Here is a 56,396-nt window from a genome sequence, read left to right as displayed (position 1 = left end):
GTTCCACCACTGCCTGGCCTCTATGTTTAATCTAGTGGCTTGTTCTGTCCTCTGATCCTCAGGCAAATTTTACTAGGGAACACAATATATCACCATAGAGAACTGACATACATCGTATCTAGATAAAAGCTATGCAATTCTTTCTTTTTTCCTTCTTTTTTTCCCTCCTGCTTTTTGAGACAGCATATCTCTATCTAACCCTGGATGTTCTGGAACTTGCTATGTAGACCAGGCAGGCTTCCAACTCACAGGGATCCTTCTGTCTCTGCCTCCTGAGAGTTGCTGGAATTAAAGCCCATGCATCACCATGTCCCTACCCCATGCCCTAGTTAGGGTTACTGTTGCTGTCAAGAAACACCAGGACCAAAAGCAAGTTGGGGAGGAAAGGGTTTATTTGGTTTACTCTTCCACATTGTAGTCTGTCACTGAAGGAAGTCAGGACAGAAACTCAAACAGGGCAGGAACCTGGAGACAGGAGCTGATGCAGAGGACAAGGAGGGGAGCTGCTTTCCTGCTTCTTCCCCGTGCCTTCCTCAGCCTGCTCTCTTATAGACCCCTGGACCACCAAGTCCAGGGATGGCATCAACCACAATGGTCTGGGCCCTCCCCATCAATCACTAATCAAGAAAATGGGGGGTTGGGGATTTAGCTCAGTGGTAGAGTGCTTGCCTAGCAAGCGCAAGGCCCTGGGTTCGACCCTCAGCTCCAAAAAGAAAAGAAAAGAAAAGAAAATGGATCTATGGACACATTTTCTCAATTGAGGTTTCCTCCTTTCAGATGACTCGTGTCAAGATGACATAAAACTAGACAAGAAACACACACATCCCCTTTACTTTTTTTTTTTTTTTTTAATACTTCCACGGATCTAGTGATTGCATCCATCCAGCTATGAGCTGGATGAAGCTAAGAAGAGCTAGGGATGTAGCTCAGTGCAGAGCTGGGCTCAGCACTGCCAAGGTAAAAAAGACAAAGGAGGTAAGAAGAAAATTGAGTGATAGCTGGGAAGCTGAGGCCAAGAGGATTACCATTGAGTCTGAGGCTGAATACTGAGATCCTAGCAAAGCAGGAGGAGGGAGAAGGAGGAGGAGGAGGAGGAGGAGGAGGAGGAGGAGGAGGAGGAGGAGGAGGAATTTGAAACCTCTATACTTTAAGAGTAACTATAACTTTTTTTTTTTAACTTGTACAAGTAAATAAATAGAAGTAATCACTGCAAGCCACTTTTGGTGGTTTGTCTGCTCAAAACATCTTCATTGAAGCCAGGCATGGAAGTCCACGCCTCTAATCAGGCCTCCGATAGCAGAGAAACTATATGAGTCTGAGGTCAACTTGGGCTACATAATAAGTTTCAGGCTAGGCAAGGCTACAGAGTGGGACCTGTCTCAAAACAACAACAAAAAACACTGAGGTATAATTTACATAAATGCAAATCACAACACCCATTTTATGTATAAAAATGTACACACAGCCGGGCAGTGGTGACGCACACCTTTAGTCCCAGCACTCGGGAGGCAGAGCCAGGCGGATCTGTGAGTTCGAGGCCAGCCTGGTCTATGACATCAAGGACAGTTACCAAAGCTATATAGTTGTTACTCCAGATTCATCTCATCAGTTCTAGAATTTTCCATAAATTGAATCATAATGAATATATTCATTTTTCACCTTTGAGGAGTTTTAAAACTGTAAACTGGTTTTATAAATTAGCAGGCCTTTGCACTCATATAGAAGTTGAATATGCCTCTTAGGGTAATTGATCTCTATCTCCCCCATTTTTTTTTTTATTTCTAGCTAATCTACTGATTATAGTTTTCTGTGCTCTGTGACACTAAAGTTTATATCCACCATAGCAGAACTATTATTTTCTATTTTGGGTGAAAAATGTACAAGTCTTTAAGCCCTGTAAAACACTGTTTCTTTTTAATAGTTATTTCATTATATAGGTACACATACACATATGTGGATTACCTGCTTGTATGTATGTGTACCAGTTGATGCCTGGTGTCTTGTGAGGTCAGAAGAGGGTGATCGATTCCCTGGGACTGGAGTCACAGATGGTTTCTGGCCATCATGGGAGTGCTGGGAATTAATCCCCTGTAAGAGCAACAAGTGCTCTTCACTGCTGAGCTGTCTATCTGTTGTAGAACATTATTTTAAAGGCATGTTCCTTTTGTTTATGCTCTGGAACATTTGTTTAATGATGGTAAGATTTTTTTACTAAATAAAATTCACCTGCAGTCAGTCAGGAGTCAGCAACTAGCTGACAGGAAGTGGTAGGGAGGAGCCTGTTGGAAAAGAGTTTATAAGGAGGGGTGAGGAGGCGCAGGAAGGCTTTTTGGAGGGCTAGAGCAAGGAGAGGAGGGGAGCTACTTACTATTCAGCTCCCGAAGAGCAGAATTCCACCTTTACCTTTGGAATCTTGAGTTCTTTAGAGGGACAGAGGTTTAGTTAAGTTCCTTTAGTAGTTTTGCAAGAGTTGGAGCCTGAGGGAACAGAATTCCCTCCAGCTATGGCCCTTTTGGCCTAACCGCTGCTGGTAGCGGCAGAGTTGAAGGTGCTGATTCAGACAGCCGTGGCTTAAAAGGCAGCAACAAATAAATAAAAGGGCAAAATCTATCTGTCCAGGAAACATTGTTTTGGTGGCCATTGTAAAGTCACTGGCAAGCATTGTGTTTGGCAGGTAGTAGTTGCTCAATAAAATATTTGTTGACCTAGAAACTGGGGATACAGCTCAGCTGGTAGTTTGTCTACCATGTGCAAAGCCCTGGGTTTGACTTGAGGACCATAAACCACAGAGCTGGGGGCCCACTTTGTAACCCACGGAGGTGGGAACAAGAGGATCACAAGTTTAAAGTCAAAAATATATTTGTATTTATTGGCTAATGGATGTATTTTTCCCGAATTGTTTTTGTCTTTGTTAGTTTATTGAAACTTTTTTTTTTAAGTGTCATGATTAGCTAGCCCTGGCTGGTCTGGAACACTAGGATTTAAAGAAAGGCATGTACCACAACTCCTGGCCCTTGGCTGGAATGTTTTACTGTTACAAAGTGCGTTATATGTACCCCTAAAGGGAAATATATCCATGTTTCTTTCTGCCTATAGCACTGTCCAGTATGTATCTGCAAATCGTGAAACATAACTTTATTTGTATGTTTATATTAAAACGGTAGCCCCCTAAAAAAAAAAAATCAAGGAAATAAATTTCCACCCATAGCATGTCTTGAGAACATTCGTGTTACACCGTTACATGGATCCCAGCCTACATATTCTAAGTACCGGGTTCTAAAGCAAGACTTGTCATAAGCGAATGGCTTGACCCATTGACACTCACCTGTAAGAGAGCGGCTGACTGCCTAACCTCTGAGCAGCTTGGTGAAAGTCGGCGCCGCGGAGGCGGTGGGAAGGAACCCTTGGGGAGAGATACTAAGGTCCACAAGGTAGATACTGAAGTGGGCGAGGTCCTACCCAGCCCTTCGCCACGCCCACTCCTCCTCCCTGGCGGCGGCGCACGGACTGCGCAGACGCACCCAGCGCTCGGCCACGCCCCTCTCGGGGTCCGCCTGCGCGCGCACGCCCGTCGAGCCCTCACTTCCGGGGCGTGGCCCCGCGGGTGCGGGACTGACCTGGGCGCTCTGGCGCTGAAAGTGTTGACCCTCCGCCCCTGACTTTAAATTGGCCGCGAGCACGAACTGCGGTGCCCGCGGGCCTCGGCCCCGTGCGGCTCCCGGAGCGAGCGCGACGCTGCGGCGGCTCGGGCGTCGTTCCCCGCCTCGCGGCCGGCAGCGTGTCCCGGAGCTTCGGCCGCACCAGGTGAGTGCTGGGGCCCGCAGTGCGCCCGGTCCGCCCCAGGAGCCTTGTGATGCCACCTCAGGCCCTTGTCCGTACCGACGCCACCCGATCCGGGAGCGCGTTTGAAGGTTTCTCGCTCCCCACGCCGAAACCTCCGCCCTGTAAAATCTCCAAAGCTGGGACGTTGGGATTCACCTTCTTTTCGTGCCATTTGTTTGTTCTGTTGGGTGTTGTGGTGCTCCTTGGGGGTTTGTTTGCTTTTGTTCTGTTTCTCCTTTGTGTTTGTCTTTAGTTTTAAAGTGTATTGCTAGTCTGTATGTATGGTGTAGATGTGGGCTCGCGAGAGGAGGTCCGAGGACAGCCTGAGGAGTCGGTTCCCTCCATCCACCTCTACAGGGGTCCCAGAGTTGAACTCCGGTCGCCAGGCATGCTGGGCAAACCTTTTCCTTTTCCAGCTGGGCTAACTCACCGGTTTTGTTGTTGTTGTTATTTGTTTTTTGTTGAGGTGTGATACCTAAACAAAGATCTTTCTTTTACTTATTATTTTTTTATTTGGAGACAGAGTTTGTCTCTGTAGCACCTGGCAGTCCTAGAACTCTGTAAACCAGACTAGTTTTGAACTCACACATCCACCTCCTTCTGCCTCCTAGTGCTGGGATTAAAAATGTGCGCCACCACACCAGGCGTGAAGTTAGTTATTTCTTATTTTAGATCCCCTTCTCACGAGGTGGTGGCCTTTTTGGTTTTCCATTAAGTATGTGACTGCCAAGTTGCATACAAACATAGACTTATTGCCAGTCCTTATTTATTTTGAGACAGTGTCTCTTGTAGCCAAAACTGATACTCTACGCATCTGCCTTGTACTGGGATTACAGGCAGCTTGACCATGCCCAATTCAAGCCTTTATTTAGTAATCATTAGTACTTTTTTATTAACTCCCAACAGAACAGTGATGCCCTTTCTTCTTGAAAATACCCATTTGTGTCTTCCATTTATTTCCTGCTTGATATTGATAATTGATATTGCAGAATGTGTGTGCACTTAGCAGGTGTCAAGAAACATTCTTGTCATGTTACTAAAGGCCTAAATGCCTCAATATCCTGTTGTCTTTTCTGAAGCAGATGGTTTAGTAATTAGTAAGTTTTCATACCAAGAAATAGGAGCAAAACTGCCTCCTACCGACACTGGCAACTTGTGATCTGTATCATACTTAAAAAAAAAGTCAGCGTTGATCAACTTTCAATCTTCAAAGACCACAAAAAGCTATGTGACCCTTTGTGGCATTTATTATCCAAGAATGCTGTTAGACATGTGTGTGTCTGTGTGTGTGTGTGTGTGTGTGTGTGTAAATCTTCACAGTATTCTATATCTGATTTTGAAACTGGTACCAAAATTCTGATAAATATTAAGGAAGGGTTAGAGAATCTTATTGAATTTACTGTACTGTATTTCTGTTTGATACAGCATATTTTTTGTTTTGTTTTTCTACTTGACTGAAAAAAAGTTAGCATGTCAAATCAGTATGATCCATGTAGATGATATGCTGAAGGTATTTTGTTTGTGGTGTTTTTTTTTTTTTTTTTTTTTTTTAAGATTTATTTATTATGTATACAGTGTTCTGTCTGCACATATTCCCCACATGCCAGAAGAGGGCACCAGATCTCATTACAGATGGTTGTGAGCCACCATGTGGTTGCTGGGAATTGAACTCAGGACCTTTGGAAGAGCAAGCAGCGCTCTTAACCTCTGAGCCATCTCTCCAGCCCTGTAGTGTTTCTTGATAGGGCTTGACTGTTGCTTTTAAGTTACATTTTAGTTGTTACACTTACTAATTACACTTTGTTCAAGATGAACTGAAAGTACCAATACCTGTAGAGTAGATTTTTTTTTTTTTTGTCTGAAGAGGCTCGTCTTTTATTTTAGTAATGATAACTTTATTATGTTTGAGTAGTTATCATATGATTATAAAGGCTAAAAAGAACGCAACAACTATGCCATGCTTTAATTGTTCTTCAGGGTCTGTCAGTTTTTGTGCTTATTCATGGTCATTAAGTGACTATGTAAATTATCATGTAGTTATTTTCATGTTCCAGAGGTAAACTTCCTGGAATTGCTTGTCTGCTTGTAGCACCTTTGAAAGTACTTTGTCAGGCAAGCTTTACAACCTGAGTTCAAAGCCTGGAACCAGCTAAGGGTAAAAGGAGAGAATTGCCTCCAAGGTTGTCCTCTGAGCTACACACACACACACACACACACACACACACACACACACACACACACAAAGTTACTCACATGGTTTATTCAAATGCCTTCAGAGGTTGAGATAAGGTTTTTGATTAATTTGTTTCTTTTTTAATTATGTGTAAAAGTGTGTGTGTCATGTGAGTACAGGTGCCTGAGAAATCGAGAAGAAGGTATCAGATCCCTTGGAGCTGGAGTTACAGGCAGTTACTCGGTCACTTTTTTCTTTTGAATATTTTTTTATTCTTTAAAAGTCTAATATATTTATACAATGTATTTTGGTCATACCCATCCAGCACTACCTCAACTTCCCCTGGTGCCCCCATCTCCCCAACTTCAGATCCTCAGTTGTTTTTATTAATGACAGTTCTTGGGCAGCCATCCACTGCCAACAGCTAACTCCTCATGATGCAGAGGTAAACTTCCTGAAATTGCTTGTTTGTCTCTAGCACCTTTGAGGATGCTTTGCCAGGCAAATCTGACAACCTGGGTTCAAATCCTGGAACCCAGCCAAGGGTGAAAAGAGAATCCACTCCACAAGGTTGTCCTCTGACCTCCACATATGTGTGTGGCACTCAGTTTTTTATGCTAGTTTTTGTTTATTTTTGAAAGAGGATTTATTGCTAGTATTTGTTGGTTTTTGTGTGTATATTTGAAGCAGGCGATCATATCGTACAGGCTGGCTCTGTAGCCAGAGATGACCTCTCTATTCACTACTGCAGCTATTCAGTCTACTTTGTCTTTATCTTCAAAGAAATTCCTTACAGCCTGGTGCTCCTGAAATAAAATGTTTCCTGAATGATTGACCTATGTCCGTTACAGTAAAGATGGCAGTTCTCAGAAGAGCCCAGGATAACATACCTTTAAAAATTAAATGGCTGCATGCTGCTGGTTGACTAGATCTTAGCGCCCAGTGTTTGGATTTGTTGCCTCTTCTGTAGTTCTTTAGTTGCTGTTTTTTTCCTTTCTTTCTTTCCTTTTTTTCCCTAATCGTACAAGTAGGGGGTATGGGGGTGGGGGGGGAGGATGAGATAGTACTTTATCTCTTTTTGGAGGAACTCAGATATTAAGTTTGCTAAAAACAGCACTAAGGTTTTTTTTATGTAATTAAATTTATGCTTCAATTAAAATTTCCTGTTTTGTTCAATTGGAATAAGTGACATTGGCTCAGTTATACTCAAGTCTCATAAACAAAACGGAGCATGTTGGGTAATTAAAGGAAGGGCTTAGGGGAGAGGAAGCAGCAGATTGTCTAACAACTAAGATTCTGAATCTTGAGGCAACATTTTTTTGAACCAGTAGGTAGTGTTTACAATTAATAGTAACTATTTAATTAAAATGTTGTCTGTCTATTAGCTTTTTTCCCTCTACATAGACTTCTCCTCAAATACTGCCAGGTACTATGCTAGATAAGCCCAGTTTCTGTTCTCCTACAGTGGAATCTCAGCAGTGATAAGGGAAGTTGAAGAATTTCATAAATACAAGTGTTAATATTCTGGCTTAGGGGGCTGGAGAGATGACTCAGTGGTTAAGAGCACTGACTGCTCTTCCAGAGGACCTGGGTTAGTTCAATTCCCAGCACCCATATGGCAGCTCACAACTGTCTCTAACTCCAATTCCAAGGGGATCTGACGTCCTCACACAGACATACACGTAGGCAAAACACTAATGCACATAAAAAAATTACTGAAAAATGGTCTGGCTTAGACATTGCTGCAGTAATAGAAAGTGGTGATTTTTGTCTGACATTTAGTGAAATAAGGGTGCTTTGGCAGTATGTATGTAAAAATTGTTTTCTTTGATAGCCAAGGACTTTGCATATTATCTGTTAATGTGGCCTTGGGTTGACTTTCTATTGTCTGTTAGAAAATATCAAGCTGGGCATGGCAACTCACACCTGTAATCTCAGCATTTGAGAGGCTGAACAAGAGAACTAATGTGGGTTCTAGGCCAACCTGAGCTAGTGTGAAACCCAGCCACTCCCTCTCCCTTAGGAAAAGAAAGAAAAATAGTTGGCTTGAAAGGAATTTCATCTGACTAGAGAAATTCAAAACCGTAGAAGGTGAAGAAGCCTAAGAGTAACTGAGCTTTAAGCCCTGAACCATGATCTCCCCCTCCCCGAATAGAGACTTAGCCAAGGCCATAGGGATCAGCTGCACACTTCCAGAGCAGGCCAGGTTCCTCTCTTCTGATGCTGCTGCCCAGACTAGGCATCACTGTAGGGCAAAGATGGTTTCAGAGCAGAAATAATCGTGCAGCAATCAATTTTGCCTGGAGAGATGGCTACTCTTCCAGAGGACCCAAGGTTCAATTTCCCGCACCCACATGGCTGCTTATAAGCATCTGCATCTTCAGTGTCAGGGACTGTCATGCCTTCCTCTACCCTCCTCTGTGGGCATTGCATGCACATGGTGCACATACATTCAGGCAAAACACCCAAATGCATAAAATAAAAATTCAAAAAAATGAATCAAATAGTAGTCCCAGCTTGGTGGGTTGAACTGAGGGTCAAGGAATGTGAGTCTTGGGGATCAGAAGCTAGACCAAGGGAAAAGGGCTTTGTAGTTAAGACAACACTAGTGGCAGTCATCATATTCAAAGGTATTTTGAAGTCTTTGTGCCAAGCATGTCCTGGGTGCTGAGGGTCCAGGAGATAACAAAGGTGGAGTCTCTGCTATGGAGTTGTCGTAAGGTGAAATGTCAGTGGTTACCACTTCCAGCAGTCATTATTTATGTTGTGGGATTTTTTTTTCTTTTTCTTTTGGACCTTAGATGCTGGGTCTTGAGTTAACTGATTAGGTGGCCTAACCTCAATTCAAACTTACATTGTTATGTACTCATAAGTTACTGCATAGCTTAGTATTACAACACACACTTGCCTCAAGTTACTCTGGGTCAGGAATGTGTGGCTTTGTGGATGCCCTGATTCAGTATTCCACCAAGCTGTAATGAAGATGTCATCCAGGACTGCATCATCCCAAGACAACCAAAGGAGGATTCAAGCTAATTCATGTGGTTGTTAACCGGATTCAGGGCCTTGTGGGTTCTTAGTGTGAGATCCTCAGTCCATCACTAATTGCTGCTCTGGGACCTCCCTCATTCTTTGTGGTGTGAGTCTCTTCACAGAGGACCTTGCCCCAAAATTAATAGCTGGTTTTCCTTTGTGTAGATAAGCAAGAGACAGTGAGTAGGATGGAAGCCACAGTTTAATTCCAGGATGCATCATTTTGTTTACTTAAGAGCACAAACCTAAGATCTCATGTCACCTAGGCTGGCTTCAAGCTCAGTATACAACTGAGAATGGCTTTGACCTTCCACGTGCTAGGATCACAGGTGTGTGCCCCCCCCCCCCACCTGATTCTTCGATTCACATTTCTCCCCTCACCTTCTTCAGATTGGTACATTCCATATACATTCTTAGTTATGCATGTATATTTTTAAATGAATGTTTATGCTGCTATGCAGCATAGGTAATTTTTACTTTAATCAAATGATATAAAATTAGACATTGTTCTATGTCTAAGATTTTTTTGTTTCCCAGCCCTTTATTTTTGATGATCTATTCATGTTGCTGTTTATAAAGTTGTTCATTGCTCCCATATACTATATATTTACTATGTTCTTTACCACAGTTTCCTAACAGAACAGATTGTCTCCAACTTTTTTTATAGTGTTTTATATTTGAATATATGAATTATATATAATATGGGTTGACATTTTCATATATACACATAATATATTTTGATTATGTTCTCCCTGCCTCCCAATTTCTTGATAATTTAAATAGTTCTATCATTAACATCCAGAACCAAGTCCCTTTATGAATCTTTGTGAGGCTTTCTGTGGAGTCTTTTATAACATTCTACACAGGGCCGTTACACATTATACATACAAAAGATATCCCTAAGTATTACCTGACTGTTCTCTAAAATGAGTATGCAACTTTATTCTCACAAATTGTGAGGGCTCATCTCTCCTCAAAGCTATACTCGTGTTTAGTGTTATTGAACCTGCTTTTTTGTTGTTTCTGTTTTTCTTTCTTCTTCTTCTTCTTCTTCTTCTTCTTCTTCTTCTTCTTCTTCTTCTTCTTCTTCTTCTTCTTTTTATTCTGAGACAGGGTTTCTCTGTGTAGTTTTGGTGCCTGTCCTGGATCTCTCTCTCTAGCCCTGGCTGGCCTCAAACTCACAGAGATCCACCTGGCTCTGCTTCCTGAGTGCGGGGATTAAAGGCGTGCACCACCAATGCCAGCTGTTTTTGTTATTCAAGACAGGTTTTTTTTTGTGGTGTAGCCCTGGCTGTCCTAGAACTCACTCTGTAGACCAGGCTGGCCTCAAATTTAGAGATCTGCCCCTCTTTGTCTCCTGAGTGCTGGGATTTTAGGCATGGGATACCACCCCCCAGCTTATGTTTTTAAAAAGATAAATTTATTTTTATCTATGTATATAGGTGTGTGCCTGTGTGAGTTTATATATACACTGCAGGCAAGTGTCCATGGAGCGAAGATTTTGGAATCCTGAACTGGAGTTAGAGGCAGTTGTGAGCCACCATGTGCAAGAGCAGTCAGTGTGCTTAACCACTGAGCCATGCTCTAACCCTGTAATTATCCATTACTGCCCAAGAGCTCCATTTGGATATTCTACTGATGTACATAAGAAGTCAAAAGTCATTTCCTTTTCCTCCTACTTCTCCCTCCTCTCAATTTTCCTCTTCTCCTTCTCGGTCACTTTTGTGTTTCCCCAAGCCTAAAGTGCCGACACTGTGGCATAGGGGATTCGCAAGCAGCCAGCTGTTCTTTCCCCACAGTGGTACAGACTTGCTTCTCTGTTCTTGTGGCCACTGCCCCCATCCAAATCAGTGCCCTCTCAGAACATGCAGATTCTTCCAGCGTTCATCCTCACTGTTTTCTGTACTTCACAGAATAGCGGTCATTGTCACCATTAACAAAGCCAACATTTATCAAGTGCCTACTTCTGATTTCATTATGTCCTAGCTGTATCTTACTAAATGAAGATAGTTTAGGTTCTCATGTGCAGAAACTTTTATTGAAGACATACTTTTCTGCTGAGTAATAAGACCAGCCATTCCAGGCTTCCAGCTCAGGATCCTCCTTGCTTTTGCCCCAAGTGCTGGAGTTAGAAGCCTGAGCTGTCATGCCTGGCACCGGGTTACTTATTTTTATTTACTTACTTCGTCCTGGGGATTGAGTGCAGCACCTCTTGCATGCTAGCCAAGTGTTCCACCACTGAGCTATATCCCCACCACCCACTTCCTTTTTACAATGTTTACTCAGAGCCATGGTCTGACTGAGCTGATCAGGCTGACTTTGAACTTGCTGTGTATCCCAGGCTGGCTTCAGATCTGTGATGCTGCTGCTTCAGCTTCCAAATAACTAGGATTACAGGCATCCACCACTGCACCTGCCTAGTTACTTATTTTTTTAAGTTAGTTTTGTAACTCTTGAAAGTAGTTCCTACCCCAGTTAAAAATTTAACATTTGAAACTTGGAACAAATAAGGATTTAACCAAGATGGCAGAATTAGAATTCTAAACAAAAAGCTGGGTAGTGGTGGCGCACACTTTTAATCCCAGCACTCAGGAGGCAGAGGCAGGCAGATCTCTGTGAGTTTGAGTCCAGCCTGGTCTACAGAGCAAGTTCCAGGGAAGGCGCAAAGCTACACAGAGAAACCCTGTCTCGAAAAACAAACAACAACAACAACAAAAAAACATGTGTCATGCGCTGAAGATACAACTCTACACGTTTCACATGTGTATCTTGCTCTCAGAGAACTTAGTCTAGTAGAGATAAATGTAGAGTAACTAGATAGCTGTCATGAGATGAAAATTCCAGTAAAATGCTAGAGGACCTACATGGGTGAACATTGATTTTGAGCTAAGGTAGACAACCTGAGAGGTAATGTCTGAGCTAGCCTTTGTGATGGTCTTAGCTGTGGGGACTGAATCATGCATGTTGGTATATACGTGTGAGTTTTGTTTTGATGGTACTGTATTTGAAGCCAAGGCCTTTCTTACGTGTGCTTTACATCTAAGCTCTATCCCCAGTCCAAGTTGTTTTGTTTGTTTTGTTGTTTGTGTGTCTGTGCGGCACTGAGCATTGAACCAAGGGCCTTATGCATGCTAGGTCAGCAGTCTAAACTATTATCTCCAAGTCCCAAGATGTGTCTGTAAGGATGGAAACTGTAGGAGTCAATGTGGAGATGATGTCACGCGTATTATCGTAAACTTAATTTTTAGAATTATTTGTTCAGACTGGAGAGATAGCTCAGTGGTTAAGAGCACTGGCTGTTTTTCTGGAGGACCTAGATTCATTTCTTAGCACCCATACTGCCTCTAACTCCGTCTTCTGGCCTCTGCACACACTGCATGCATATGGTTTATAGACACGCATACAGACAGAATACTCATACATTAAATGAATTATTAAATGAATTATTAAAGTTTGTTATTTTGTCGGAGTTGGGGCGTGTGTGCATTGTTGTGTGTGAATGTGCAGATGGACATCAGCACAGCTTTGTGGACTTGGTTTCCTTGTTTCCCCTTTATTTGGGTTCACTGGATTAAGGCTGGGTGGGTCATCTACTGAGTGGTCTCACTGGTCCTGTTGTAAACTTCCTGAGTAAAGGAGTCCTGGGAAGTATGTTTTTAAGAAACTTTGTACTTATTTTTAAGAGATGTATAACATGAAAATGTTTCTTGTTTCTTTTCTTAGCTTACTTGTGAGCATGAGTCTTCTCATGATTAGTGAGAATGTAAAATTGGCTCGTGAATATGCATTGCTGGGCAACTATGACTCTGCAATGGTCTATTATCAGGGAGTTCTTGACCAAATGAACAAGTATCTGTACTCAGTCAAAGATACATACCTCCAGCAGAAATGGCAACAGGTAAGAATCATGGCTGCTGTGCTTAATGCTCAGAAAATTTAGGTTGATTTTCAGTCCTGTACATACATCAGAGAGTATAGGTTTTTTGGAGAAAGGTTTCTTTGTGTAGCCTTGGATGTCCTAGAACTAGCTCTGTAGACCAGGCTAGAGCCGAACTCTCAGCTGTTCTAAAGTATATGTTGGTGTTCTGAGTAAGTAGGCTCTAATGCCAGTGAACCAAGGGCAAGCAGGCCAAGAGCAAAAGCCTTTCTTCCTGTCCTTCATATAGGCTGCAACGAGAATGTACGGCCCAGATTTAGGGTGGGTTTTCTCACCTCAAATAATCCAGTTACCTAAAAACCCCCAACAGGTGTGCCCAGTGACTTGGGTTTTAGTTAACTCCAGATGTAGTCAAGTTGACAACCAAGAACAGCCCTCACTGTGAGCAACAGCTCTTTTACCATCAACAGTGTTAGGACCTCTGCCTCATTATTCCAATTATTGTAATTCATCATAGTTTGTAAGTGGTAGTCTTCTTTTCTTCCTTTTTGTTTTTTCTTTTCTTTTTTTGTTTGTTTGTTGTTTGTTTGTCTTTTGAGACAGGGTCTTACTCTGTGGCCCTGGCTGTCCTGGAATTTGCTGTGTGGGCTATGATGGCCTCATACTCAATCCTCCTGTCTCAACTTGCCCATTCCTAGGATTAATGGAGTGCACCACTATACCCAAGCCCTGCAGTTGATTTTATAATGACATTGCTGTAATTGCAAATGGTAGCAAATTCTTGGAGAACCTTATTTTCTATAAAACTTTACGAAGCTGATTTATTTGAATCCTGTTTAAGGAATTCTAGACACTGAGGATGGAAGAAAATATAGTTGGAAATTATGGAACTCATAAAATCTAGTCCAGGGCAGCATATACCAAAGTTTTAACTGTCATAACAGAACATTACAGAAATTAGTGGTCCTTTGAACTGAATTTGTTGTGAAATGTTACTTCTTGGCTGCTGTTTAAATATGGTACCACATTTCTCTGTAACACTTGGAGAGAAGTAGCCTTTTTTGTAAAAGAACTTTTCCTTAAATCTGACTGTCCATATTTATGTTAAGAGGGGAACACACTTTAAACATATATAAATCAAGCCTTTAATCCCAGCACTTGGGAGGCAGAGGCAGGCAGATCTCTGTGAGTTTGAGACCAGCCTGGTCTACAGAGTGAGTCCCAGTACAGCCAGGGCTGTTTTACAGAGAAACCCTGTCTCGAAAAACAGAAAACACCTACCCCCCGAAAAAAATACATATCACTTTAATGTATGGTTCAGTATAAAGTTTTTCATACATTAAAAATACATTTTTAATACATTAAAATTTTATACTATTAACATCCAATAGTATTAAATACATTCAGAGTGTTGTATGACTATTACCCCATATAATGGAAGTTGATCGTGGTTTTAAAAGTTAACTAAGCCTAATATAGTGATGCACACCTGCGATCCCAGCATGTTGGAGGCTCAGGCAGGAGGATTGTGAGTTTGAGGCCACTGTACAATACTAATGGAACCTTGTTTAAAAATCAAAATCAGTTGCTGGGCGGGGGTGGTGCAGGCTTTTAATCCCAGCACTGGGGAGGCAGAGGCCAGCCTCATCTACAGAGTGAGTTCCAGGACACCCAGAACTGTTATATAGAGAAACCTTGTCTTGGAAAACCAACAAAACAAAACACCAAAATGGGTTAATTAAATAGCATAAAGCCATCAAAGGGCAACTTGCAAAAGTTTTGTTTTTGTCAAACTTGAAAGTTGCAGCTAACCTTTCAGTTGTTATACAGTCTGAATAAGAATTATGTGGGTATCAATTTAATTAGCCAGGATTTTTTTTTTTTAATGTGGAGCTGAGGATCAAACCCATGGCCTTGTGCTTGCTAGGCAAGTGCTCTACCACTGAGCTAAGTCCCCAGCCCTTAGGGGTTATTTTTATTTTATGTGTGTAAGTGTTTTGCCTGCATGTATGGCAGTTGCCAAGGTGAATTCATTGCTCCTGGAGGCCAGAAGGGGACATCAGATCCCTTGGAACTGGAGTTAGATATGGCTGTGAGCTGCCATGTGGATTCTGAGAATCAAACCCAGATCCCCTGGAAGAGCAGCCTCTTACCCTCTGAGACACTTCTCCAGCCCCTCTGCTACCATTTTTAATCATTCTTTGAGTTAGTTTTGCAATTGAAACAGAAAATTAATTGTAATTTTGTAAAGATGTTTGATGTAGTTTGCTTGCTATCATATCAAAGTGGAGGCTACTAAATTTAGTTTGGGCAGGGATTTCTTAAAGACATTTTATTTAAGTCATATTCTAAGTTATATTCTTCTTTGAAACCAGGTTTGGCAGGAGATAAATGTGGAAGCTAAGCATGTTAAGGATATCATGAAAACACTCGAGAGCTTTAAACTGGACAGCACTCCTTTAAAAGCTGCTCAGCACGAGCTTCCGGCTTCTGAAGGAGAAGTGTGGTCCTTGCCTGTACCTGTTGAACGAAGGTAAGTGGAGACTTTTTCACAAGACTAGCCCAGAAGCCGATAGCCTTAGTCTTGGTCCATATCTAGGAGATGGACTGGGTTGCTGGGAGACAGGGATGTGGGGGAAGTTTGTACTGAAATATCCTTTTAGAATTGTCAAATGTGTATCATGTTTAGGTGGAAATTAGTCAGAACAAGGGGTGCATGGGCTGAAAGTAGCTGACTCAGCTTATATACTGGGGACATCTGGGAAGGGAAATCTTTCCCACTCTTGTAGCTGCTGAAAAAAGTCTGTAACTCAGATTTTCATGTGAATTGAGGGATTCAGCCTGGCAGGCTTTTGAGTCTGCTTGGCTCGCTTTGGCATCTACCCCCAGCTTTCTACTACCAGCAGACAGCAAATGAAAATCAATAATGTGCCATGTGGTGGGGGTGTCGCACGTCTGTAATCCCAGCACTTGGGTGGCAGAGGCAGGCAGATCTCGTGAATTTAAGGCCAGCCTGGTCTATAGAATGAGTTCCAAGACAGCCAGGGCTACACAGAGAAACTCTGTCTTGAAAACAACAAAAAACAAACAAACAAGTAAACAAGTAAACAACTGAGGTGCATTGATTTTAGGTAACATGGTTTCTTTGTGTTGAAGTTTACCCTAAGGCACTTAAGAATAAGGCCTTTTCCTTCTGTTCTTTTTGGTTTTTGTATGTTTTTATTCATCCACATAAATCAAGGAGCCACTAAATATGGAGGTCTAAATTCTGCCACTGAAATAAAAATGAAACAAGGGAGTTATAGATGAGCATGAGGCACCTTCCATGAGTTTTTGTAATTTCCACCGGTATTTATTTTTATTTACCTGTTTTATATGTGTGACTGCTTTGTAGGTATGTGTATGTGTATACCACCTGTGTGCCTGGTGCCTGCAGAGGCTAGAAGCGGGCATTGGATCCTGGAACCAGAGTCACAGGCAGTGATGAGCTGCTGTGTGTATCCTGGGAACTGAGAATCCAGGTCCTCAACAAGAGCTGCAACTGTTCTTAATTGCTAAGCCCTCTCTGCAACCATACCTTTCTCTCCCCTCTCTCTCTCTCTCTCTCTCTCTCTCTCTCATTTTTACTTTCTTTTTCTTTTTTTTTTGGACAGGGTCTCACTCTGTAGCCCTGACCTTGGACTTGCTATGTATGTCTGGCCTCTAACTCAGAGGTCCATATGCCTCTGTCTTTCAAATGCTGGGATTAAAGGGCTTGCACCACTATATCTAACTTTCATCCTAGTCCTTTAGAATGAAGACATTATTAAAACCTTTAGCTAACCAACAAGAATTATAATGTATTCTGAGTAAAAAAATCACACTGAATTGCATGTGCCGTTGTGGCATGTGCAGTTGTGGGCAGAAGGAATCTTAGCATTTGCGCTGCATGTTGGTTCTTCAGATGAAACACTGTTCTCTGATAATTACTCTTTTTTCATTTTCCAGCAATCAGGCTTAATTTTTTTTTATCCTCTTTGTGGTACAGTAATGTCTTAAGTATAAGTGACTTTTACTTCCTTGTTTCTAAAATATGACGGTACTGCATTCCTGTCATTGGCCATAGCAGCCATGTCAGATTTAAATTGTAGATCCTGGGTTTCAGCATCCTAAAGTTTGTTATCCCCTTATGTTTTCAGTTTCTGTGTTGACTTCCTTAGTTCTCTTCATCAGCTGAGTGTGTGCCCTGCTCCCTTAGGAACTGAGGAAAACTGTGGTTTTCATGACCTTGTGTTGTTTAGACCCTCACCAGGACCTCGGAAACGCCAGTCTACTCAGTACAATGACCCTAAGCCACAAAGTAACCGCCCAGGCACAGTCATCAGAGCGCATCGTCCATCTGCACAGAATCTTCACAATGACAGGGGGAAAGCTGTTCGTAGTCGTGATAAGAAAGAACAGAATAAAGGAAGAGAGGAAAAGGTAAATGGTACACCCTTCAAAGGTGAAAGGTGGAGCTGATTAAGGTGCTGCTCTTCCTAAGGTGATTCCCAGTACCTCCATCAGGGAGCTCACAGCCTCCTGTAATACCCCAACTCCAGGGAATCCCACACCCTCTTCTGGGCTCTGCACGAAGCTGTACACATGTGCCATACATAAACATATACACACCAACAAAAAGTGACAAGAATTTTTTTTAATTATTTATTTTTATTGTATTTGCATTGGTGTTTTGCCTGCATGTATGTCTGTGTGAGGGTGTCAAGATCTTGGAGTTATAAACAGTTGTGAGCTGCCATGTGGGTGCTGGGAATTGAACTGGGTCCTTTGGAAAAGCAGTCGGTGCTCTTAACCACTGAGCCATCTCTCCAGCCCAAGTGACAAGATTTTTTTTTTTTTTTTCCTCTGAGACAGGGTTTCTTTGTGTACCTTCGGTGCCTGTCCTGGAACTCACTCTGTAGACCAGGCTGGCCTCGAACTCACAGAGATCCGCCTGGCTCTGCCTCCCGAGTGCTGGATTAAAGGTGTGCGCCACCGCCGCCCGTGACAAGAATTTTAAAAGATTATTTTATGTATATGGATGTTCTGTCTGCATGTTTGTTTGCATCCCAGAAGAGGGTACTGGATCCCATAGGACTATAGTTACAGTTGGAAGGGCCATGTGGGTGCTGGGGATTAACCTCAGAATGTCTAGAAGAGAAGCCAGGACTAGCTCCCTCTCTAGCCCCCTCAAAACAAATGTTTGTTTTTGTTTTTCAAGACAGTTTCTCTGTGTAACAATCCTGGCTGTCCTGGAACTCACTTTTTAGACCAGACTGACCTTGAACTTACAGAGATCTGCCTGCCTCGGCCTCTGGAATGTTGGGATCAAAGGCGCCTCCACTGCCTGGCAGAACAAACTGTTTTTAAGTGCGTCAGTTGTTAACCTTAGAAACGTGGGAATACCATGCTTCTTGGTTTGCCGTGGCTGCCACAGAATCTTGGCCATACACATAAGGTTTCCTTCGCCAGTCAGGAAACATGTGGTTGTCTTTTGGGTTTTGTTGCGGGGGTGTCCTTTTTAAAAAATTTTGAAGCCAGGTATGGTGCACATGCCTTTAATTCTAGCACTCAGGAGGCAGAGGTTGGTGGATCTTCCTGAGTTCCTGGCCAGCATGGTCTACATAGTGAGTTTCAGGCCAGCCAAGATGACATAGTGAGACCCTATCTGAACTCCCTCTCAAAAAAAATTGTGTGTGTACATGTACATGTGCTGTAGCACACACGTGTAGAGGTCAGAGTCACTTTTCTCCTTCCACATGAATCCCAAGGAATCAAGCTCAACTTGTTAGGCTTAAAGTGCATTTATGTCGTGTCCTCCAGGAGTTTTTGGATTTCCTCCTTGGTTTCTTCAGTGACCCCCTGATCACTCCGGGGTGCATTGCTTGATTTCCATCTGTAGTTTCTGTGGTTTTTCTCTTGTTACTGACCTCTCGTTTTATTCCATTCCGATTTGTTAACACACAGAAAGTGAATTCATTCTCTTGTATTGTCATGACTTGACTTGTGGCCGGGAGTGTATCAGTGTTGTTGAGAGTTCTGTAGGCGGCTTAGTCGAATGCTTACTCTGCAGCTGTTGTCAGGCAGTTGAGTGGTTTTCTTGTTGCTGTTAAGCCCATTTGACCAATGTAGTTTAACTGTGAAGATTTTGGTGGTGGTAGTGGTTTTGTTTCTGAGAAAGGGTCTCATGTAGCCTAGGCTAGCCTTGAACTCCTGACCTTCCTGCCTCCACCTCCCAAGTGCTAGGACTATAGGAGTATACTACCACACCCAGCTAAATGTAAAGTATTTCTTTATTTGGGCCTGCAAAAATGGCTCAGCAGATGAAGAGTTTGACAGCTTGACCACCCAAGTTTGATCCCAGAACCTATAAGACAGTGGAGGAAAAAAGCTGACTTAACAGAATTGTTCTTTGACCTCCACATGCACACCAAGATATACATGCAGATATGTCATATGTACACACAATGACAATAGGGTTTGTTGTTTCTTGTATAGCATTGAAGCATTGAAGTCACTTGCAGTGTCTCTGGTCCTGTGTGTTCAGTAGTGTTTCTTTTATGAAAAAGATAAGCCAGGATTTAATGTATAACTGTCTCTAATTCTATCTGTTTACACTTTATTAATAGTTTATGACCATTCTCTCTCTGATGTCTGCTTTTTGAGGCAAGAATTCTACCCTTGATTGTTTTCAGCTTCCACTTTCTTGCTTCATAGTTTTCTAACCTTTGCCTTTCCATATGTATGTGTCTTTACCAGTGACTTGCATCTTTTGAAGACAGGTTGCTGGATCTTGTGTTTTGATCCAGTCTTCTGGTCTGCATCCTTTTTTGTTGTTGTTGTTTTGAGACAGGGTTACTCTGTGTAGCCCTGGCTGACCTGGAACTAGCTCTGTAGACCAGGATGGTCTCTAACTCACAGAGATCTGCCTGCCTGTGCCTTTTTAGTGCTGGGATTAAAGGTGTGTGCCACGACCATCTGCATCTTTTAATTAGAGCTGGAACCTTTGATTTTAGATTCATTATTTTGAGATACTGGCCGATTGCTGTCATTGTGTCGATTGCTTCCTGGTTTATTCAGTTAGTGCTTGTATTGACCTCCATTCATCCTAGGGTTCACTGGTTTACAGAGCTGTACCTGTGTCAGTTACTTTCCTTGTTGTAACGAAAGTAATTTAAGGGAAGAAGTGTTTTATTTTGGCGTGGAATTTGGAGGGTCCATCATCAGGGAAGGCGTGAAGGCAGGAGTGAGGCTGCTGTTTAGAGCGTACCACTCAGAAGCAGAGAGGGGTGAGTGCCAGCACTCATCTTTCTGTCTCTTTTTATTCCACAGTAGGGTGGGCCTTCCCAGTTCATTAACATAGTCCAGACAGGCATGGCCAGAAAGTGGTCTCCATGACGATTCTAAGTGCCATCCAGGTGACTATGGAGATCAACCATCACAAACACATTTGATTCTGTTCCTTGCAAAACTCATTCTGTGCCAGGCTTTTTCTTTTTCTTTTGGGCCACCAACCAGCTCCTATTCTTACTCCTAATTCTGTATACCTCTTTTTACTTCTTACTCCATTTGCTGTGTAGCTGGATGGCTGGCCCCTGGTATTCTCCTCTCCTTTTCTTGCTCTTCAATCTTTCTTCCCAGATTTCTCCTATTTATTCTCTCTGCCTGCCAACTCTGCCTTATCCTTTCTCCTGCCTAGCTATTGACTATTCAGCTCTTTCTTAAATCAATCAGGTGCCTTAGGCAGGCAAGGAGAAACAGATGCAACACATCTTTACATAATTAAACAAATGCAGCATAAAGAAAAGTAACACCCCTTTGCACAGTTAAAGTAATATTCTGCAGCATACATGTAGACATCTTTGCCTACTTACAATATTCCACAGCACCCCTCTTTCCTGTCTCCTGTTGGGTTTTTTTCTTCCTCTCTGTATAAGATTCCTTTAAGTATTTTGTGAAATGCTGATTTTGAGGTCATGAATTGTTTTAATTCATACTCATCATAGAAAGTTTTTATTTCTCCATCAAATTGTAAACCTCTGTCTCGTGGATATAATAATCTTGGTTTGGCAGTTGTTTTCTGTACTAGAAGTGTGTCCAGTGTTTTCCTACATTTTAGGTTTTTGGTGAGAGATCTGATGGGTTTGCCATTGTAAGTATGGTGGAACGCCTGTGCCCCCTCCCCCCAAGTTTTAATATTGTTTCTTTGTCCTGTAGTTTTAAATATTTGCTTAGATACTAAATGATATGTCTTGAAAAGAATCTTTCTGGTCATATCTGTTTGGGGTTCTGAATGCCATATCTTTCCTTAGTACTAAGAAATTTCATTGAAGAGGTTTTTCCATGCCTTTAACTTTTGTGGTGAATGAGACTCAGCCATTAGTAGACAAGCCATATCTCTTCAGCCAGATAACCTTACACTTTAGCTTAGCTTTTTATTCTGTCCCATGGAGTCTTACCTTTAGTTTTTGAGCATGTGCCCAGTTTTTCAAAGTTGTGATGCTTATTTTTGTGTGTGTGGTAGTTGTTGTCTGAAAATAGTATCCATTTTATCTTCTACCCTGATATTCTTATGGTTGATGCTTTTCAGTGAGTGGCTTTTTTTTTTTTTTTTTTTGGGTGTTTTGTTTTTCTAGACAGGGTTTCTCTGTGTAGCTGTAGCTACCCTGGAACTCACTCTGTAGATCAGACTGGCCTTCAACTCACAGAGATCCACCTGCCTCTGCCTCCTGAGTACTGGGATTAAAGGAATGCACCACTACTATTTGGCTTGTTGTTTTTAAACAATGACTCATTTCTAACATTTATTTTTTTCAGAATCTCAATTTTCATGTTGAACATTCCTGGTTTAATTTACCATCATGTTGTCCATTTCCTTATTTACGTTCTGAATTGATTATCTTACTTCATATGCCACATGTTTGAGCCCTTTTTGAAGTTGTAATTTTTTTTAAGTGGACAACATGCTTTGAGGTTTTTTTTTTTCTTTAACATTGTGTGTGTGTGTGTGTGTGTGTGTGTGTGTGTGTGTGTGTGATATATTGATAGTCATTTTATGACTTCTGAGTACAGAAGTGTTCTGTATCCCTTTATTCTTCCTGTTTACAATTATAAACATTTTCTTTGTATTAATTTAGAACTACATCAGACTGTTGTAATTTTTGCTTTGCTGTCCAGTGTAATTAGAAAACTAGGGGAAATAAAACCTGTCATAGTTACATAGTTCCGTGTATTGTTTCCTTACTTGTCCATGTTTCAAGGTTGATAAAGTTCTGTTAGTTTTTTTCTTATCTAAGGGTTGGTTTTGTGTGTGTGTGTGTGTGTGTGTGTGTGTGTGTGTGTGTGTGTTTTAGTGAAGGTGGTTTTGGTTTGGTTTGAATTTGTGAGGTGATCTCACAATCTCCTTGTCTCTAATTCTCAAGTGCTAGGATTCTAGGCATGTGCTCCCATGCCTGTCTCTGAAAATGCCTTGATATCTTCTTTATTTCTGGAGGATATTATGCTGGAAGGATTCTGGGTTTTCTTTGTGTACTTAGAAAATACTGTATCACTTCCTTCTGGCCTCTTTGGTTTCTGGAAGGAATTCACTTTGATTAGGATGGTTTTCCTTGGCTAGTGGTGGTAATACCAGCGATTTGGGAAGCAGGAAGCTCAAGAGTTTGACTCATGTTGGGTTTACCCCAGGAGACCATTCAATAAACAAAATCACTTTGGTTTGATTGCTGTTTCTGATTCACAGAAACAAAACATAAATTTTTGGTCAATTAAAAGCTCTTCTGTTTTTTATCTCCTCATGTAGAATAAATCACCTGCTGCAGTTACAGAACCAGAGGCAAATAAATTTGATAGCACTGGATATGACAAGGACTTAGTGGAAGCTTTGGAAAGAGATATAATTTCTCAAAATCCCAATGTTCGGTGGTAAGTCACATCACAAGATAATTGAGCTGATGATAGTTTTGGAAACAGAAAACAGAAAATATGAGCATGTGCTAAAGATGTGTCTTTGAGGACAGACTAGGGTATGCAGTGTAAGCAGACATACAATGAACAACTATATTTCCATTGAGGCTGTACCAGTATGTTGTCTTGAGATTTTTATTTTTGTTTGTTGTGAGACAGGGTTCCCTGTAGAGCAGACTGGCTTCAAAATGGCTGTGTTGCCATCATGGCATTGAACTTCATTCTCTGACCTGAGCGCTGAGATGACAGACACATTACCGTGACCAATTTACATGGTGATGGTGAGGACTCCAGGGCTTGTGCTTGCTATACAAGTATTAAACCAACTGAGCTACATTATCCAGACTTTAGTTTGGAGTTTTTTGTATTTTTATTTGTATTTTTGCATTTCTAAGTTTATTATTTTTTTATTTTTATTTTTTATTTTTTTCCCAGGGCTGAGGACCGAACCCAGGGCCTTGCGCTTGCTAGGCAAGTGCTCTACCACTGAACTGAATCCCCAACCCCAGTTTATTATTTTATATAGATGGGTGTTTTTCCTGTGCACTACGTGTGCAGTGACGTTGAAGGACAGAAGAAGGCATCATATCCCTAGGAACTGGAGTTATAGATGCTTGTGAGCTGCATTCTGGCAGCTGGGAATCAAACCTGGCACTCCGTGAAGAGCAGCCAATGCCCTTACCCACTGAACCATCTCTCCAGGCTCTGTGTGTGTGTGTGTGTGTGTGTGTGTGTGTGTGTGTGTGTGTGTGTGAGAGAGAGAGAGAGAGAGAGAGAGAGAGAGAGAGAGAGAGAGAGAGAGAGAGATTAGGTATTGAACACAGGGTCTCATAATTTGAGGCGAGTTCTCTACCAACTGAATATCTCCAGTTCCTTGAGATTCTTTTAAAAGGTTAAAAGGTTGAGGTTTTGCTTTTGTTGCTTATTTGCTTGTTTTAAACTTTCCTCCCCCCAAGACAGGGTTTCTCTGTGTAGCTTTGCGCCTTTCCTGGATCTTGCTCCGTAAACCAGGCTGGCCTCGAACTCACAGAGATCCACCTGCCTCTGCCTCCCGAGTGCTGGGATTAAAGGCGTTCACCACCACCGCCCGGGCTTGTTTTAAACTTTTATTATTGCTGGGTGGTGATGGCACATGCCTCTAATCCCAGCACCCAGGAAGCAGAGGTAGGTGGAGCTCTGTGAGTTCAAGGCCAGCCTTTGTCCATAGAGAAGTTCCAGGACAGCCAGGGCTACAGAAAGAAACCTTGTCTCAAAAAAATCCAAAGCACCAACAAAAGAGCTGTCGTTATTGTGTGTGTGTGTGTGTGTGTGTGTGTGTGTGTGTGTGTGTGTGGTGGGTGGAGCATGTGCTGTGACACAGATTGGAGATCGGAGGACAACTTTGTGGACTCTGCTCTCTCCCATGTTTCTGTGGGTTCTGAGGATCAGGTTCTCAGTCCTGTTTGTGACCACTTTACACACTGAGCCAGCTCGCTAGCCCTGAGTGGAGATTTTTATGAATGCATCTTGTTCATGTCTATAGCTTATGTTAGATACTGCTTTTATTTGCTGTTAGTGCAAGATTCTCACCTTTATTTATATCTAGTAAAGGATTATACCTTTTTAGTTTGTTATAAAAGCTTACTTTTCCACAAATTACATTCTGGCGCATACTTTTAATTAAAATATAGATGATTAATAGGTATTTTTTAGAATATTTAAAAATTTCTAGTAATTTATATTCATCAATAAAAATATTTTCATAATAAACTTGCTACATACACTAGTAGGTATTCTAGTGGCTGGGGAGAATTCATAATGATGTTGATATTCTTTATATATATATATAGTTTTTTAGTTTTTCCCAGACAGGGTTCCTCTGTGTAGCCCTGACTGTTCTGGATCTCACTCTGTAGACCAGGCTGGCCTTGAAGTCACAGGGATCCACCTGCCTCTGCCTCATGAGTACTGAGATTAAAGGCTTACGTCAACACCACCCAGCTTGTTGATGTTCTTTTAATGTTGGCATCTGCCTTTTGGTAAAGTTGGAAGCATAGCAGCTGTATTTGCTGTATGCCCTGTTTACTCTTTTTTTTAATGGCCATTTTTTAAGGCATTCAAATTATGGGATATACCATAAGTTGCTGTCAATGATAATGCATGTTCAGCATCCCTAATATGAAAATCAAATCCAAAAATGCACCAAGATCCACACTTTTTTAAAATAATTTACTTTTATTTTATGTGAGTTGGTGTTTTGCCTGCATGTGTGTCTATGTGAAGATGTCAGATTCCCTGGAACTAGAGTTACAGATGGTTGTGAGCTGCCATGTGGGTGCTGGGAATTGAACTCAGGACTTTTGGAAGAGCAGCCAGTGCTCTTAACTGCTGACCTATTTCTCCAGCCCCCTCTAATTTTTGTTTGTTTGATTGTTTTCCTTCATTTTTTCAAGACAGGGTTTCTTTGTGTAGCCCTGGCTGTCAAGGAACTAGCTCTAGGACCAGGATGGCACCAAACCCAGAGATCCACCTGCCTCTGCCCCTCTGAGTGCTAGGATTAAAGGTGTGCGCCACCACCGCCTGGTTGTTGGATATATTTTCAAGTTAGAGTTAAATGACTTTCTGCTGTGGCTTGCGTCATTCTTTTTTCCAGGCTAGGGCCTTGAGCCACATTTATGTAAGCAAGCAAGTACATTATCCTTAGAAAGTTGGAGAGTTTCAGTTGAAAATAATCTGGACGGATTTTGGATTAGAGAATGCTTTCGTGGTGAAGTGTATGCAAACATACATACATGTGTATGGTTCCAAGCTTTTTAGTTAAGGAAGCGCTTAAACCTTGACTTAGGTCATATGGCATCACGAATTTTACACTAGCTTGGCAGCACAGAGAATGAATGAATGAGATCTATGCTCTCCTAATTTTAACTGAAATTATTGTCAAGAACTAAAACCAAAGGTTATCCTCTATGTATACTGATTGGTGTGTAAGACTGAGCATTTTGTCTGTGGCTAAAATCCTATGCAGATGATGGTTTCCAGGATGATGATTATAGGATTGGATATATAATCTAAAGGTTGGCTGATAAAGTATCTTTTCTTTCAGGGATGATATTGCTGATTTAGTAGAAGCTAAAAAGTTGCTTAAGGAAGCAGTGGTGTTACCAATGTGGATGCCAGAATTCTTTAAGGGCATTAGGAGACCATGGAAAGTAAGTTGGTACCCTTAGGCATTGTCTGCGTAAATGGCATTGCTGCTATGATGAGCCAGCCATTACTTACTCATTGGAAAAAGTGGAATAAGGAAAAATTTTAAACCAGGCTCAAGTCTGTAATCCCAACGCTCAGGAAATTTAGGCAGGTAAGCCTGGGCTACATACTGAGTTCCAGGACAGCCTGGATTAAAGTAAGACCCTATCTCAGAAAAAAAGAAAAAGAAAAAGTTTATGGTGTGTTATTCAGAATTTTGTTTTGACCAAACCAATGCAGGGTTCCCAGAGTAAGAGGTACACATAGCACACTTAGAATGATCTTCTTTCTCTTTGCACACATGATCCAGTTGGCTAACGCATTTCATTTGGTGCATCGCATAATTTGTCATAGCAATATTTTTATCTGATAATGGCATTTTTTTTGAAAATTCTGGGATGATATGAAAAGGAGCTGTTTAAAAGAATGTGGGTTAAGAGTAAACATCTGCTTCTTTAAAATGCCAGTTATTAATAGTTAACCTTTTTGTAATGATTAATAAATAATAATTATTTGTTTTCCTTTTTCTTAACTGAGTTCCAAGGTTTTGGTTTTTCGAGACTGGGTTCTCTGTGTAACAGCCCTGGCTGTCCTGAAACTCTGTAGACCAGGCTGGCCTTGAACTTACAGAGACCTGCCTGCCTCTGCCTCCCAGGGGCTAGGATTAAAGGTGTGAGTCAGGGTTGGGGATTTAGCTCAGTGGTAGAGTGCTTGCCTAGCAAGCGTAAGGCCCTGGGTTCGATCCTCAGCTCCAAAAACAAAACAACAAAACAAAACAAAACAAAACAAAAAGGCGTGAGGCACTATCGCCCAGTAAGTTCCAAACTTTTAATGTGATTATCTTCCTTTTGTGCCAGGTATTTGTGGCAAGAGTGATGGCATATGCTTCTTTTTCTCTTTGAAAGTTTTAAAATTCATTTTACATGCCAACCACAGATCCTCTCTCACCCTCCTCTCCCCTAAAGTAAAACTTGGTTATGGAATAGCATTCCTTGTTCTCTTTGCTCTTTGTCTCAGTGTCCCATATAAACTTAGTATGATTTGATACTTGATATTATGTTAGCACAAGGGCAGCTTCAGGACAGGAGGTGTCCCCTGATAGTCCCACATCTCCAGAGAGGAGAGCAGGAGGAGCATTGGAGCCCAGGAGGTCAGGGCCCTGTTTGTGCTTGTCCTCCTCAGAAGACAAAAATGGGGAGGACATAGCAATGGCGGTGAAGTCTTTGCTTACACTCTTGATTATCCTCTGTTACACTCTTACAGGGAGTACTGATGGTTGGCCCACCTGGCACTGGAAAGACCCTCCTTGCTAAAGCCGTTGCTACAGAATGCAAGACAACATTCTTCAATGTCTCTTCATCAACTCTGACTTCCAAATACAGAGGAGAGTCCGAGAAGCTTGTTCGTCTTCTGTTTGAAATGGTAATGTTTGAGAGAGCTCTCTCAGAGATTCCTGACCTCCGACTTACATAGATAGGAAACATGAGTGACTTGGTTTCTGTTGATCTCCTTTCCTCCAGAGGTGGAGCCACATAGGCTAGTTTCTGAGCATCTGTCCACTATGGCATTAGCATTACTAATGTGCTGTAAGAGTCTAAAGTAATTAGGATTAGTTGGTTTGTTTTAAATTTTATTATTATTGTATGTATACACACACACACACACACACACACACACACACACACACACACACACACATTTGTGATGGGGCACAGCGCGTACCACCACACTCAAGTAGACATCAGAGGACAATTTTGTGGAACAATCTCTCCACCCTTATGTGGGTTCCAGGGTCACACTTGTGCAACAAGTGCTCTTATCTGCTGGAACCATCTCGCCAGCTTCATAATTACATTTGTTAAACATGCTTAGTTATGACTTAAGTGCTATATTTAACAAGCCAAAGATAGAGACTCTTGAGCAGCCATGGAACTTAGATCACCTCCAAGCTATCTGCTGTGCAGTGACCTTGCGTTTAAGATTAATTTTACTTTTCATTGTGTACATTTGTGTATGTCTATGTGAGGGTTTATGTACACCAGGGCAGATGCCTGTAGAGGGCAGAAGGGGGTGCCGAATCTCCTATAGCTGAGTTACAGGTGTTTGTTTTATGAGTGCCCTCTTGTGGGTGCAGAGAACTAAACTCCAGTTGTCTAGCAACAACAATGGTTGTCCAGTAACAACGCTTAACCACTGAGCCATCTCTCCAACCTTGATTTTGATGACCCAGTGTTTGAATTAATTTTTTTATTCTTATTTTGAGTTTCTCTTTTCTCTCTTTTTTTAATGATTTATTTATTATGTATAGTGTTCTGCCTGCACCAGAAGAGGGCGCCAGATCTCATTGTAGATGGTTGTGAGCCACCATGTGGTTGCTAGGAACCATCTCTCCAGATCCTCTCTTTCTCTCTCTTTTTTTTTCTATATTTCATTTTTTTTGTTTGTTTGTTTTTGGTTTTTGGTTTTTCGAGACAGGGTTTCTCTGTGTAGCTTTGTGCCTTTCCTGGAACTTACTTGGTAGCCCAGGCTGGCCTCGAACTCACAATGATCCGCCTGCCTCTGCCTCCTGAGTGCTGGGATTAAAGGTGTGTGCCACCACCGCCCGGCTCTATATTTCATTCTTTTGGCAGAGTATTTATTAAAGTTGTTTAGTGTACTTTTTTTTTTTTCTTTTTTTGGTTTTATGAGACAGGTTTCTCTGTGTAGCCATGGCTGTCCTGGACTGGGCTGGCCTCAATCTCAGAGATTTGCCTGCCTCTGCCTCCCGAGTACAGGGATTAAAGGCGTGTGTCACCACCACTTGGCCTAATAATATACATTTTCATTTGTCATTTAGGAAGTCATTTATCATAAAGATGTTATAAAGATAATTCTTTGGTCTGGTGACAAACAGCAGCCACAGTGATCACTCTGTATCTCCACATTGGATAAATTCCATTTTTTTCTTGAGATACAGGCTGTCTTCTGTATTTGTGAGGTAATTTTTTTTTTCTGCAGTATCTGTTGGCATCAACAAATCAAGGCATGTACTTACTTTAAAATACTGTGAAGCCAGGTGTGGTGGCACACGCCTTTAATGCCAGCACTCAAGAGGCAGAAATAGATGGATCTCTATGAGTTTGAGGCCAGCCTGGTCTACATAGTGAGATCCACAATGACCAGAGTGACTTAGTGAAATCCTCTCACTAGATAAGTGAATACTAAAAAATTAAAATTAAAATGCAGTGAGATTACAGAAGACTGAGGATAGCCCTGCTGATGTCAAGTCATCTGAGGCACCAAATTTATCATACTTATGCCTTTGCACACATGAACTCATGCCTGCGTGCACACACGCAGTTTACTTCTGTATTATCAGAAAGTCAGCTGATACAAGGAAATTGCTTAATACAAATCTTAACTCATTGGAGCTTGATTATTACCTGTTTAAAAATTACTGGGATGGGGTTGGGGATTTAGCTCAGTGGTAGAGTGCTTGCCTAGCAAGCGCAAGGCCCTGGGTTCGATCATCAGCTCAAAAAAAAAAAAAATTATTGGGAGACACACACACACACACACACACACACACACACACACACACACATTTAATTAATTTTATTTTTTCCCTCTGAGATGGGATTTATCTGTGTACTCCTGGCTGTCCTAGAACTCACTTTTGTAGACCAAAAATCCATCAGCCTCTGCCTCCCAAGTGCTGGAATTAAAGGCATGTGCCACCACCGCCCAGCTTTTGGATATGCTTTTAAGTATAGAGCTTTATACTGATGTAAACTAATTTATCCTGTGGGAAGAGGCTTCCTCCTAATGCTGGCCTCCATTATTCTTTTCTCCAAACCCAGGGCCTTGAGTTTGCTCTCTACTTGTACCCCACAGTGGTTTTCCTACCGAGGTTTACAAAGGCTTTCCTCGAGCTGCCTGGGAGAACCTTCACCTTCGTTAAATAAACCCCTTTGCATCTACAGGAGTATGCTACTTGAGTGACAAATGAACACTGGCTGAGTCACAAGCCAGTGCCTGTAGTTTGGAGTTCCTTCTCTTGTAATCCTGAGTCAGGGGCCGGATTTCACATGGACTCCCTTCCTCAAAGACCTAAAACTTCTGCCTCTCCTACAGCTTGAGATGATGTTTTTTCCTTCATTTTGTATTTTTTTCTCCCCAGAGCTGAGGACCAAACCCAGGGCCTTGTGCTTGCTAGGCAAGCGCTCTACCACTGAGTTAAATCCCAACCCCTTCATTTTTGTATTGAGATGGGGTCTTGGCTATATTGTTCTGGCTAGCTTAAAATTCACAGCAACCCTCCTACCTCATCTCCTGAATGACGAGATTATAGGCATGTGCCTATAGTACTTGTTTGAACACGTTCTCATTTCCCTAGAATCTCTCAGAGTGAATGTTGTACAGTGCTTAAGTCTTATGTTCTAATTAATTAGTTGACTTAGTTTTTTGAGACAGAGTGTCATGTATCATTGGGTGGCTGACATTGAACTTCTGATGCGCCAGACAAGGCCTGTTATTTATTCTTTCAGGCTTTCATACAGTATATTTTTATACTCTTTCCTATCTTCCAACTTCTCCCAGGTTTCCCCATTTCCCACCCATCCAATTTCATGTTCTTTCTTTCTCATTTCAAAAAACTTAAACTATTTTTTCCTTTATGGGTGTTTTGTCTGCATGTATGTCTTATGTACCATGAGCATGCAGTGCCTGAGGAGGCCAGAAGAGAATGTCACATTCCCTGGGACTGGGGCTGTAGACTATTCTAAGCCATATAAGTGCTAGGAATTGAACCCAGGTCTCCTAGAAGAGAAGCTGGTGTCCTCAACCACTAATCCATTTCTCCAGTTCCTTCGTTCTCTCTTAAAAAAAGAAAGAAAGGAAGGAAGAAAGAAAGAAATCCACTAAAAACATGGAGTCTGATTGGTGTTGGCCAACTACTCCTGAGCGTGGGGTGAGACTTTCTTTTGTTGAGAATCTGTCTGGAAATTAAAATCTATTTTCTTTTGTGTGTTGTGGGTGCTTTGCCTGCAAGTGTGTATGTGCACCCATGTGCATGTCTGGTGCCCATGTTGTGAGCTGCCCTGTGGGTGACTGAAGAGAACCAGCGTTCCTAACTGCTGTGCCATCTCTTCAGCCCCTAAAGACCTGTGCTTTAAATAAGACCATTTGAGTCTAATGAAAATATCCATGATTTTTCCTATGACATAAAAAAAAGTAATTGTCTAGTTTGTTGTTGTTTTATTTTAAACTTGAGCAGAAAGTGTGCTCTATAGGGCTTATTTAAAGTTACTTTCCCAGTAATAGGCCTACTGAGAGCCTTAGTTCAGACATCCTTAGAGATCTTTCTGATCTCAGCACTCTACTGTGGTTAGTTTGACTTTGGGCACGCCCATGGGGTGGCTGAGGTAAGAAGTTATAAGCCAGAGAAATGAATGCATCCTCACTTCAGTTCTTGAAGCAGAAGTCCACGGATCAGCATTTGGTCTTGAGTCACACGCCTGTGCCTCAAGCCCTTATCTGTTAGAAGGAGGATGTGATGAGCTGTGTCTGAATGGTCCCTGGGTTGGAGTCTTGTAACGGTGGGATGTTACCAACAGTGATTACACCAGACAGAGGGTTCCCTTACCAGAAGGCACAACCAGTTGGTGTCCATCAAAAGTTCTTCACAGTGCCTTCCTAAGCCAAGCAAAACCAGTTTGGCATGTGTGCCGTAGCTTCTGCTTGAAGCAGACCACTCTGACCCAGTGCTTGAGAAGAATCAGAAATGACGGGTTTGCTTGGTGTGACAACATACAGAATGCAGTTTAATTCTTGTTGATATGCTTACAACACAATAAAAATGGACTCGTCTAATGGCTTACTTAGAAGCATTAAAGTATACTTCATGTAAAAAGTGTATTTTTTATACCTTATTTATTTTTATTTTTATGTGCATTGGTGTTTTGCCTGTATGTATATCTGTGTGAGGTTGTCCAATAACCTGGAGGTAGAGTTACAAGCAGTTGCAAGCTGCCATGTAGGTACTGGGAATTGAACTTAGGTCTTCTGGAAGAACAGGCAGTGCTCTTAATCACTGAGCCATCTTTCCAGCCCTCTAAAAAATTTTTTTTTAGTTTTTTTTTTTTTTGTTGTTTTTGTTTTTGTTTTTATATGTGTGTTAGTGTTTTTGCCTGCATGTATGTCTATGTGAGCGTATCGGATCCCCTGGAATCAGAGTTACAGACAGTTGTGAGCTGTCATGTGGGTGCTAAGAATTGAACCTGGGTCCTCTGGGAAAGCAGTCAGTGTTCTTAACCACTGAGCCATCTCTCCAGCCCTGTGAATTTTTTTATGTAAAAAAAAATAACCATCTAACTAGAATTTCTGTTATTAGTCAGATACTATAATGTAAGGGAATGGTTTCAACCAAGCTTTTCCTAGAACCTACCAGTTGTTCATATCATCACTAGGGTGCAGGAAACACTGTATTTATCACATGCACACTTTTTTGTTTGTTTGTTTGTTTGTTTGTTTGAGAGGGAGCCAGAATTATAGTGGAGATAAAGATGTCTGTGTTTTCATTAGAAGCTATATTTTAGAGCTGTGCATCTGAAATCCCGGCAGGAGAAATGGGCTTAAGGTCATCTTCAGCTAGATAGCAAATCAGGGATACCTGGGAATCATGAGTTTCTGTATCCAAAAAAGAAAAAAAAAAAAAATGGGACAGCGAGATGGTTCAGTGGTGCTTGCCTCCAAGGCTGTCAGCCTGAATTTGACCCCTGAGACCTGTGTGCTGGAGAGAGAGAGAGTGCACCTGCAAGTTGTCCTTTTGTAAATATGCTCTGTGGCTCCTACCCCTACACATGCACACACACAAGTAAATGTAATTAAAACTAACTTAAATAGGATGCCATGTCCTCTCTTTCTTCCATTAGGCAAGAGGAAAGGTGTAGTATTTGTTTCTTCCTATTTTCTGTGTATGTTTGAGTGCCTGTGTGTCATGTGTGCTGGTTCCCACAAAGGCCAGAAGAGGATGTCAAGTCCCCTGTAACTGGAGTTATAGGAGTTGTTGTGAGTTGTCCATCTGCACCCTGGAAACTGAACTCAGGTTCACTACAAGAGCAGCAAGTGCTTATAAGCCGTCATTCAGCCTCATGTTTCCCAGTTCCTGATGTATAAATTATTTCAGTGACACTGGGCTTTAGGCATACTAGGTAAGCACTCTATCACTAGGATGTATCCCAGTCTCATATTATTTTTAAATAAGAAAAATCAGAATGCTAAAACCTGGTATTGCTTGATTTCTTCCTTTAGGCTCGATTTTACTCTCCAGCTACCATATTTATTGATGAGATAGATTCCATTTGTAGTCGGCGAGGAACTTCTGAAGAGCATGAGGCAAGCCGAAGGGTGAAAGCTGAGCTGCTGGTTCAAATGGACGGTACGCACATGTCTGTGCATAGACTGACTTGGGATGGGAGCAGCTGTTTGTAGTGCTAGTGCAGCATATTTAGTATGATATGAACTCCAGAAGGATGAGGGGCAGGCGTTCAGGGCATAGAGATCAGTAGCAGTCAATAGATTATTCTTGAGTGAGAGACCTGTCAGAAATAATGGCATCCACACACCTCTCTTTGGCATGTATATTGATTCTTTATTTTTAGTCACAGAACAAATGGACATAAAATAAATGCAAACAGATTGGCCTTAGAGGTTATGTATGTACTTGGAATACTTTTTAAGAAATGTATTCACAGTTTATGTATATGAGTGTTTTCATGTATGTCTGTGCAACTTGTGCATACATGGTACCAGAGGAAGCCAGAAAAGGGTGTCACAACCCCTGTAACTGGAGTTGTGAGCTGCCACATGGTACTGGGAATTGAACTCAGGTCCTCTGGAAAAGCAGCCAGTGCGCTTAACCACTGAGGTATCTGTCCAGCCTGTTAGGGTTTTTTGTTTTTGTTTTTTCGAGACAGTGTCCACACAGTTTTGGCTGCCCTGAGACTCTGTAGATCAGACTGGCCTCAAACTCACAGAGATCTGCCTCCAGGTGCTGAAATTTAAAGAATGCACCACCATGTCCAGTGATTTTTTTTTTTTTTTTTCTTTTCCTTTTTTTAACTAACTGGTAAGTGATTAACTGAGCTGGTGTTTTCATTAAATCTCTTATGGGTCATATTTGTACATATTTGTGTACTACAAGACCTTTCATTTTCCTTGGGTAACACACTCACTTGAATCTTAGGGAGGCTGGGAGACTGCACTGCCCTGAATCAGTATGTACAGATTTCAGTCTGTTCAGAACTGAGCTTTTGCCAGGTGGTGGCGCACGCCTTTAATCCCAGCACTCGGGAGGCAGAGGCAGGTGGATCTCTGTGAGTTCGAGGCCAGCCTGGTCTACAGAGAGAGATCCAGGACCGGCACCAAAACTACACAGAGAAACCCTGTCTCGAACCCCCCCCCCCCCCAAAAAAAAAAAAGAACTGCGCTTTATTTCCTGAGTCCCACTCAGTAACTTTTATTCTCCCTACCCTTTTAGGTGTTGGAGGTGCTTCAGAAAATGATGACCCTTCCAAAATGGTTATGGTTTTGGCAGCTACTAATTTTCCCTGGGATATAGATGAAGCTTTAAGACGGCGTCTTGAGAAAAGAATCTACATTCCTTTACCATCAGGTATCATGACTCTTTTCTGGGAGCTCCAGTTATCAAGTAGATTTTATAATTTAAAATTTATACTAGCCTTCCTTGAGAAGGCAGATACATGCTCTTTCATGTGTTTGGCTACATCTGGAACCTGGAAGCCTTGAAAACTTGATAAGCACACTTGCTCCAAGAATTGGAAAACAATTTCTACTACTTCGTGGGCTTGAGGCAGACATGGTAGCTTATGCCCATAAATCATAGTACTTTTAGGCTGAGGCAGGAGGAGGATGAATTCAAGGCCAGCCTAAGTTCCATTATGAGATCATCCTTAAAACCACATCAGACTGGCTGGGCGTTGGTGGCTCACACCTTTAATCCCAGTACTCAGGAGGCATTGGCAGGCGGATCTTTGTGAGTTCGAGGCCAGCCTGGGCTACAGAGCGAGACCCAGGAAAGGTGCAAAGCTAAACAGAGAAACCCTGTCTCAAAAAACCAAAATATATACACACACACACACACACACTATATCAGAGAGTAGGCTTGAGCAAAACACACAAGATTGTGTTCCCATTGAATGTAAATTTTAAACTGTGTTTCTCCTGTTAGCAAAAGGCAGGGAAGAACTGCTAAGAATAAGTCTTCGAGAGCTGGAATTGGCTGATGATGTTAACCTTGCAAGCATCGCAGAAAATATGGAAGGTTACTCGGGGGCGGACATTACCAATGTATGCAGGTGTGTATTTCTCACTCTCGGTTTTTGTAAGCATAAACTTCAGTTGTGTTTATATTAAAGCAGATGACCTACACTGGCTGGAAGATATAGCTCATGTGTGGTGTTTGTCTAGCATGCAAGCCCTGAGTTTGATCCCTGGCATTACAAAAATCCCAACTCTACACTACAATATATTTATGGTTACAAGTTGGTTTTAAGTTAGCGTTAACAGGTGTTGGCTAGATATTTGCATTTGATGATCCACAGTCCATTTGAAAGTTCTAATTTCAAGAAGCATTGCTTCCCTGCAATGTTAGATGGGAAATGACTCACAGGACACAGTAATACTGTAGTCTTATAGTCATGAATACATGTAATCACCATGTCCTAAAGGTAACTGGAATAACTTTTGTCCAGTTGACTCAACTAGGTGTGGCCCTAATCTAAGTCTCAGGGCCTTGACTATACTAGCTTCCCCATTTCTAAGTGAGCACATCACTCAGAATATGGGAGTCAGAGATTATGTATACAAGTGAAGTTGCTGCCTCTGTGCATACATGGTGACCACAGTTAAAGATGAATTTGGTCAGAGAAAGAAATTGCGTGAGCTGGGTGTGTGGCTTAGGTAGTAGAATACTTTCCTAACTTGCATGAAGCCTTGGATTTGGTCCTCAGCACCACGTAAGATGTGGTGGTGAAGGACTGTAATCCTAGCACTCAGGACATGGAGGCAGCAGAATCAGAAGTACAAGATCATACATAGCTACACTGCCAGTTTGAGGTCAGTCTGAGCTACATGAAACTTTTTCTCAAAGAGAGTGGTCCTGGTTTGTCCTGGAGCTCACTCTGTAGACCAGGCTGGCCTTGAACTCAGAGATCTACTGCCTCTGCCTCCCATGTGTGTGCCACCACTGCCCAGCTTATGAAAGACTGTTTTGATGTTAAGTTTCTGTAATAGAAGGGAAAGGGAAAACATGCCTGACCTGATTTCCCTTATATGGAGCAAATGTTTAATTTTCTAGCTAGTATCCCTTTCTATCTTCATGGTGAATACCTTTTTTTTTTTTTTTTTTAAGATTAATTTATTTTAAGAATGCAAGTGCTCTATCTGAATGTACAACTTTATGCCAGAAGAGGGCATCCCACTAGAGAAGGTTGTGAGCCACCATGTGGTTACTGGGAATTGAACTCAAGACCTCTGGAAGAACAGCCAGTGCTCTTAACCGCTGAACCATCTTTCCAGATCCCAAATACCTATTCTTTATTGAACACATAAGAAAATGCGATTGTAAGCTGCTTTATTATATCTTTTTATTTTATCTTGGACTGTATATTTACCATTTATTACTTTAATTAATTAGTATACTTATTTCATTATGGAAGGTTTCACTGCTAAAGCAACTCAAAGCAGGCCTTGTTTTCCAATGTAAGTTGCAATGCAGTATTAATGTTTTCCAATGTAAGTTGCAATGCAGTATTAATGTATGTATATAATGTGGGTAAGATCTTAGAGAATTTGACAGTTTTTAAATTCAATTAAAGTAACACTTCGGTCTTTTTTAAAACTTAATACCCAGGGATGCATCCTTGATGGCCATGAGAAGGCGTATTGAGGGTCTAACTCCAGAAGAAATCCGAAACCTTTCAAGAGAAGAAATGCATATGCCTACCACCATGGAGGATTTTGAAATGGCTTTAAAGAAAGTTTCTAAGTCAGTATCAGCTGCAGACATTGAAAGATACGAGAAATGGATAGTTGAGTTTGGATCATGCTAACTTCTCACATGTAAATTGTGAGAAATCTGCCTTAAGTGAAAAATAATTAAATGTAGTATTTCATTGCACTGAGTGCTATATTTTTTTAAACTTTCATAATGGTGTGATTTTTAAATTCTTTCTGGTTCTGAATAAAGGCAATGTTTTTCAGCTGCACATTGTTTTAATTTAGCACTGCTTGATTTCTAAGTACAGCACTCTCCCACTGCATTTTGCTGTTGTGTGGTAGTAACTGGAAGCTAGCAAACACACTTGCAGCTAACTAAAGCATAGCCAGACCTAGTGTATCTTCCTTCTCATCCGGTATCATGGTAGCTTTTCTGTCAGAGTAAGAATAGGACTCTTGGGGCTGGAGAGACAGTCCAGTGGTTAAGAGTGCATACTGTTCTCACAAAAGCCTAATTTCAATTCCTAGCACCATGTTGAGCAGTTTCAAGGGGATATAGTGCCTCTGGGATTCTTGGAACTCGCATGGATATGCACATACCTAGAAGTGCACACCATAATTAATTAAAACAATCCAGCTAGGGCTAGGGATATAGTTCGTTGCTAGGGTTCTTGACTAGCATGCATTAAGCCTTAAGTTTGATCTCCAGCTCTGCATACAACCAAGCATAGTGTTACCTGCCTGTAATTCCAGCATGTAGGAGAATGCAAGATTGAGGTCATGCTTAACTACTTGGTGAGTCTGAGACCAGCCTGGACTACATACGAAAAGTACCAAAAAGCAGACAAGATTCAACTTCACTATCACACTTGTCATCTTCCCCCTCCTCTCTCCTCAGTAGGCCTGGAGCTTTCCTGGTGTTTATTGGTTCAAGTCCCTACTATTGTAGGAAGAAAAAAAAGCAAAACAGCAAGCTTGGGCCATGTTTCCAAAATGGATTATAACCAAGAACCTGAGACAGTCTCACTATGTGGCCTATCGAGGTCTTCCTCCTTGTCATTAAGTAGTGGGATTATAGGTGTGCTCTACCATATCTGGCTTTCAAAATTTTTAATGGGAAAAAAATAAAGACCACACAGAGTAAGATTGTGTACTAGATAACGTTGAAACAGGCCAATCTGAGTGACCAATAACAAGATGAAACATGCTTATAAACAGCACTATACTTACAGCCAGAAGCTGAGGCTACACTCTTTAATTCCATGATGATGATAGCTTCTTTGAAAGATCTGAGCTTCACTTTGTCATGTGAATGAGCGGAGCTATACCACACCACTATATAGTGAGTGATTCTCACTTAGGTAAACTTAACCCAAACAGCTATACTTGTATCTTATTAATGGAAGGTAAGGAGGGCTGGAGAGAGAACTGTGTGGTTAAAATGCTTCCTGCTCTTACACCACCCAAGTTTGGTTCCCAGTGCCCATGTCAGGAAGCTCACAACCACTCTGTAACTCCAGCTGTAGGGATCCAATGCCTGCCCTCTTTTGGCCTCAACTGGCATTTGTACTCATGTGCACATAGCTGCCCCCCCCAATTAAAAATAAAGCAATTGTTTTTTTAAAAAGTTTATTTTAGAGTGAGAACATGTCACTACTACTTTTAAGTCCTGGTGTATTCAGGGTAAGCAGTTTTGGCACAGACACAGACCATGATACACTTCTTGTGTGTGAGATAAAGGCACATTGTACTGAGGGAAAAAAAAGTGTTAAGTTCTTCAGCTTTTAAAGTAGAATTTTTCATAAAGTGCTTCTTATCAAACCTTACAATAGTAATCAAATGGATAGATTCTGCAGCAAAGGCACCTGGGAGCTGCTGGCAATGTGGCGTTCTGTCTCGCCATTTTTTTCTGGTTATTTCACAGTCACATCTTTTCCACTTAAATCTTCTCTTAATTCATCTGGACAGCCAGCCCGTGTGTGGAGCGAGGTGAACTCTAACTTGGCACTGTAAAGGTCAGTTTTCAGGCAGTCTTAGGAATTTGGCAATTTCTATGTATAAACTGATTAATGATTTAAATAAAATGGTATTCAAATGGCAAGTCTGGAGGCGATAGACCAATCCAGAGTCCGTGGTTGGAGACGGTGTTTTAAATACATGTTTTACCTTGGAGTTTTTCTGCTGTTTGCTCAGAGCCCTCTGGATATAAGATGATAGGTGCCACAGACATGGTGTCCATTTTTTCCACCTGAAGAATTCCTCTGTAACACGAGATACATCGTTATTGCCAGTGTCCCCCATCTCCAAAGGTTGGGGTAAACAGCACCACTCAAGAGTACAGTTCACCTTCCCTCCCATGGTGTGTACAGGCTGTACCAACTCTTGGCTCCAAGTTCTCTTTAACCAAACATGCTGATGAACTAGAAGGGAAGAGATCACTGCCTGGCCCTACAGGAAGGAGAGCAAAGTCTTCTGGGCAAGAGCTGTCATCGCCCTAGACTGGTATAGGCTGTCGAAGAGGAAAGCCCAGGCAGCTTTCTAGTCACTGTCCACTGAAGCACAGCCTCAATCTTTTTTTTTTTTTTTTTTTTAAATTTTAATTTTTTTTGAATGCCGAATGCCGTTTATTGAAGGAAGGAGGAGGTCTTAAAATACAGGCTTACAGCACAATGGGAGAACCCCTGGAGGGCAGAAGTTCACTTCTCATGTTTTACAATCTTGCATCTAAGCTGTTAATACTCAATATGCTGGATATACAGGCAAGGAACTTCCCTTAAGCATTCAGGAGGGGGGAACCCCACAGGAAATTAGCATAGGGAGGATATCAAGGTCAAGGTCAGCAAGCAAGGCAACAGTTACCCAAAACAGGGCCCAGGGCCCTACAGGTCCCCCCTTTTTACTAAAAAATGAGTTTCTGACTTAGGTTGCGTGGGATGTCAGCAGGTCACCTTACCTGTCATGGAGACACCTGTCCAGGCCACACAGGCGCTCTGTCTTAGGTTGGTGATCGCCCCCCAGGTACTACCCATCTCTGAATATTCATTATCATACAGGCTCAATCATGTGTGAGCTGCAGAGTTAACTGCTGCCAAAGATCTCTAAGTGGCGCTGGGCTTGCAATCTGTGTGCTTGACACAGAAAAGACCAACAGAAGCCCTAACCCACCCATAGCCAGTAGGCTAAAGGCAACTGAGCCATTCCCTTTCTTAACAAGCCTTACTGCAAATAGGAGTCCTTGTACAACCTCAATCTTTAGATGTTTATTTTGTCACTAAAATCTGTGACCACACAATAGGTTTGCATAGTGAATCCAAGATCTTCCATTACTATTTCCAAGTTTCTCCCATTAAAACAGCAACCGAGCTCAACTTAAAATCAAGCTGACTGCACAGTGATGCTCAGACTGCTGCTCTCAGTTACTCTGTGTGGCAAACAATATCTGCCATTTTATTATATAATGTCACAGCTTGCTTCATTTTGGGGGCAAGCACTGATACACACTGACTCTATTTTGTTCTTACAACTCAGTCACCAGCAGCTGTTGAGCACCCGCTTAAAGCAAAGGCCGATGACTGAATTAAGTTGACTAGCTCCTAGCTTAGCAAATGAGAAGCATATGGGCTTACAAACATTAGAGAAACCAGGCCAATGAAGTTACCAAGCACACCAGATCCACGGATAATACAGTCCCCTCACCTGTGTCCTGTATGAGCCAGGTGTGGTGGCACACACCTAGAATCCCAGGAGGCACAGGCTGGAGGGTCATTCATGAATTCAAAGCCCTGGTCTACATAGGGAGACCCATCTAAAACACCTAAGCTGAACAACAAAAAGAGCAGGTACTTAAGACTGGAGTTTGGCAGCACCCATAAACTAAGCAGTCATCAGGCCATCAGGATTAACAGGTAACCAATGTTCCCAAACCTGTTCCTACCCGGCCAGACCTACTGGAACTGCTGTTTAGAGCCAGCACTGTACTTTGATAGGCTAGCCAGTGTCTGAGCAGCTAATGGGCTGTGCTGATCCCTAACAGTGGGCAGTGAGCGCATCTCTACAGGCTCTCTGCCTCTTGCCCTCAGAATTCTGTGGCCACTTTAACCCTTCCCTGGCCATTCAGCAAAATAACTCGGTGACCTGTCATGTGAGAGCTGAGTCAGAAATAATTAGGAGTAGAGTGGACTGAAAGAACCTGTTTGCCAGGGGCCACAGAGAGCCAATGAAATCAAGGACACCCAGGCTTGCTGGCACACTTCTGCAATCCCGCACTTGGGAGGTAGGAGGATCAGTAGTCCAAAGCCATCCTCAGCTTCATGGTCAAGGTGGGGGCCAACCTGGGCTGCATGAGTCCCTGCCTCATACAAGCAGCAGAGGAAGGGCATTTGGTGCTTTTGTCTCTGTTCTGAGTGGTGCTGTGGTGAAGACCCTGCTGGGCTCCTGACACTGGCTGATCTGATGCTTTGGAGGTGAGACAGGTATGGTTTTACTGACTCCGTGCATGCAGCATTCCCAGTGTTCCTGGTCATTCCTGCTCCATGGAGACTTAGCAACACCACTTCATGACTGGATCTCTGAAAGGACTGTGATCTCAAGTAGTACATAAATGTATTTTAATTCCCTTAAAATTAGAAAATGGGCTAGAAAAAGTTATTTTTCCTTCCACTGTCTTACCCTAATTTTATACTTTCTACTATAAAATACAATGAACTTTTTTTTTTTTTTTTTTTTTTTAACCCCAAGACAGAGTTTCTCTGTGTAACCTCCTGGCTGTCCTAGCACTCACTCTGCAGATAGACCAGGCTGGCCTCGAACTCACCGAGATCTGCCTGCCCCTGCCTCCTGAGTGCTGGGATTAAAGCTGTGCACCACTACCACCTGATGCTATAACTTACTTTTTGATAGTTAAGATTAATAACGTCTCAAAACCAAGTACTTACTTGTTCTCACAAACTGGGAAAAGCACCTTTAACACAGTTATGACCCCTGCTGCTCCCAGAACTCCGACCACCATGACGTTCAGGAACATGAAGAACACTGGGAACACACTGCCCCAGAACCGACAGAGCACTTTCCGGAGCTTTTCCATCCACTGGCACATTACCTAGAAGGAGAGTTTGAATCAGTTCCATAAACTAAAATTTAAAATTTCTCTTTACTTTAGAGATGGGGTCTCTATGGAACCCTGGCTGCCTGCAACTCACTATGTAGGCCAGGCTGGCCTCAAACTCTTAGAGATCTGCCTGCCTCTGCCTCCCGAGTGCTGAGATTAAAGGTGTGCGCCACCATGCCTGGCAGAATCTCTTAATGTTTTGGCTCTGGGTTGACATAAACAACCTGTGTCTTGATTATAACAGTGTTATGTGTGTGTCAAAGCTAACTCAAGAAAAAAAGTAAAAAACAAAGAAGTGTGGTTTGGAGTAAAAAGCTCAAAAATGAGTGATTTTCCCTAGTTCCACAGTGATGGGATGGGGGGGACCACAGGACACATATAACACGACAACAAAATTTTAAATGTCCCTAAATAAATTTTTTTTACACTTTTTTTTTTTTTTTTTTTTTTTTTTGTGTGGAGCTGAGATTCAAACCCTGGGCCTTGCGCTTGCTAGGCAAGCGCTCTACCACTGAGCTAAATCCCCAACCCATTTTTGTTTTTTGTTTTTTGTTTTTTTTACAATCTTAAAAATTATATTCCCAAGACACAGGCTGTGTAACTACAAGTCAAGGGGGGTATTCATGCTGACACACTAGTGAGCACTGACCACTGTTGCAGGTTTATAGTCAAGGAGTATCAATGCTGACACACTAGTGAGAACTGACCACTGTTGCAGGTTTACAGTCAAGGAGTATCAATGCTGACACACTAGTGAGAACTGTCCACTGTTGTAGGTCTACAGTCAAGGAGTATTCATGCTGACACACTAGTGAGAACTGAGCACTGTTGCAGGTCTACAGTCAAGGGAGTATTCATGCTGACACACTAGTGAGAACTGAGCACTGTTGCAGGTAGAAGACAAGGAGAGGAAGAATCAAACCCCAAAGCTTTTGCACTGGGGAAGTGCCACTGCTCTAGAAATGTTCATGTTAAGAGCAAGAAAGGAACCAATGTGGGCACTCATGCCATGGGCTATGAAGACAGTCTCCTCTGAGGCTGGCCTGCTGGGAGGTGGGGGATGGAGATAGCACAGTGTGGGAGCCCATTTTCAGGTTCCTAGGTTTTACCCAGCAGGTCCGCATAGAGGATGATGAGGACCACGGGGCTGAGTGCAGGTGTCTGAGATGGTCTGCACTTGGCTGTGCTGGGGGAGGTATTTTGCTCCACCCCTTGGTGTTTCCATAAATACCCTGGGGCAGAGATAGGCCAGTTGGAATAGGTTCCAGGCCCTCTTGAGGCTATCCTGTATTTTCTATCTCTTTATCTCCACATTCTAAATCCTCCTAATATTTCCTGCTGCTCACACTCAAGAACACTCTGGGGAGCTGTGGGGTTGGTGGGTAAACTCCTTGTACCACAGTGCAAAGTGCCCATCTAATCTAGACTCCAGCAACCCCATATCAGCGATTCGCCCTTCAGCGAGAATTACCTGCACAGACCTTAGCCATTTGGGAGCAGACATATTAGGACACTCTCAGAGCTCTTTCTATAGGTGTAACATAAATGTTCTTAGGAGACATCAATGTAGCTTCACATGGAATACCCATCGGACTCCTTACAGCACCCTGATAAAATATTCTACACTACCTGATAGCCTAAGCATAGGTTCACCTGAGAAATAGGTTAGAGGCTAAGAACTGACCCAGGGTCACATAACTAGTAAGCGGCAGATCAGATTTTAACCCACAGCCAATCATGGTGAGGATCTGCAGGGCACACTGCGCCTGTGAGTTACAAGGTGGGAGCTGAATGGAGATTTGAGAATGAACTGTGGAAGTGAAGACTCCCAACCAAATGAAATCCTGGGCATTGATAATTACGATCTGACTCTATCATTAAATGAAGTTTATAGAAGAAAATAGGAACACCTTGAATACTACATTAAGATTAAGATAATGCCCAGTGGTAAAGGTAGCTCAGTGAGTAATTTGTGGCCAAGCCTTATGACCTGAGTATGGTTCCTAGGGCCAACTCCTGAAGGCTATCCTCTGGTGAGCGTGCATGCACACTCACACCGACACACAGAGAGAAAAAAACAAACCCTAGTGAGCCAGGTGTGGTGACTCACACCTATAGTACCAGCACCCCAGAGATGGAGACAGGAAGATCATAATGAGTTTGAGCTCAGCCTAGGCTACAAACTGAAAAACAAACAAAAAACAAAACTGTGATGCATCCATCATTAAAAGTGATCCACTATTTTAATCTTTTTGTTTGTTTGTTTGTTTTGCTTTTCGAGACAGGGTTTCTCTGTAGCTTTGGAGCCTTTCCTGGATCTCGCTCTGTAGCCCAGGCTGGCCTCGAACTCAGAGATCCACCTGCCTCTGCCTCCCGAGTGCTGGGATTACAGACGTGCGCCACCACCGCCACCCGGCTGCTATCTTTATGGTTTCCTCCTCATTTTAAGGATGCACTTTTCTTCACCATAACCGTAACTGCTTATGGTAACACCACATGAAGAATAACCGTAACGGGTTGGGGATTTAGCTCAGTGGTAGAGCGCTTGCCTAGCAAGCACAAGGTCCTGGGTTCGATCCTCAGCTAAAAAAAAAAAAAGAATAACCGTAACTGCTTACAGTAACACCACATGACCACATGAAGATAGCACTAAGTATCGGGTTTACCTTGTATGAAGACGGAGGCTCTGCTCTGAGGGGAGTCTCGGGCAATTTGCCAGGTAAAGCATTTCCCTCCACAGTGGTTTCCACATTCCCAATGAGGTAATGGCTAGTGGTCTGCAAGGAACTTATGCTTCCTACTGAAGAGGGAACAAAGTTATCAAATGCTAGCAGCATGCTGACATCTTCTACAAGCCCTAACAGAGCACATCATATTATCTGCGATTTCTATCCTAACATACGTTCCACCATGAGAGAACAAGCATTTTATTTACTTATTTAACACCAGAAGAAGAAGTGTTCTCAGACCACTACACAGGGCTACAGAAGTTATGGTTTTGTCACACAGAAAATCGGAATTTCCCGTTCTGCCAGGCATGGTGCTCACTCCTGTAACCCCAGCACTTGTGAAGCTGGAGCAGCACAAATCCAGGGCGACCCTGGTCTACCTAACACATTACAGACCAGGCTGGGCTACAGGGTAAGAGCCTAGCGAAATAAAGACAGACAGACAGACAAACAGGAAGGGAGGGAGGGAGGGAGGGAAGGAGGGAAGGAAGGAAGGAAGGAAGGAAGGAAGGAAGGAAGGAAGGAAGGAAATACAATAAAATGTGGAAGTTCTACCAGGTGTAGTGGTCTACAGAGTGAGTTCCAGAACAGCCAGAGCTACAGAGAAACCCTGTCTCAAAAACAACCCAACAAAATAAAAATGTAGAAGTTCAGCTTTGGTCCCACTTTCAAAATACTTTTTTAAAGGAGTCTATTTCTGAATACACTAAGTAAGTAAAGATATACGGCAGCATTTGTAAGTAATGACAAAAATGCTTAAGGGCACATAGAGGACTGGAGGGCTGGCCCTGGTTCAGAGTGCCAGCTGCTCTTTCAGAGGACCTGAGTTCAGTGCCCAGCACCCATCTTGTGACCCTAGCTCCAGGGATCTGACTCTTATGGCCTCTGGAGGTACACACACACATACACACACACACACACACACACACACACACACACACACACACACACACAAAATTTTTTTTAAGTATATAAGGTAAGCTTGGTGGTGGTGCACGCCTTTAATAGCAGCACTCAGGAGGCAGAGCCAGGTGGATCTCTGTATTTGAGGTCAGCCTGGTTTACAGAGTGAGTTCCAAGACAGCCAGGGCTACACAGAAAAACCCTGTCTTGAAAAAACAAAAAGAAAAAAGAAAAGGCATATAAGAAAAAATAATTTCACTAACATTTTAAATAGTGGTCTTTTAAGTTACCTTTTTTGGAGAAGTTGGGAAGGGTAAACAAAATGTCACTGTCTTGGGAAATAGAATAAAGCATGCTTTCTTCCAAAGGAAGGGAAAAGTTTGAATGTCTGAGTATTCTCTGGTTCTTAACCAAAATGTCAATTTCGGTAACATCCTTTTGTTGAGCCTATGAAAGAAAAAAATAAGTACCTTTTACTTTAAATAATGCCCTAGTTTAAAGGTGAACTTTCCCCCTTGATTTCTGTAACTAAAACCCATGTCCTATTCAGCCGGTTGCTCCTTACACCCTCCCACCCTGGGAGGCATTACACCTTCAATGCAGTTTCATTCACACATCCCTGAGCCATGAACACAATCAAGTCCCTTCACTCTCCCCATGTGCTGATGCTCATCACATTTCAAATGACATAAAGGTATACGAATGTGAGATTTTTAAAAAGCAAAATGCAAAAACAACAAAAATACCATATGATTAAATCCAGACAATTCTAGGGCACTGTGGTCTCTTGAATGGCCCCCACAGGCTCATTCGTTTGAATGACTGGTCCCCAGTTAGTGGAACTGTTTGGGAAGGATTAGGAGGTGTGGCCTTGCTGAAGGAGGTATGCCACAGGGGGTGAGCTCTGAGGCCCAGCCTGTCTGTGTCTCTCTCTCTCTCTCTCTCTCTCTCTCTCTCTCTCTCTCTCTGCCTGTGGATCAGGGTGTAGCTAGCTCTCAACTACTTTTCCAGCACCATGCCTGTCTGCCTACTGCCACACTCCCCACCATAATGATAATGGACTGACTAAGCAAGCCCCAATTAAATGTTTTCTTCTCTAAGTCGCCGTGGTCATGGTGTCTCTTCACAGCCATAGAAAAGTCACTGAGACAGGCACCTTCTTCCTCATCAAGTCAGAAACAAAACCACTCAGCACTGCACACAGCACAAATTCACCCCCAGTCAACAAGCACATTGTCTCACTTGTCTTCCATCAATCTCTACCACCTCCTCTTGAATAACAATGAGCTGTGAACTGGAACCAGACGTCATAGGCCACTCATGAACTAAGATCCTTACAGTGACAATTCCAAAATATTCTTTCTCTTCCAAATTTTCCAGATTTTCACTCTTCACTATTAAAAAAAAAAAAAAGCGGTGAGACTGGATGTGGACCCAAGTTACCACCAAAGCTGTTACTGTAGTTGACGATTTCTATGACATTTACTTGGAACAGGACAACACATTGTATTGGCTTCCTTCATCCTTGACCTGAACAGTCTCAGGTTTATAAAAGCAGGATGAGCTGCCAAGTCCGTCCAGAGGCTTCCACTCATTAGCAAAGGAAATGCCTCCTGGTCTGCGGTCTGAATATGCCACGTGTGCTAGCGTGACAGTACCTCTGCTGTGGTTCCATGTCGGCTGCCAGAAGAGCGACACAGCACAGATGGAGAGCAAGCCACGAGACAGTCAGTCCCGTTCACTAAGTCAGCTTACTCACAAGTCACTTATTCACCCCCAAGATGCAGCCAGGGAGAGAAGACCCCATGCCAGCTGTGTGGCTTTACTTTCGAGTTTTCTTTCTCTTGTTTTGGGGTGTTCTTGATTCTTTGCACCCAGTGGGTGACTTTTTACAGCTGGAGAGGACAGGAGTAGGAAGAGGGTAAGAGGGGTCTGCAACCCACCCCACCCCTGTCATGGTGATGGGCAAGATATGACCATATTTCATTGTATACATGGATGAAAGTCTCAAAGTTAAAGACAAAATTCAAAAGAATGAAACAGCCAGGATCGTGGTGCATGCCTAGAATCCTAGCACTCGGGCAGCTGAGGCAGCAGGGGCCAGCCTGAGCACATAACAAAGCTGTCCCACAAAGGCATAGGAAGGGGCTAGAGAGACGGTGCAGCCATTAAGAGCTGACTACTCCATCAGAGGATCTGAGCTCAGAACCCAGCACCCACAGCAGGTGGCTTAACATGGCTCATATGGGGACAAATGTTCCCTTCTAGGCTCTGCGGGCATCTGCAACACACATAAAATAAACCTTTAAAACATTTTTTTTTTAAAGCAACATACACCAATCAATTTGCGACAAGATGAGCATGCAGTTGCTGCCTCCCAAATATAAGGACTAATTTGTGAAGGAAGCACACAGATATACATTCTAAATGCATACCCAGTGGCTTAAACTCACTGTGAGCCTTGAAAGGGCTGTTCCTTTCACCCAGAACGGCTGATCCCCAATTCATTAGCCATTTAACTATCCTCAGCTATAGTCTCCTCCTCACAACCAGCCATGCCATGCTCACAGTGAGCGGAACATGCCACCGTGGTGTAACGCTGGTTAACGCCAGCACTGTTAGCTGGCCCTCCCTCGGGGAGGAGCCTCATCATGGGCTCCACTCCTTTACCATGAGCAACTCCCTCGTGTTCTTTACCGTTCATAACCTTGAAGTACCGTTTTAGTGTCGAACTGGTTTCATTATGTTTGCTGTGGTGCTGTGGATGGAAGCCAGGGCTGTCTACTTGCTCAGCAAATGTACTACCACAGAGCTATAGCTCCAGCACCTTAAAAAAGGTTTTGAGCTGGGGCAGGCAGTTTGCACCTTCCCTCACTATGTTGTCCAGACTGCTTTCAAACCCAAGGCCGCAGTGACTCTACCACTTCAGCCGCCCAGTAGCTGGGACTAGGGAAACCCAAGTTTGATTACCATAGTGCAGGGTTTAATAAATCAATTAAATAAATCATTGCCTGTTTCCTCACTAGTGCCCCAGCCTGGTCAGCATGTCTAAGCCTACAGCCTAGGACATAAGAGATCAACAGTGGAAAAGTGTAGTTTTAAATACACCAGAGCGGTAACTCTTTAGTTTCCGAATCTCATATTGCTAATGTTGCATACATTAAAAACAACAAAAGCCCCCCATGTTGACTTCCTCACCGCAGCAGTTAGCTTTCAAAGAATGCCCTCCATGTTGCTTGCTGCCAGGCATGAATCCCTCACTTAACTCCCTACCTCAGTGCCAGCTGGGCCCGGTCACTGCTTCTCACAAGCCACAGAATATTGACACTTCCCATATTATTTTGTTTATGCAAATAAAATGGTATATCCCAACATAATATTATCTGATTTTTGTTGTTGTTGTTTTTTTTTTGAGACAGGGTTTCTCTGTGTAGCTTTGCGCCTTTCCTGGAACTCGCTTTGGAGACCAGGCTGGCCTCGAACTCAGAGAGATCCGCCTGCCTCTGCCTCCCAAGTGCTGGGATTAAAGGCGTGCACCACCACCGCCCGGCTTATTATCTGATTCTTTAAATAACAAAAAAACTTAAAGTTTAAAAAGAAAAAAGGGCTGAAGAGCTAGCTTAGCAGTTAAGAGCACTTGCTGCTCTTGCTGAGGACCTGGGATCAGTTCTTAGGACTCACAAGGCACCTTACAATTGCCTACCACTCCAATTCCAGGGGATCCAACATCCTTTTCTGGCCTCCTTGGGCACCAGGCATACAAGTGGTACACAGATATAATGTAGACAAAACACCATATACATAAAAATAAATGAATCTTAAAAAAGAAACATTCTGTTGACAGATGAGTAAAAGAAATAAATAGGAACCAGACATACAATTAATATCTGTTAATTTTATGCAATTGTGAATTTGCAGGATTTGGGCTCTTATTAGTCCACATCGATGCCTACTCTTAAATTGTTAACCTACCGGAAACTAAACGCCAGTCTCATGAAGGAGCAAGCAGTGTATCAATAATCAACATAGTTTAAATGCCTTAGTTACAACAATAGAAATAATCTATTACTTTAAAGAGGAACTTTATCACATCCAGTACTAACTTAGCAGTATTAAAGACAGAGCAATGTTGGAAACATTAGCAGTACTCACCTATCAAAGTCTGACAGCTTATTCGGGTTACACCACTATTTACAGGTAAGTCATTTATATATACCTGTCCATTCTCATAGGTTATGTTAAGAACAACCTTAAAATAAAGCAGCATATACATTAATTCCAATGGTTTATAAATGACAACAAACTCTTCCTGTCAAAAATATATTATGTAACTCTGTGTGTGGCAGGAGTCATAGTTTAGATACTTTTTGTCCCACAAGGATTCATGTGTTCTTAGTCTCTCAGTGTGGTGATGTTCAAGTGGGGATCTCGAAGATACAAACTTTAGTGGTAGACGTGTAATCCCTGGGACAGTGTCTTCACAGGACCTGTGGGACCCCAGTCTCTCTCCCATTTGGTATCTGGAATGCACACTTTTGTTCTCGTGTGAGCTCCTATCACTGTGGTACCAGTGGCCATGAGACCAGAGACAAACCAATGTCTGCAATATGCCCTTGAACCTCTCCAACTAAGTGAAAAGCAAACAACAAAAGCCTTTTTGGTTTTGTCTGAGGCTTTGGTTTTGTTTGGTTTCCTTTTTTAAAAATTTATTTCTTTTTATTTTATTTGTATGGATGTTTTGCCTGCATGTATGTCTGTGCACAGTGTGTGTGTGCATGTGTGTATGTGTGTGTGTGTGTGTGTGTGTGTGTGTGTGTGTGTGTGTGTGTAGTATCTAAGAGACAAAGAGGGTACTAGGTCCCCTGGAACTGCAGCTCCATGTTGAAGGCTAGGTTGGTGTATGGAGAAGGAACAGTGTTCCACTAACTGCAAGCATGCTTGGCAGACCTAGCAATGGCTTCCGATCTGAGAACCCCACTCTTCCTACTCCAAGGGGCTACAGTTATCAGTCCCAGGTCCACCCTCCAACACCCTTGAAATAGCCTGTGTTCCCCTTGTGAAGCATTGCTTGATTGGCTTCCAGATGATTCTTCCCAGAGATTTTTGCTGACATTGCCCCATTCCTCTCATGAAAACCACATACAAGATACCATACTTCTTAATAAGCTTGCCTTGTATAAGACATAGCTTATGTAAGACCTCCTGACCCTAACTCTTCTATCTTCTCATCCCCCTTAGGACCCCATCACTGAAGAATTACAGATAGTTGTGAGCTGCCATGTGGGTGCTGGGAATCAAACACAGGTCCTCTGCAAGAGCAGCCAGTGCTCTTAATCACTGAGCCATCTTTCCAGTCCTTGGATTTTGGTTTCTTAAGACAATCTCACTACTTAAGAAGCCCGGGCTGATTTTTAACTTGAGGTAAGCCTCTGCCTCTGCCTCCAAATGCTGGGATTACAGGCATGAGCTGCCATCCCAGCTTCATTAGCAAAGTGGGTAACCAGGTCAGTTACAGCCTGACACAGCTGTTTCCTCAGGCATTTCACTGTAATAACAGAAAATGGACTGATACGATTAGTAAAAATTCCTGGCTAAGTGTTATACTAAAAATACAGTCAAAAGGAGACAAACCTGTTCTTTAGACACCTCCCCATTGTCTCTCAAGGTAGTTACATTAATTCTGATGCCATCCTGCAAAACAAATGTATAGGTTGGGTAGATACACATTTACAAATTGAAAATAACCTGTTGTAGAATATTATTTTAAGGTGTGTTACTTTTGTTTATGTTGCATTTATTTAATTCTGTGAAGCTGTGTTACTGTGCCTGTCTAAAATGCCTGATGGTCTAATAAAGAACTGAACAGCCAATAGCAAGGCAGGAGAAAGGATAGGTGGGGCTGGCAGGCAGAGAGAATATATAAAAGGAGAAATCTGGGAGGAAAAAAGAAGTAACCAGAGAAGGGAGAGTACTCCAGGGGCCACCCAGCTACATAGCAAACCACAGAGTAAGAGTAAGATTTACAGAAGTAAGAGAATGGGAAAAGCCCAGAGGCAAAAAGTAGACGGAGCTAGGCGGTGGTGCCACACACCTTTAATCCCAGCACTCAGGAGGCAGAGGCAGGTGGATCTCTGTGAGTTCGAGGCCAGCCTGGTCTACAGAGTGAGTTCCAGGACAGAGAAACCCTGTCTCGAACACCCCCCCCCCATAGATGGATAATTTTAGTTAAGGAAAGCTGACTAGAAACAAGCCAAGCTAAGACCAGGCATTCATAAGACTAAGCCTCTGTGTGTGATTTATTTGGGAGCTAGGTAGCAGGCCCCCCAAAAGAGCAAAGACAACCAAAAACAATAATCCAGTTCTTTTAAAAAAAATGTGATTCCTATCATTGTATGTGTTCACATGAGTACAGACACACATACGCCACGGTCAATGTGTGGAGGTCAGAGGACAATTTTTGGAAATCGGTTCTCTTCTTCCACCTTTGGGTTCTGGAGATCAAACTCAAGTGGTCAGCCTTTGCAGCAAGTGCTTTTATTTGCCGAGCCCTTCACCCAGAGAATAACCAGTCCTTTTTCCATTTCTTCTGTTATTACTTTTACATTTATTTTCATTATTTTAAACTAGGTGTGGTGGGGCATATGAGTCCAGGTGCTCTCAGATATCTAAGGCATTGGATCCCAGAGAGCTGGAGTTTAAGCAGAGAATGTTACTCATGCCCACTACCCCTACCCCACAGAAGATTTCTACTACTCATTCCCACGGTTCTTTACAGTTTTGTTAGCTGTGTTCTTTAAACAATGCACTGCTTAGCTTTATCTCTTTCTGGGCGTTATAGAAGCAGAGCAGTTTACCTGGGACTTCCGTCCTGCGGTAGAGTCACTCACGTGTGCAGCAACAGTCCCTGATTTACAAGGCTGTGTAAGGATTCCACTGCCCATGGATACCCGTGCTTTCTTACTGAACCCACTCTGACCCCGCCTGGGCACACCTCTTGGGTAAGTGTTTGCAGCTGGTACCTTTGCTCTTGTTCAAGGCCTGATCAACCCAAATCCTTAAATCTACTGAAGGCATTTTTGTAGGAGAGCACTACTGGCCACAGGGACCTGTCACTGTTAACCAAAAGCTTTTCTATTAGGAGTAGGGGCGTAGCCAATGGGTCTAGTTCATCTGGGAGTGGGGCTGCATGATGACGAGGCTTGAGCCATCTCACCACAGCACACTGGCCCCCCTCCCTACCGCAACCCTTTTCCTATTTATTTTGAGACAGAGTATGTGATAGTTAATCTTCAGTCAAGCTGACTGGATTTAGAACCACTTGGGGGACATAACCTCTGGGTATGTCTGTAAGGGCATCTCCCGAGGTTTAAGATCCATCCTGAATGTGTAGGCAGGACCAGGTCATGGACTACTTTGGATTGAATATAAAGAGAAAAGGGAGAAAGCCAGCTGAGCACCCGCTATCCTTTCTGTTTCCTGATGCAGGTGCGCTCCACCAGGCGCTTCCCGCTCCTCTGGCTGTGCCCTCGCCCATCACGGGAGGATCTGCTAATCAGAAGCCATTATTCTTCTAAAGCCCATAAAAAGCCTTGTTTGAGAATCTTCTTACAGCTTCTGCTTTTCAAGAGTTTGCTTAGCAGCATCATGGTTTATAAAAGACGAAAGACACAGGTATGTTTTGCTTTGTTTTTTTTTTCCTAAAAAAAAAAAAAAAAAAAAAAAAACCCAAAAAAAACCAAGTTCAATTCTTTGCCTGCAGATATGGAGGCATACCTAAATGGTGGAGCCTAAGGAGGTTCAAGACCCTGGGCTCAATCTCAATTACACACACAAGCATACACTTGTGAGTGTGGTGCATCCGTGCACGAGTGAATGTATGTATGCATACACCAATCTTTTTTGATACTCTTGAATGATTTCACATGCATATATTCATATACATATACACACAATTTTTTGATGTTCTTGAATGCTTTCATTGCAAAAAGAGAATTCCATTTCTTACTTTCATCTGACATTAAATTCAGATCCAGCTCACAGCTCTTCCTCTGAGAACTTAAAAAAAGTTTTTTTAACCCTTATTTTTGTTTTATGTGTATGGGTGTTTTGCCTGCTTTCCAAAAGACCTAGAAAGGGAGAGAGAAAATGGTGAAGTCACTTGAAGCTAGACCACAATGCTGTGGGCTTGACCTGGCAGGCAAGATTTTTTTTTTCTGACTGTGTGAGTGAGTTCAAATGCTTCTTAGGTTCATAAGTGATCAGGAAGAATCTCCAAAACTGCAAAAATGAGGAAATAAGTCCATACCTCCATAACTTTAAAATCACCCCATATTTATTCCTGGTGCTTGTTCATACAATTGCTTTTTACCCAGAAGCAACTGTGGTTCACGTACAACTTCATACATATATAAGTGTGTTTAAGTCTAAATATCCAGAACGTGTGCAAACTGACCCTGCGGCTTCTTTGTAATTTCTGTACCCAGAGGAGTAATAGCATAACTCTAAAACATTAAAAGTAAAATGAAGGACTGGAGAGATGACTCAAGGGTTATTATAAAAACACTTATTGCAAAACCAGATGACCATGGGGAACTCGGACGCCACAAGGTTGTCCTCTGATCTCCACTTCTGTGGCATATGTCCCCGATCCAACATCATACACACGTAACAAGTAAATTTTTAAAAATAAAAAGTGGCATTTATCATGTAAGTCACTTCTGTATTTAGTGTGTTCCCACCAAAATAGTAAGGTGTTCAATCTCCTAAGTTTCAAGTCATTTGGGGAAAACTCGAACTTTATCCTTTCCAAACTTCTTCCGACTATACAAATGAAGAAAGGCAAATGTCGCGGCAACAAAAGTAAACATGGGCTGCCCCTGAATATTGCAATGCCACGCATGGTCTTCCGAGTCAGCCAGGTACAGTCACCTGTAAGGCTTGTGACACCGAGCGATCGAATCCGGTTCCCCGGGGATGCTGAAGCTCATCTCCTACCCGTGACGCAGGGAGGACCCCTCAACTATCATCCAATAAAAAGCCACGCCGGGGAACGCGAGGTCTTCTGCCTCTCCCCATCGCCAGCCGGAGCGGCCGGGGCGGCCGGGCGGGGAAAGGCGCTCCCTCCCGGTCTCGGCGGAGCGGACACAGGTGGCCAGGAAAGCTGCTAACTGGCAGCACAAACACCGTCAGGCCCAAGGGCCGGGCTCTCACCCAGGAAGCAGCCATAACCAACACCCGAGGTCACTGGCGATCGCGCAACTTTCGGCAGCCAAGCCAGGCAGGACCGCGACAGTTCGGGAAGCGCTACGAATCTCAAGTTGGGGGGCTGTAGGCTTGGCCCCACACTCCAGGGCGCCTGCGCGCCTTCCTCGCGTTCTCCTACGGGCGGCCCACCCCGCCCGGCATCCCGCAGAACTGCCCCCCGCCTCACCCCTTCCATCCTCCGGGTGCCCAGACCCTGTCCAGCCCGGCCCCGGCCTGTCCGCCTACGGGAGGGGACAGCGCCGCCGCGACCGGCCTCCCGGAGGTCCGCAGAGGAGCGGCCCCGCTGCGCCCGCCCTGCCCTACCTGCGGGGCTGTGGACGGCGGCCTGGGCGCGCTGGTGGTCAGCCACCCCGCGGCTGGCAGCGCCACGAACAGCAGCAGCCGGACGGGCAGCGGCGCCGATAGGGCACCCTCCATCTTGGACAACACCGGCGCCGGGCGGCGGGAGGTGAGGGCGTGGCGGAATGGGAGGGGCGGGGCCGCGGGCAGGGGCGGGGCCGGGTCAGGGGCGGGGCCGCGGGGAGGCGGGGCGGGGGCCGGGAAAGGCTCGCTGAGCTGCTGTGGTTGGCGCACGCCTTAGCACGTCAAAAGCGGAGTCAAGTTCGGGGACAGTCCTCGGGCGCTGGGCGTTGGAAAGTGATTCCACAAAACAAGTGCGATTCTTCTCGGTGCCATTACTTGTGGAGAGGTGTTCTTGTTTTCTTTTTCGAAACAGAATCTCATGTAGCCTAGGCTGGTCCTTGCACTATTTATTACTGATCGGGCTGCTTCCACCTCCTCAGTGCTCGAATTACAGGAGTGCGCCTCCACCCCACCTCCTCAACCCCGCCTTTACTTTTTCACTACTATCATCAACATGTTCATATATTTACAAGATGGAAACACAAGTATGGAAGGGGTATTCTGGCTGGCCTAGAACTCGCTATGTACACCAGGCTGGCATCCAACTTGCGATAATCCTCCTGCCTCTGCCTTCTGCGTGTAGAGATTACAGCCAAATGCTAATTTAGCAGTTGCCACCTTTGGCTACAGACAAGAATTTCTGAAGTAGTTTTGAAGTACGGGGGGGCCCCCCTTATGTTCCCAAGTATCTCATTTAGTTAGTAGTTTGAACTAGGGCTGGGAAACAGATTTCAGTCCTCCAGATGGCTTGTTGTGGGTCGGGATTGAGGACCTGGCCCTCCCCTTAAGTGGTCCACTGTAGCGTTAGAGCCAGCTCAGGGATTCTCAGTTGGCATCTATTCTTTGGACTAATAACGACCAAATAATTAAAGGTGTTATTTG

General features: G+C 42.9%; 2 protein-coding genes across 3 annotated transcripts; one reads left to right on the top strand and one right to left on the bottom strand.

Annotated features, from left to right (window-relative positions):
* The first annotated feature begins 3,636 nt into the window (after window positions 1–3,636).
* Window positions 3,637–37,378, top strand: Katna1 (katanin catalytic subunit A1). Its single transcript, XM_036169018.1, has 11 exons — window positions 3,637–3,804; window positions 12,752–12,926; window positions 15,281–15,438; window positions 17,186–17,366; window positions 22,723–22,844; window positions 25,969–26,074; window positions 27,375–27,533; window positions 33,402–33,528; window positions 34,630–34,764; window positions 35,341–35,467; window positions 37,024–37,378. Exons 2-11 carry the CDS (start codon window positions 12,765–12,767, stop codon window positions 37,220–37,222), a joined length of 1,476 nt encoding a protein of 491 aa, XP_036024911.1. The 5' UTR covers window positions 3,637–3,804; window positions 12,752–12,764; the 3' UTR covers window positions 37,223–37,378.
* Window positions 37,379–38,706: 1,328 nt separating this feature from the next.
* On the bottom strand, window positions 38,707–55,575 carry Ginm1 (glycoprotein integral membrane 1). 2 transcript variants are annotated; one of them, XM_036169138.1, is made up of 8 exons: window positions 55,416–55,575; window positions 51,480–51,539; window positions 50,001–50,097; window positions 47,091–47,242; window positions 46,139–46,295; window positions 44,883–45,016; window positions 42,044–42,207; window positions 38,707–39,370 (listed from the first exon to the last, which is right to left on the bottom strand). In XM_036169138.1, exons 1-8 carry the CDS (start codon window positions 55,527–55,529, stop codon window positions 39,259–39,261), a joined length of 990 nt encoding a protein of 329 aa, XP_036025031.1. In that variant the 5' UTR covers window positions 55,530–55,575; the 3' UTR covers window positions 38,707–39,258. The 2 variants fall into 2 exon arrangements, with proteins under 2 accessions (XP_036025031.1, XP_036025032.1); XM_036169139.1 differs by having other exon boundaries at window positions 44,883–45,013.
* Window positions 55,576–56,396: the final 821 nt, after the last annotated feature.

Source organism: Onychomys torridus, chromosome 19 (genome assembly GCF_903995425.1).
Source record: "Onychomys torridus chromosome 19, mOncTor1.1, whole genome shotgun sequence".
NCBI classification, from domain to species: Eukaryota; Metazoa; Chordata; class Mammalia; order Rodentia; family Cricetidae; genus Onychomys; species Onychomys torridus.
Note: the sequence above shows the minus strand (reverse complement) of the source record. Positions and strands in the feature narration are given on the sequence as shown.

What these genes read in the sequence shown, in the direction of transcription:
- Ginm1 (XM_036169138.1), bottom strand. Translation starts at nt 55,529, where the DNA reads ATGGAGGGTGCCCTATCGGCGCCGCTGCCCGTCCGGCTGCTGCTGTTC. An exon ending in GGGAGGTGTCTAAAGAACAG is followed by an intron (nt 50,098 to 51,479) that starts GTTTGTCTCCTT and finishes CTTTATTTTAAG; the next exon opens with GTTGTTCTTAACATAACCTA. An exon ending in TAGAGATTGATGGAAGACAA is followed by an intron (nt 46,296 to 47,090) that starts GTGAGACAATGT and finishes TTTCTTTCATAG; the next exon opens with GCTCAACAAAAGGATGTTAC.
- Katna1 (XM_036169018.1), top strand. Translation starts at nt 12,765, where the DNA reads ATGAGTCTTCTCATGATTAGTGAGAATGTAAAATTGGCTCGTGAATAT. An exon ending in TCCAGCAGAAATGGCAACAG is followed by an intron (nt 12,927 to 15,280) that starts GTAAGAATCATG and finishes CTTTGAAACCAG; the next exon opens with GTTTGGCAGGAGATAAATGT. An exon ending in ATAAAGGAAGAGAGGAAAAG is followed by an intron (nt 17,367 to 22,722) that starts GTAAATGGTACA and finishes CTCCTCATGTAG; the next exon opens with AATAAATCACCTGCTGCAGT.